Genomic DNA, 72089 nt, shown 5'->3' on the forward strand with positions numbered 1-72089 from the left:
TTAGTAGGCCTATTGTATCTAAACTCGGAAAACCATAGTTTCCGTAAAACATGTGCCTGCGTGTGGTTGTCCGACACGAGAGTTCCAGAGTTGGGACACAATCTATCTTGTCTGCGTGGGAAGGATGGAGGAAAGATTACCGGTAGGCCTATTCAATTCCGGAAAATGTGGCGATTAAGTAGCGGGAAACGTGAGAGTATTCCCACAAATGATTAACATTTACAAGCGGTACGAAAGAAAGTGACATCACATCCATCCATACATTCATCCATCATGTGTTAAATGTAACCTAAAAAATTAATTGAGGAAGAAGAAAACATGTGTTATACGGGGGCCAAGTCACAATGTTATATTACCTTTATTTAATTTTCTAGGCCTAGTTGTAGAGATTTTATCGACTTTTATTTTTTTTATATTATATTTTTTTTAGTTTATGGTGATCAGTGTTACCAACAGTAAATTCATTCACTCTTCTAATACAGTAATGTTTTGTTTTCCGTTCTTTTTTTTTTATTTAGCCTACGTTTTCTTTTAATCTCTCTTAATGATTTTGTTTATTTATTTGTGTTATCATTTTTAAAGACTGGTTGATGAAGGTCTATGATCAATTCATCGACCCATTCGTTTTTTATTTTCATTCATTTATTCGTTACCGTATAATAATATAACTCTTTCAGAAAAGGCCTGGCTGTAGATGGCGCAGTAATTGGTTTAGGATTATCAGACATCTTTTGATTTTTTTCCCAGAATATTAATGTTTAAATGTCGGATCCACGATCAGTATCTTAGGACGTCGTATATCCAGAATAAAGTTATACAGTAGACCCCCTTCCGAGACAAATTTTCTCTATTTTCTTTCTTAATAATAATCGGGGTGCTCTGTGAGGCACCCTGTCGATGGTTGAGAAATTGAAAGTGCAATCCATGTCAGCAGCGCATAAGCACACAACATGGATTATAAAGATGAAATCAAACTGTTCTTTTGCTATGTTAGTCCACATGTCGCCATATTTGGGAAAAATATTTCTCTTTTTGCAAATATTAATTCGAAATACAGTCTAGAACCTAGACAAATTGTCCTCCTCAATTGCTTTCTGTAATTTTGTACAACGTTTTTGTTTATTATCTGTGTAATGCTTTGTCTAAAGTTCTATCTATACACTATCAAACCACTTTGACAAAATAAGTGTGATGTATCCAAATATGCCTATGGTAGTGATATGATGCCATATATGGACATTGTCACATAAAGTTAGACAGAACTAGATCAAGGTTTTTTTTTTTTGCTATGGATTATATTATGGTATTATGGTGAATTAAATATTTTTTAAAGATGTGGTTGTTGAAAATGCCAGTTTAATGGGATCATACCGTAATAGTTAAAAATTGAACAAAATAATATTTGCAAAAAATGTAATCAAGACAATGGTTATAATATTCTTTGTTTAAGTGAACTTTAGTCCTATTACAACTGCAAAATGGTCTATTCAATGTCTAATTTGATTAATCTTCATTTTCAATGCTTTTGGAGGAATAAATCTTTAAAGTTAATTTATTTAAAATTAGTAATTTATTTTCCTCCTATCTCAGGATTTAAAGATTCGGATCAACATTTCGAGACATGAGTGCACAATACGGTAATTCACGCCGAAGGTATCACAAGATTACTAGGCCTAATGTCAGAACAAGAACAAGAGAGGCATAATTGGTAGTAAGTTTGGGTTTAGTATTTTTTGTCGAGAACTTAACGTTTGTGTTGCCCTCCGCCTCCTCGGATCGGAAACTCATCCCATTGCCGGTACTATGCCTTAAACTGATCGATTCACATCAAGGCCAAAATAACCAACATACAGTAGTAAAACATTTATTGATCATAATTTGTTTTGAATATCTGTTAATCGATTAAGTAGCTACTGTTTTGACTGTGAACCGACTACACATGCGTACTGACTGCAACTGTTACGTCACGTTTATATTTGTTTTGTTTATTTCAACATGTGGATTTGTGGACGTACGGAAGTACAAGTACAGACTAGGCCAGGCCAAAAAGTAGCCGTACGTGTTAACTCACTTGAAAGGTTACTAAATTATGAATAATCAACCTAAAGATGCGACTTGTAGACAAAGGATGAATGTACCGTCAACTGGTAAGTTATTGATTTACCATCCAACGATAGACAGAGCTCTGAAGCTAGCTGTATACTTAGCCGGCCTAAACTAAACCACACCACGCCAGCAGCTATTCTTGTCGGCCTTGCTTGTTTGTTTGGCCGGTATTCATGTCCTGTCCTGTGGGCCTAGAGGGTATATTTTGGTAATTATTTCACAGAAAACTGAAAGTAGTTTTAATACTACGATACAACAACACAATTCTCTTATTCTCATTAGGGCAAGCGGGCCTGCATTATAATTTTTACTGAAACGTGATTCAGATTGTTATAATATATTATTAATTATTACCAGGCAGGGAAACGGAATGTATTACCCATGTAAAATGTCGCAATTTTTATTCTGGTGTTGTAACAATACCCATTGTAATTTTAAACCATGTGTTACAACATATTCGGCAGACATCCTATTTGGAATTGCTGTATTCCAGAAGCAATAATAAACCAATGTCATGGTCAAACTTATTTATTTATCTTATTTGGTCCTTTTTTCTATTTTATTTTCCAATGGTGGCACCAATGATGGACTATCCAAAATAAACACAACAATCAAATATTACATCCTTTTCTATATTTATCATTGTTTTTCCTCCTTTATTTTTTAAAGTTTATTTATTTAGCAATGGTGTTGTCCACAATGTTTTGTCAACCATTATTAATTATTAGGGACATCTCCCTGTAGAAGATGAACAAAGTTCCAGCACTTCTGATTGGTCAGATATATGTAATTATATGGTTGAATGCACAAAGATGACATAAGCAACAGTGAACTTCTTATCTGTATGTATAGATGCTGAATCACATGTGAACTTGAGAGTCCAAAGAATGGTATTTCTTCGAAAAAAATATTAGAAGTTATCATGTTATTCAAAATAAAACTTTTTCATTTGGTGGTTTTTCTTGGTGGTTTACTGATGTCATCCACAGATTAATAAAAAGTTCTAAAAGAAACCTGTTTGTTAAAATGGTTTATAAGATAATCTATATTTTCTTTTCTTGTTTTTTGCAAAGACCAACTGGTTGGCAAAAATATTGGTTTTTCTTTAACTTCTTCTCACTAAAAGTAAAATATGTTTGCCATAAATGTAACCAAAATGTTTCTCTAAAGTGGAAAAAAATTATTATTATTTTAAATAAACAGATTCTTTTTACTATGTAACATTTTCACTAAATTTACTATATAACATACAAAAATATATTAATTCAAAACAAAATTACAAGAAGTTAATTTAACCTTTTTTATTTCACTTTATGACATTTCATCATCACTTAATGATAGAGAGGTATAAGAGAGTTTACTGATCGACAAAAGATCTTACCAGAGATCTAAATCGGATGATTTGGATCAGCTTGAATTCTAGAGCGTGTAAACACAGCCTGTCTATGAGATAGATAAACTAATTTAATAGCTTTGAGTGAGATTATGTAACACTAGGCTAAAGAAAACAATGATAACTTTATATACCAAATATGGTGCATCACTCTTTGCTTAAATCGCACGTTTAAATAAACCTTTTCATACGACCTGATATGAACTATTACAAAATCTTTTAAATTGAAGATATCATTTCATATCAAACAACGTTTGACCTTTAGGGTCAAGTGACCAAATCAGAGAACTCCGACCTGTACCCATTGTTTCTGGAAACATAGGGCTTCAAGCATTGAAAGGAATACCAGTCTCTCTCTGAATACAGCGTAATTGGACATTTTATTTAAAACAAGTGGTTTGTACCATTCAATTTTGTACTGGTTTTTAAACAAAATGTTTTTTCGGTCATAAGCGATTTTCTTTTTGTGAAGGCAGAATCTTTGATTGATTATGTACTATACTTTAAATAGATACTATTTGATGGTTCAGAAGCTTGAAAGAAGCTTATTACTGTATTGTACTGATTCATAGAGAAAATGATATTGTATATGTATATTTTATAACGACAATTACTGTACTGTATGTATTTCATAGACTCTAGACAAATTTACTGATAACCCTGTACTATTTCAAACATTTTAATGTATTACTGTATTACTGTATTTCATAGGGAAATTACTGTATATTGTACTGTATTTCATAGGGACAAATACTGTATATTGTAATGTATTTCATAGGGACAATTACTGTATATTGTACTTTATTTCATAGGGACAATTACTGTATATTGTACTTTATTTCATAGACAGTTACTGTATTCTAATGCATTTCATAATGGAAATTACTGTATACAGTACTGTTCCAATCCATAGAGACAGTCAATTACTGTATATTGTACTGTATTCATAGACAGTTACTGTATTCTAATGCATTTCATAATGGAAATTACTGTATACAGTACTGTTCCAATCCATAGAGACAGTCAATTACTCTATATTGTACTGTATTCATAGACAGTTACTGTATTCTAATGCATTTCATAATGGACAATTACTGTATACAGTACTGTTCCAATCCATAGAGACAGTCAATTACTGTATATTGTACTGTATTCATAGACAGTTACTGTATTCTAATTCATTTCATAATGGACAATTACTGTATGCAGTACTGTTCCAATCCATAGAGACAGTCAATTACTGTATATTGTACTGTATTGTACATAGACAATTACTATACATTTTTACGGTAATAATAGACAATTTCTGTATGGCATACATACTGTACTATCCAATAAAGACAATTGGTGTTACAGTATATTGTACAAGTTGGTACTGTACTGTACTCTATTTCCAAATAAATATACTGTACTCTGTTCTAACAGAATGAAATTAGGTCATTATAGAAGTTCAAACAATTGTCTTTATCAAATATCAAATACATGTGAGTTACATGCACTAGAAATTACCCTTTTATATTTTGGACTATGGTAGCCATGTGCTTTATTTTTTAATTCTGTTTACCATTCTATATTTAAAATTCTAATTTTTTTTTTAATTGTTTCTTGAATATCGAAATAATTTAGCTTTCTGTTTTGTTTTAGATTCTGGAAGTTGGACTGAGGTTCGGTCTCCAGATTTAAAAATTGACGGTCGTGTTTCACCAGTTGATCCAGAAATGAGTAGACTAAAGTTACAAACACTCATTCAGGTACAGTAATTCTAAGTAGACAGTATACTTTACAATACAGTAACGACTCCTACAGTCGAAAAATGCAAAGGGGTCGCTACTGTATGAACAGTGTGATCGAAAGTGATCTCAAAGTTTACATAATAAAAACTTGGCATCCTCTTTTTTAAGTGAAAACAAATAACTGGTAGTCAGTGCTTTTCGTATTAAATGTGCCTGTCTATGAGGAATTAAATTGCTACACCCAAACTCGGCAGCCTATGGCTGAATGTTTCGAAAGAAAAAGAAACTCACTGGCAGTAGTCAGAGATTTTGGATTTTTCTCTATATGATAATTTTATAGCGAATTAAAAAAATTAAAAAAGTGAATAAATAAAAATTTATGTAGCTATACCATGGAATGCCCACTTTAAACCGACATAGGGAAATTGTTGCCTCATATTATATAATTTTTTATAACAATCTGAATTTTATGACTTTTGGATGTGTTTTCTACTATTTTTACCTTCTTATTTTAAGTGTTTGTACTTGTTTTGCCCTGCATATGCTTGGTCCTTCAAGCTGTGATCTGGGATGTTTGTTACACTCCAATGACTGAATTAATTTTATTTACTGTAGCTCCTCATTTATAGATGATACCATTTCTTTTTTAAATAAACTAACTGCAGTTTGTTAAAATGGAATACTTACAGAAGGTTTCGATCTCTAACTTTTCAGAGATCTTTATCACACTGGTCATTTTTTTAAAAATTCATTGACAGTCAAACAGTGCATTTGGATTACATGTTTGGATCGATTAATCAGTACTAGATTATTTATCGTCCAGCCGGACCGGATATGAGCATGTTTATACCAACTTATAGTAATAGCCTTTCTCAATAAAAAATGATTTTTGGTCAGAAATCTATGTAAATTGTTAGTTAGTTCATCTGTACTTTTCTAGCACTTCCGTTTAATTTGATTTTTTCATTTAACTTAAAAGCATCTTATCTTATATTAATTTTGTGTTTACCTGTTTGTTGAGATTTTAATCACCATTAGTTAAAATCAGAAAATGATAATTTAACATTTTCTTAAACATCAAGAATTGTTGTTTGCTAAACTAAAACTACCATATATTTTAAATTTTATTTTTTAGTATTTTATTTTTATTTCTAATTGTATTTATTTTTATATAATTATGTTTGTATTGAAATCTTTGTGATACAATATTACTATTACTAATTTCCCTTCTGCTACATTATATATCATCTATTTTTGTACCTGAAAAAAATATCAAATAACATAAGGAAAAAATTATTTTTAAAAGCTTAAATTGAAATAATCTCTAGTCCTTTTTCTTTAACTGGAATAAAAGCATCTGACTATTGAAAACAATTTTGTTTAAGAATACATGCACAGCAATATTTATGTTTTATTAAAAACCAATCCCTTAATAGGGGTTCTATTGTAAATGTGGAGCTGCAGCTTGGTGGTTAACATGCTTGCCTTCTAATCCCAACGTCCAGAGTTCAATCCTGACCTAATGCCAGGGTTGTAACTCACAAACTCTTTCAATTCCACTCCCTAAGCCTCAAATGAGACTTATTTTTTAATCTCGATAAATTTTAAAATAGTTTATCCATCCTGGAATTTCTCGCTGTTGGATGCCTATGAAGTATGAAATATATTATTTAAGATTTTGACAAATTTTAGTTTACTTTTTCTTTAATTTTAGAATATTAAATCTGATATAGTTCAAGAAGTTGATCATTTACTTGATGAAAAACTGGAAAGTATTCTGACTGAAACGGATGCCTTAACAATCCAGGAAGCTCACCCAGAAAATGCGTCTTCACACAGTAAATCAAGAGGAAGGTAAATAAAATCTGTTATGCCAAAATGCCTGTTCAGACCTTGGCATTATGCTTTCGTATTTTATGCCTTGTACAACTCCATCTGCATTAGTGGAAACTACCATTTTTACATCATAAACACACAATATTTTTTTTTTATAACAATTCAGACTAACCCTGTTTTTCAATTGATAAGCTGCTTTTTTTTTTATCGTATCAGTCAAACTTAAAAATTACCTTATTTATACCTTGTTTTCCTTGAACACATATTTTTTGGATTTTCGAATAAATCCTGCTGACTGATAATGGATACACAGGAAGGCTGCATTATTTGCACAGGTACATTTGTTCTCAACTTCCCAAAATAGAACAAGAATATGAGATTCATTTAGTTGGCGTACCTGGCAGTGCACCAATCGTTTGACCGTGAGGTTGATAGTTCGAATCCTGCAGTCAACTTTGGTTTAATAAGATTCATATGTACATAAAAGTCTATTTCCTACAGTAGTAAGAGCTGATTCAGCTGTTATTTTCAAGTTATATTAAAACCATGTGGACCCAACATTCATCATGGTAGTACAGGTATAAACCCATGAGAAATGCTGGGGCTGTTTATCTCTAGTTTAAATTGTTTAATCCAATGTATTATTTTAAACTATAACCAACAGCAAAAAAAATAAAACTAGTTAATAGAAAAGATAATTAAAACATACACACAAGCTCACTTTTATGCCCCAATTTGTTAATAAACATAAGATCAGGTAAAATATAGTAAAAAAGGGGATTCATTATACACATAATGCTGTAACGTAGCAGTGGAAAAAAGTTGATAGAATTAGGAAAGTTCCCTGATAGAATGTAATTTAATTTAAGTGAAACCTTGAAGCACTGGACATATAAAATTACCCCACTGATTTTTGGATCAATCACGCATGGAAACATACTCCCATAATGCAGCTAGTAATCAGCGTAAATTGTGTTTTGACCTTTACCAGGTACGTATTTGTACACCTGGGTGGAGAGAGGCAAACGTAAGTAAATTTTTTTGGAAACAAACAATTCGCTGAAAATTGGTTTTCGAACGCACTACCATAGGCAAACGTCCAACATGCTGTACCCCGCACCCTCACAGGTTACAACAAAATATATTGCATTAAAAGCTTTTTATTTTATATAATATCCAATGTGGAGAGAAAGTTGATGAAATGTTACATATGGTATGCACATTATTTTGTATAATTTGTTTACCTATCTTTTTTTCAGGGACCCTTTGGCTGTGAAAGAGTTCAAAGTAAGAGAATCCATCCTGACGTAAGTAATTTATGGAAATTGTAATAATTTGTGAAGTGACTGATCTTTTGTTTTCTAGTATTATATCACAATATGATGTACCTTTCTTATCTCATATCCATTAGTAATTCTCCTGAGGGAAAAGTACTATTGTTTGTTTAGTCCTTTTCATCTATTAATTATGTGTCTGTGAATAATTATTTTTGTAGGATCCTTTAAAGTGGATTTTTAAGTAATCATTCATCATTCATTTTGGTCAAAATCAACTTCAATAACAATATAGAAAAAGTACAAGAAGATTGTGAGCAATACACTTGAAATGGATGTTAATGAAAGTAATAACCCTTAATTAAAAACGTCCATTGAAATGCTGAAAAGCCGCCGTCTAAAAATGTTATTTTCAAACCTCTTTTCTGCTGTTTTGAATTAACAGATTACAATAATTTATTATTGGGAAGAATTTTTCAATTAAAAATACTCAATTAGTTTTTAATGAAAAGACTGCAAGCAACATAAGGTTTTTTGTTTAATTATTAATTGTTGTTTTCTGACAGATTTGTTGCTTACTATAAACTTAAATAATTTTGTGTCTTAGTATTTAGTGTAGTTCTGTGTAAAAATAACAATATACATTATTTTTATTTATTTTTTTTTATTTAATCGGTATAAAAAGACTCAAAATACAACTCATAGTTGAAATGAAGAGCTTACATAGGAAAATGATAATTCACATAAAAAAAAGTTTTTAAAGCATTATATATTCAAATAAAGTTTAAATGAAAACCTTCCTAGAATATTTTCACTTTAGAAAAGAAAACCACAATAATTTTTTACCAGAGACCCATTGAATTCCAAACAAATCAGGTAAATAATTTTTTTTTATCCAATCTGTGGTCAAGATGAATAAAAATAACATAAAAATGGCTTATTTAACATTCTAAAACAATTTTAATTTTTTTTAGTGGGGATGGGAGAGTTGGGACGGACAGTCAATATATCATTATGGTCCAAACTTCAAATCTAAGCTAATTCTCAGTGACTATCTGTAGCAAACCCCTTGTTGTACTGTTATAACAGAATGACTCATGTTTTGTAGTGCCCATGTTAAATATAATTTCCGTTGCATCAAAACTAAACTAGAAACTTATCTTTCTATGCATAGTAAAAAAAATTGATATAAACAAAATGCACTTTCAAAGAAATCCAATACGATAATGGATTTACCAAACACTTTGTTCACTGCAACAAAAAAAAACTTTTCTATAAAAATGTTTAAAACAATTTTTATTTAACTGAATGTAGTCAATTACTAGTACTGTATCTACATTTGTCCAGGCACTTTCTGTGATACAGCATCCCATGTGTTTCATATTTTACTCTCAACTTCCCATGGCACAGAACGATGAGTTATACTTGAGATGCTGTATTTCGGAATTTTCCTATGATACTGGTGTAATCTCATAATTTCAAGTTTCAATTTTGTTCCATGTTAATTTTTCCTTTTTCTCAAATAACTGCTTTATATTTGTTTTTGTTTTTATTGTTTCACATACCTAATAAAACTAACATCCTGTTTAACAAGTTTATTATGTGTGTGGAAAAACAAATACGGTAAGCCAAAAAAGGGCTTTGGAGCTTCGTATCCATATTTCAAAGAACATTACATTATAAGTAAAGTGTTAACAAAACATTGAATAACAAAAAAGCAAAAAAAGGATATATTATACATATCTACCATTTTAGAAATTGTTTACCGTATATTGTACTATTATTTCTATTTCAAACTTCAAATAATGTGTACATTCTTTTTTTAAATATTTATATATTATCAGTTTGTATATTGTGTTTATTACTCTATTTTATCCTGTAGCGTTTACACTGTAGAATGGAAATATAATATGATGATAAATGTGTATCTATTTTCAGATTTCAATGTTTTTTTTTCTTATTTTTTTGTCTAGAGATTTGTTTGCGGATAGGCACATTCAAACCATCTACAATATATTTGTGGCAATTATGATAGTTTTTAGTCTCAATACATTGGTATATGACTTGTTAGTTCATGGCAGGTGAGGAAATGATAATTTGTTTTTGTTTTTATTTTATTTTTTTTGATTTGATGATTGTGGGTCACATGATGTTCAATAAATACTTCATTGAACTAATACATCATCAAGAGTGCATTTTTCGTTATATTTATGAGTGGATTTTCGTTATGTGCTTGTATATCCTTATGAAAATATAACTTTTTATCCTTTACCTTGTGAAAATATTTGTACTATTGCACTCATTAACATTCAGATACAGATAAACTTATTTTATCCATCACAGGAAATTTACATGGTCGCAGTTCAAAAATACATTATTGATGATATAAAAAATTAACTAACAATTTAAGTAAATGCATCAATTATCGTTATGACATCGTATCCCTGTAGGGATAAATGAATTTCTATAGTGGTTCATACATGCCGACAATGACTTTCTATGTACTAGCTTCTCTCCAAGTCATTGGCGGTCATGTACAGGTGCATGACTCTATCCATTCTCAGAGGTAGTTTGTAAGATCATTAGGGAAACCACTTGGTCATTGATAAAAGAATTAGTGTTTCTTATCCTCTGATGTCTACACCAGAGTATGATATCCATAGTCTATTGCAAGATTTTTAGTATGCAACATTTAAAAAGATAATTATTTTTTATTGTTTTTGTTCAATATGCCATTTTAATGTCACATAATAGTTTTTCACTTTGACCAAAAATGAAATTTTAAAAAATGGTTTTCTTTGAAAAAACTGTCAAAGTAGTCAAATTGACTGGAGGTAAATGGGTTTTGGTTGAATAACCGTTTATTTTGTCTTTTTATAAATGAAAAGATTATTTGATTTTGTTTTCTACGGAGGTGATTAAATTTGATTAAAACTACAAAATGGCCTATTTAAAGTCTTTTTGTTTTGGGGACACAATACATCTTTAGCCAAGACATGACCACACTTCCTCCTTAGAGCTGTCTGATGTGTTTTAGCCAAGACAACTCACTTTATTACCCAATACATACATATACCTTACAAAGGTAAAGACCTTTATTGGCATATGTCAATTTACCATAAATCTGGATGGTTACCAACATTTCCTATTTTAGCAAATGACCAACACTTTCACAACAGGTTAAGGGAAAATCTGTCTATTGTTTGCCATGCGTAAACACGTGTGTATACAACCAGATATATAGTACACACCCACAAAGGGGTACCTTCCTGCTTATGATGATAAAGCTTGGTTCCCACGCAATTTAACAATGTAGGTGCAACGCCAACCAACACACGTGACTGATCAAATTACACGCAGTACTGATAAATCATTGCGTTGCGGCCTAGTGGGAACAAAACTTTAACATGAAAGTACATAAGGTTTCCCCCAAATAAGCCAACACATAAAACTAAAATACAAAATTGCAAACCACTTTTAAATTAGGTTCCCCTACAGAATTTTAGGTACATTGTTTTTTTCTCTTAATACTTGAATGCAATGTTAAAACACATGTAACTGTCTAAAACCGATAAAATAGTATGGTTATAGTTTATGTATTTAACCTAGATTGAATTATAAAAAATATGATTAAATGTTTATGTTATGTAATGTGCATTTGGGACTGTTAAATCATTTTGACACATTTCCATTTTGACATTGATTAATTGTGCAATAACTCTGAATACCGTCTTTCGCTTTTCAGGATTATGGTAAACCTCAACATAATTTCCTGGGCATTTGGCAACTTGCCAGCTGTACTCTGGATCTGGGCACTCATGCAGATGTATACAATGATCGTCGTCTTTTCGCTTTTTCAATACTGGGCTTACCATCGACATAAAACTGTGCGTTTACCTGACATCTTTTGGCTCTGTGTGTACATATCTCTGCAAATCTTTTTCTTGGTTTTCCCTGTTGGTTTTGTTATACACAATGAGTTGCCTCCGGCGTCAGCGTTTATCATAATGTGTGAACAAGCTCGTCTAATGATGAAGTCACATGCTTTTGTACGTGAAAACATTCCAAGGGCCATTGCATATAAACCACACTCAGGTACCCATATTTTGCATCTACAGTCAACTCTTTTTAAAGCTCACTCTTGGGGAAAAACTCTCTAACCAATATTTGTGTATGGTCTAAGTCCCAAATTTATTGATACTATATTCAGAAAGCCCAAGTTTCTAACCAAAATATGTTGGGTGTAAGGGTAGTTGACAGAACCTTCAAAACAGCACACAATAAACAATATCTAATATTAAAATAGTAAATTTTTAATTATGTTTTTGAAAGATATATATCCTAAACATAAAGAGATCTGTTTTGCATTTTTACGAGAATTAACCCTTCTTAAAGAGTAGCTCCGGGTTTAAAATATATATTGTTTCTTAGAAGATATAAACCCTTGAAACAAAGTTTAATATTTCATTGCTCATTCTTCACTGTTGTCAAAATTTAAGAAGGTTATTACCAAGTTTTAACGGGAATAATATACAATATCAATTTTTTATTCTGGAGTTACAATTTATAATAATATATGTTTTTGTTAATTAGTATTACAAATAAATTATTTTAGATCTTTGTGTAATTTGATACAGACCCTTTAATTCTGTAAATGTTTACTTTTCTTTAAAAATGCATTCAAGTTTAAATTGTTACTTCTTCATACAGATTCTGATCTGACCAGAAGAGATGCTCTGCAGCGTTTGGCAGAAGACACACCACTAAGGAATGGAGAAATCAAACCAGAGTTGTCTGACATTGGAGAACCATGTCCAGACTTCTCAAAATATTTGTACTTCCTATTTTGTCCCACCCTCATTTATCGTGACAGTTACCCACGCACAAGTAAAGTTCATTGGAACGTTGTCAGGATGAATCTGGTTCAGGTACGGTAAATTAAAAAATCTTTCTTTAGAAACATATTTTCTGTTTCATATACTGTACTGCCAAGATACCATCATGAATTTACTGTTTTCAGGTGTGTTTATTTTAGCTCACACAGCGCAATTGAGTTGACCAATCACAAGCGATAGTTCAGTTCATCCATTGTGCCGCAATTGGTCAAATTGCTTGCATTGCACTTATATCCTTGCATTGCGTACGGCCATACTGCGTTGAAACACCGGTTCTCGTCAGATCACCAAAGTTAAGCAACGTTGGGCCTGGTTGCGTTCTGGATGGGAGACCGTCTAGAAATCGCGGCGGGTGCTGTATATACTGGAGAGTGATGGTGTAATGGTAATATCGGACTAGCATGTGATAGGCATGGGTTCGAGGTTATCTGTACCATACTAATTGCATCCTTAGGCAAGGTGCTTTACTCTCATTGCCTCGTCCTTCGGATGGGATGTAAAGCCGTTGGTCCCGTGTACTTAACAGTGCACGTTAAAGAACTTGGTACACTATTCGAAAAGAGTAGGGGATCGTCTCCCGGTGTGCTGATCTGGTAGGCGCTGCACTGCTGGCTGCTGTGGGTCCGTGGAGGGCCTAATCCGAATTTCCTCAGTTTCCAGTTAAGCTTGAGGACAAATATGAATACCTTTACCTTTACCTTGCGTCCAATTGTGGACCAAGCTTTTGAATGCATTTACTTATCTCATTGTTCAAAGCTGTATTGTAGGCTGAATGGGAGTGTGTTGGGTGCATCTGTGTTCTCCCGCTAATGCAGAAGAATTTGCATTTGACTGCTTTCAACAATTTAAGAAACAGAGAGCATAACAATTCCATTAAAAAAGTAGTACAGTATTCATTTCTGCCCCTGCATTGTGTATTGTACATGTATCTGTTCATATTCATATAAACTTTTGTTCTACATCCCTAAGATGAGCACCTCCTAATGATGCCAAACAAGCCTATACCATTGATTATTTAATTATTGTGAATACTTAAAACCATACTTTAAGTTCAGTTCACTGTACTGTACATCACCCATGTGTAAAACGCTTAGCACATCTTCAGGATGAGTAAGCTGGACCTAGTTTCACAATGTGCATGGATTGAAAATTAGGGTAGAATCATTTATTAAAGGTTAACATTTCATTCTCCAAGAGCCCTGATCTTTATAAAATAGTGCTATATAAATAAGCATAAAACCACGTTGTTTTTATGTTATTGTTGTTGATAGTGTTTGGTCAAATTGTGTCTTTGGTTTCTACAGATTTTTTTCTAATTTATTTGATAAATTACTTAGAATTAATATTCACACTTCTTGTTAATAAAGTTTTAAAATAGTTTTGCAGATAAATCAATGGAAATCATTAAACAACAGGAAACAGCAAACCAAAAATTTGAGCCGTTGATATAAATATCAGGTTGACATTTATTATTATTATTGTATCTTTTTTTTTGGGTAGGCCTATAGGATTTTGAGGAAGTTTAAAAGCACAATAACTTGACATCATGGCTTCCCTGGATACAGACCAACGTAGATTACATACCTTCTTGAAATGTATTTAACTCAAGGACAAATGTAAATGGCCAGCTTAAGATCGGACCCACATCCTTCCTTCTAGGATGTCCAAACCACTAGCCACTGCACCAAAAAATGTTTTTATAAAAGTATATAGACGTATGACAACCCATAATGTACTGTACTGTTGTAGCACAAATAAGGATAGGTCGATTCTGACATAGTAGAAATGTCATTGCAACAACAGGTCATTGCAACATTATTATGAAAATAATAGTTATTGTTCCTTTTCTTCCTTTTCATATATCATTGAAATTGTCAGTTAGGCAAATTTTATTTCAAGGCAGCTTTAAAAACTCATATTTTAAACTTGTATTTTTCGAAAATTTTATTTTAGTTTTAGTGTTAGGGCTTTCCTCTAGTTTGCATAATGATAATAGACTGAAATGGTTATCCCAACATAATACACAAAAGTTAAAATATTATTCCTCCTTATAGATACAGGTCAGGTCATAGAGGTCATGTCATTCTGAAATAATTTAGATATGTTTTATAGGTTTTTCTATAACTTTAATTGTAGCTTGTAGAGTACAGTCATGCACATGTCCTTGTTAAAAATATGTTTCCATACTGGACTTTTAGAGGGCTCTGTAATGTTTGAATGTATATTGTAACATCACCTCTATCAGCTAATCAAATGTGTGTGTGGTTAATTCTCACTCTTCCACACTTTGGCAACTTAACTATAAGTAAAGTTTAATGGGATTCAAAACCCATTAGTATTATGTTTTGTTTTTAAGAGTTTTTCACGCTGCTGCTCTAGCCGGCTACGTCCCATTAGGACTACTCAATCAGAAGCTAAAGCAAGCAGCAGTTATAGTTCTAAGGACAGACAGTTTTGTGAAAATGGAAACTCCACTATAATTTATTGATTCCAGCTGCTACAGTAGACCCAAAAAACGTCTGGGAAAGAGTCTATTAGGACATGTCATGCTAAAATTACAAATCCCTAAGCATTTCTGGTATATTCACTGTCAGATATTCATTGAATTATTATCGAAATAGTCCATTAAAGTTTGTGTTTGTAATAGGATACTTCACAATTGAAATATCTAGGGTGATGAAGTGACCCCCAGATTTGACCTTAGCAATAAAATTAACTAAAGTGACAGAAATTGAGTATTCACTTCTGTAACAAAAAAATAATATTTATTCACATATAAAAAAAGAAAAGAAACCCCAAAACCATTGTCTGACACTGACAGACAATTTAAGTATTTGTTGCTTTAAATTACATTTTTTCAGGTAAAATAACTATTATGTGACAATAAAATGACACATTCAAAAACATTTGAAATAAAAAATATTTTTCAATAAGCGAGCAGCGTTTTTTGTAAGAAATATTTCTTGTTTACTCACACCTTACTCCGTATTGAGTAAAAGGGTTGAGCTGGCTTTACTCACCCCATATCACTATCACCTCAATACCATAGAGATGTTATACTATATTAATTCTATTATATCTCTATTTTAATACAATTACCATTGCCTAGAGGGAACCTATTTTTTTGTAAGTCCGGAGAAAATGTCACCCGACAAGCCAACTTGCAGTTGAGTATGGGAAATAAAATTACATCCTGGCCTAATTTCTGTTGTAACCATGGGACATTCCTTAGTACTTGAGAAGTAGTACATTGTATTGTTGGATATCAAATAAAGTTCTCAAAACACACCAACAACCTGGATTAACCCATTAAGTTTGCTTTATGTTTAACCATTTAAAATCATAAATAAAACAATATGCAAGTACGTGGAAAACATAGATGAAGATTTATAACAATAGGAATGTTGTACTTGGGTGTGTTATAATTCAATCTTATTCAATACCTGTGGTAAATAAAGTGTCACTTTTTAACCATGTAACATTTTTTAAATTTGGATATGACATACTTCAGATCTTAACATGTGTTTAACTATTTCCTTATTTGAAAGTATGCCAAGGAACAACTAGAGTCAGATTGTAAAACTACTTATAGGATTTGAATCAATCACGATTCCTATAAAAACTATTTATTATCGGCATATTTCAACCATGATCCGATTCACTTTACCCTTTCAATAAAGAAAATTTGGTATTCTTCTCCTAGATTGACTGTCTGGGAGTTAATTCAGAGAGTTTACTAGAATTTGTGATTTATACTGCTAGTTTTTAAACAAAGATCAATTTGTAACACTATTGCCAACCCCTATTCAGAGGATATATTTAAAATAAGAAGAAACTCAGTTGAGTCCTAAAGGTGATGTCCCTTAATAGGGGTTTTACTGTAATTAGCATTTCTCTCTTTTTTTATATAGTAATTAATACAGTGTTTAGTTTAGTATATAAATGTATTACAAGGGGATTCAAATCATAAATTTTGATGTGAACAATCCTATTCTCTACCACTGAACCCATTTTCCACAATATTTTTCTTGGGGTGCCAGACCGAATCTGTTAGCAATGTGAAAGTAGCCTTAATATGGAGTAAGTTCTGGAATATACCCGTGGCATACTCAATAGGTGCCATAATATGCAACAATATCCAAAATAGTAGGACTACATTAAACCTCATTAATAAATATTCTTATTTTTATTTCATAGGTCCTTGCTTGTACTTTTTTTACGTACTATGTGTTTGTACGATTCTGCGTGCCAGTATTTAAGAACTTTGGTCAAGAGGATTTAACTTTGCGCAACTTGATGTTGGCGTCCTTCAGCGTCATGCTTCCAGCCACACTTGTGCTTGTACTTGGGTTTTTTGCGATCCTACATTCATGGTTGAATGCTTTTGCCGAGATGATGCAGTTTGCAGATAGACAATTTTACAAGGTACACAAAGATGGAAATGTTGTTTTCCCATAAATGCATTTTTGCCGCTAAAGCTTGGTAATTCTCACTTGGACGTAATGCAAGTAAGCACACTGTAAATAATTTGACTAATCATGATGCGATCATCTAAACTGTCGCTTGTGATTGGTCAACTTACTTGCATTGCGCCTATGTTGTTGCGTCCAAATGGGAACAAAGCTTAATAATCTTCATAGACGTTAACATTATCTTTAGGGTTAGGGTAAAATTCACCAATGCAATACAGTGCAGTTGTTTATAGCATTTCTTAAGTCTCAATTTTTTGTGAATTTTTAACCATAAAGTTGGGGGTACTGTAGATGTGTCTTTAACATACTTACATACTTGTCTGATTTGACTCAGAAGGATGTTGACAATTTCGGCACTCATTGCCTCACATTCAAATCATAGTACAAATATTGAATGCAATGGGGCATTTCGAAATTCAACATGAAGCCTAATCAATGTTCTATATGGGGATGGCTTAATGTTGGTAAAAATGATAAATATTTTGGCACATATGGCATGCCATACATCTATTTGAACTGGAATAATTTCGAGCAAAAATATCAAAGTGTGATGATCTGTTGGTGGCACTCATAAAGGAACACTATCAACATGAAAAAGCAATACCTAGAAACTTGGGACACATTATCATTATTATTATTATTACTGTATTTCTTTATTTCATTAAAAACATCTACATTTCTACAAAAAATAATAAAATATAAAATATAAAAAAAATCTTTTTTACATTATTCCATGGAGTAAAATACTCCATGATTATTCTGCTCACAAGCCATATTTAATTTTTTTTTAATTTTTACTTTAGGATTGGTGGAATGTAAAGACATACTCAAGTTATTACCGTACCTGGAATATAGTGGTACATGATTGGCTCTTTACGTATATCTACCGAGATCTACAGGTGAACACTTTTAGCATTTTATAATAATTATTTTTATATTATATTTTCCTGTTTCACAATAAGTCCATCCCTAGATATTAAAAAATAATATCATATAAACATTCACTTTAGCAATAACTAAATTTATTTCTGACGTAGAATTATTTTAAATGTGTCACTGCAGTTTTATTAGAGACTTGTTATTAGAATAACAACTCACTGGTTTTATGAAAAGAAATTTCTCATCTCTATTTTTACATAGAAACAAAATAGAATTGTTCAATCTGTATTCAGGTTTTTAAGCAACATTACATTACAGATTTTATTGTACCATATTCAGGGGAACCCCTCAGGGGACACTTCTATTCAGGGAAAACTCCTATTAAGGGGATACCCCTAATAAGGGGACACTTTCTTGTGAAAAACAAGAGGAATTGTATATTTAACATGCCCCTACTCAGCAGACATCCCTCCTTATCATTATGAAGGGGACATTTCATTGGTCTAGAGTGTTTCCCCCACCCAACCCCCCTAATAGATATTCTACTGTAGTAAATTCCCCCTTACCTCTGCCCCACTGCTTTACGGCTTAAGGTGAGAAAACCTGCATCCATATAAACTTAACACAATCTTCATTGCACAGCTTTTAACAGATGATAATTATTCAAGATAACCTCCTTTTTTTTTCAATTTCGTTTTAGCTTTTAGGGTTTGGCAAGTTCTTTTCCATGATGGCAGTGTTTGTAATATCTGCGACTATGCACGAGTACATTTTAACAGTCTCACTCAACTTCTTCTACCCCGTTTTATTCTTCATGTTTGGTGGTGTTGGAGGTATGTACAGTGAGCCGGTTGGTTTAACAAGCTTTTACAAATAGAATCCCTCTTCCCTCTTCAGAGGACACATCTATAAAGGGACACCTTCTTCTGAATTGAACGAGGAGCAATATATATGTTATAAAACTACGACATTCACTCCTATTAAGGGAGCACCCCGGTTTAATGGCCAAGCGATTAAGGCAGGGGAGCAGTTTACCGTACTTAAAGAGACAACAATATCGGCATGGGTTCGAGGCCAAGTTGCTCCTAGTTCTGGTGGTAGAACAAATCTTTTAAGATAAGGACTATAAACCATAGGTCCAATCTACACAGTTAGCCTGTGGGCAATTTAAGAACCCAGCTCATCTCGAGACGAGTAGGGGCTACCCCTGTGAACTGGTTAAAAAAATAGCCTCAGTGACAGTGATTAACCTAATATTGTCAATCCTTTGCCACATGTGCCTAAATAAAACAACTATAAACCACACTGATAAGAAAGTTTGTATTATCCAAAGAATTGTGTAACAACAAAATTGTATTGAGCAATAATTATAGAAAGGTTTTGCCTGCACTTAGCCTACACTTTACTACAGTAAATATTTAGGGAATACGCTTTTTTTTCTTAAGTGTTTTTGTTTAAAAGACAATTGGTGTGTAGCTGTTTTGGTGGTGTAATCAGTTCAGGTGTGCCACAGGCTAATTTCCTAATTCAGGCTAGTGATTGTTTATTCAACAAAGTACACTAATTTATAATTACCTATGACATTTAATTTTGTAATCTTTTGGAAAGCAGGTGTGTTTTCAGTTACGAGACTCATTTAATATTTGCAGTATATTTTCACTTTCATTTCAAAAAGGCTTATTCAACTTTTTGTTTACAATTGACTTTTATTGAAACATTCCTTGAAAACACCTGCAAAATCTATGAATCTGTTTCTGCTGAAAATTTGCTTAAATGGGCTTTTAGGAAACCGGTTTTAGTTGTTTAATATAAAGACCATGTTGCAGCTTATTTTTTACTCCAAATAAAACTATCAGATGTGGTGGGTTGTGTAATGACATCATTATTATCCATAGAGAGTCAAATGTTCGTGCCAGTCAATGACCTTATGAAATTCGGTCAAATTAAGACCACAATTGTTTTGCTGCTAAGCTAAAATTTGCTCCACAGAAACCGTTTTTTTATGATTAAGACCTCAATCAATTGTGTTTGTAAAACCTTTTTTTTCACTCCGAAAAGAAGTACTTTTTATCAGTAGGCACATTTCTAGTGCCAGAAATTTGTAAAAACCATTTAAAAAAAAATGTTTTTTCTTGCCAGCAGAAACAAGCCCTATAACATTGTATTTTTTATTCATTATTGTATTGCTGATATTTATATATTTATGTAATTTGATCCCAAATTTTGTTAAAGTTATGTTTTATATATTTAGACATTGAGGGTGCTGTGACTGTTATATTATACAATTGTCAACTTGCATGCCTGAGCATTCCAAAAACATTATCATTTCTGTATTGTATTATAATTAAGGCATACTTGGCTCAAGAAACATTTAACATGACCAACAAAGGCCTATATAATGTGATTTACATTCCCCAGACATTGACTTGTTCCTGTGCCTACAATTCAAATGTTTGAGATTGGCTCATAAAATAATGTTTGCCCCTCATAAAAAAAATCATATATGTACATGGTACAAACTACTTGATGTCCCTTCCAGGTGCCAATTTTATGACTTATCTTATTATGTCTTTTTTTTTAAAACTGACCAAATCGTATTCAAAGAACACCTCTATTAAGGAGACACTTTTCTGTGAAACAAATGTTTGTTTTAACACTATGCCCAACTTCTATTGAGGGAAAACCCCAAATTTCTTTGTCCCAAAAGTGGCCCTTAATAGAAGTTCTGCTATTTTTTTTAAAGTTATTGTAACAAGGTGCTAAGTATTTCTTATTTTATTATTGTCTTTGTTTATAAATCATCTAAATCAAAATGTTTGCCATGTTTGGATCTTTGACAAGCTCAAACTTTTATCATGTTCATCCTTCTTTAGTTATTATCAATTATCAATAAATATGAACTTGTATTTTATGTTATTATCATTGATTAATTGAAACCATTTTTTCTCTCTCATTTAGTAAGCTTTACGTTTTTGCCTGGCAAGAATTCGTCTCAACCCTGGAATGTGTTTTTGTGGGTATCTCTGTTTATAGGCAGTGGTGTAATAATGTGTTTGTACAGTCAGGAGTGGTTTGCCAGGATAAATTGTCCTCGACAAATCGTAAGTGACTTGTTTTTTTTGTTTATCATATTAATTATTTATTTAAATTTAAGAAAATTGCATATTTAAGTTGTTTTTTTACTGCATGTGTATTTTTGTTAACTTAAGATGATTTGTTTAATTTTGGAAGACATTGACACACCATTGTAAATTTCATTATCTTGTTTTCTTTTTAAGGAATCACAATGGGACTTTGTTATTCCAAGGAGCTGGACCTGCAAATTTATAAATGACCTTTGAACCTAAATATTCCATCATGGCGAAGAATGTCTTCCAAGACAAAAATAAACGAGTAGTTTCTAGAATTAAGTAAACCAAAAAAAAAAAGAAAGGCAGAGTTTAAAAACACCAGCTACATACAAGTGCATTGTTGTTGATTGTTGACACTGTCTAAAGCATTCAAGCTGTCATTACGTACTCAATAGGGAGCTTTCGATGGCTGACGACCTATGACCTATGCATTGATGTGTCGTTGGTCATCGTCAGGACCTAGAAACCACCAAAACTTTGTGGTAGGAATAGAGTGATAAAGCGCACCCCGAATCCCCAGCATGCGCATAATTAATGAAATATGTCAGAGGTCGTCACAAATCAAAATATACCATATACCAAATATGTATCATAAGATATTCCATGGTTGATGTGACAGTCTACTGAGCATTTATTTTTTAAATAGTTGATTCAATCGGACAACAGGATGCTGTGCTTCGGAGATCAAAGGGTTTATTTGTGGCTGCGACACGATCAGTTCCATGAGTGCCATATTAGACCTAGTATAGACATAGTACAGTACTGTTGGTATTTGTGGTAGCCAGACATTAGATCAAATGACTGTTTCAAGTTCCTATCTTGACAAGGCGAGCTCAGTGTCCTGTTGTTAGATTGCCTTGGTTGGTTGATTCTTTCTTTCTGGTTTTCTATAGATTAAACTCATTTGTAGGTAACTCTTTACATCGGTCAAAGCTGTAATTCTAAAGTTTGTGTCAGTCACCATTTTCAGCTTTGTCATTGTTGACTGTACCTCTATTTTAGCTGTGTCATTCTAACATAAGTGATACATTTATGTGAATGTCAGAAACAGAGACAATGGATATTTCTTCTTTTAAGTTTGAGGTTTTTACTAGCAAACGCGGAGTTTATCACACATGATATTGTCAACACCTGCATTTGTATGGTGTTTGTCCCATGTGTGTAAATGCACAGTTTACTCTTTTACTTTTATTGAATAATGGTGCACAGATTATGAAATTATGGACACATATTTATTATGTTATTTGATAGATTAATTAATCGATAGTTATTAATATAAGTACTATAATCAAGTAATTAAAGCATTTTTAAATGGTGCTTTTTCATATAGATTTTGATACAATTAGTTAAATACACAATAAATAATATATTTATAATTAGTAATTTCTATAGATTAATTGTTTTATATATACCGTAATCATATAAACAGTAGGATTGTGTACTTCAACAAACTAGATTTATTTGAGATCATGAAAATGAACATTCCATCAATCTGCTTTAGGAAATATTTGTGCAGTGAGTAATTTATCAATCTTTAATATCCAAATGCAATATTTGTTACGCTTTTTTAATACACAATGCAAATTAATTATACACTTTATTTTATGTTATGAAAACAGTAATATAATATACAGTACTGTAATCTTATTTTTTAAAAACCTCAATTTTACTGGATTTAAAAAGGGGAGATTTGTGTAATTTTTCTCGGATATATGTATTTTATATGTAAAAATAATAGTAATAATACTGTACAATACTACACTGATTTGTCTTAAATCGCAAGCTGAAGCTTCAATGCATCTAATAAAGCCCTGTCTACACTATCAAACTTTGTGTGACAAAAAAATGTGATGTACCCATATATGGACATGATGATGTCATATCACTACCATATTTGAGCATATCACTACCATATTTGGGCACATCACACTTAGTTTGAGCGTTAACAATCGCCATATTGTTGACGGATGGATATATATATTATTTTGTGTCATTTTAGTAATTATTGAGAGTATTTTAATAATCAAATATTGATTATTATTAATTGATATTTTTGTAAAGAGTAGAGAAAGAATAAATATGCTCATTAATATTTTACTGTTTTTTTAGAATCTAAAGAAAAGCAAATTTTATATTAATATTGATCAAATAATTCCTTTTAAATTTCAAGCATTGTAAAAATAATATCCGAATTAATAATTGTAATTTTATCAATTTTAATAAGGTAATATGTGTTTATTTCATTGATTTTTATTTGTATTAAAAAAATAATAATATTTGTGTATGATTTAATAAAACAATTTGTATATCATGTAAGTGAACTTTTTTCTTATTATTCAATTTTTATTGTGTTTTCTCTGGTTTTGTTTTCTGTTATCTGAAGCATTGTTATTAAGCAAAGCGCGTACTGTGTGCTTATCTCTCTAATGGTAGAGAAAAAAACTTTTGTCCAATCAAAAACGTTTCATCTGTGACGTTTATTCGAAATGCCTGTCTATAGGTGGCGCTAAACTGTTTTTTTAAGCAACAGAGAGAATTAATTGTGATAACAATACTTGAGCTCAGCTCCAACCGACCGACACTTCTCTGTTTGTGTCGGTAATACCTTTAAAATCGTAATACTGTACTTCTCATGCATAAGATAAGAATTATTTAAGATACGAATGTAGAAACACTTTTACATTTGCCTTCGGCTATTTAGAAAAACCTTTTGATGAGAAATGTATTTTTTTTTGTAGTTATATTTACTATTGATGCTACCTAGGCCTTTGAATGAACCATCATAGTGAGTGAGTGGCCGAGCGGTTAAGACAGTGGAACCGTAATCACGTAGCCATAACATCGGCAGGGGTTCGAGGCTCACTCGAAGAACGAGTCTTCTCGGATATGGACTATAAACCGTAGGTCCAGTGTACACAACTTGCCCGTGTGCACTTTAAAGAACCTAGTACATCTTTCGAGACGAGTAGGGGGTTACCCCGGTGTATTAGTACATCACAGCCACTGATCACCAACTGGGCCCTCTGGGAGATCAGTCTTTGACTGAAGAGGTCACCCAGTATAAAGATAAAACAAACAAACAAACATCACGTATATAAATGATTCAATGTGGAGGAAAATTAAATAACTTCAGAATCCGGTACATATTTTATAAAAAATCAAATACTTTATCAAATGCGCACCCCATGTGTACCAACGATAAGACGGCGCTATAATTTGGTTGGTACTTAGTTGCGTACTTACGTCATGATAGAACGCGCCACGTTCTTTTCGAACGAATCGCGCAAACAACGGTTACGCGCTGTTTAAAAATTGTATATAAGGCTGCGGTATCGGAGAAAAAGTTGATACTCTGATATCAAACTGCTTTCTCATAAAGCTTTTACTCAGCAAACATTTTACTCACGCATCGAGTTTTATTTTCTTCGATCATCAATTTTGTAATTATTTTTTACAAAGAATGTCTCCTACCAGACCAAACAAGCAGGCTAAGGATACTTTGAGTGTTTTAGCTAAGCTTGAAAGGCGAATGTTTGGACTTAAGAAGAGTCCTTCTACTGACATTTGCCGAAGACCAAAGCCCAACTACACACGAGTAGTACCCGGGAGTACAATGAATCGACAGCCTCTTAATAGGTAGGCCTAGGGGCCATTAAACATTTAGTTTTAAAAAAAATCATCAATAACAATAATTTAGGCTAGGTTTAGGGTGATATAGATAGGCCTAGGCCTAGCCCCAACATAAATAAATGAAAGCTAATAGCCTAGCTTACCGATTGTACTGTATGGCTGAGCTAATAAGAATGATAATGAATTAGATAAATGAAAGATGTTTTTCGTCTTGTTTACAGAGCTAAATTGATTCTTGACGCTGCATTTAAAAACCCCGCCAAGTACAGCTTGGATTGTGGCCGCATTCCAGGTAGGAAAGATCCTCTTTTAATTGTTGATAGTAAACCTGACGATACCTCACCATCAACATCAACGTCAGTTAAGTTGGCGACTGACACTCAGCCTCCTAGTGGCGGCAGAGAGGAATATCTACGCCGGAAAAAAGTTTGTCTTGAAAGGGGTAATAAGTTACATGATCACTTTTGGAATCGTGGCTTCAAAGTGAAGTCATATTATTGGGAGGATATTGCATTTAGTAGTGCAGAATTTGAACCTCCTAAGAAACAACTGTACGAGGATTACCCTCCACTTCTGGCTAAAGATCCGTACAACATGACGTCAGCAGGTAAGTCCACGGGTAAGTCAGTTCCATTATCGATATTCCGTGACGGAAGTTTAGTTCGCATTGAACGGCTTAAGAAGGAGCAATTTTCTCCACATGATTGGTTGAAAAAACATCCATTAATTTCTAAAAATATCAGAAAACACCAAGTAGATTTATTAATGACCATGTCTCGTCAGTTTAACTATGGTCATGGATTCGGATTCAATGCTGTATGCCTCTTAGGTAATTTCATGTCAAAGACGACACATGCTATGACGTCTGAAAGTATCCGGTTCGTGACAATCGGTGCTTTTGTCTTGACCGCTGTTTCCCGACTTGGAAGAGAAATAAATGTATTATACAGAACTTTACTAGGCTTAGGATACACACAAATACCAGAAATTAAGAGATTTACTAATTTGATTGATTCCACTCTAGGCATCAACGGTCTTGAAGAACCGACTGCTTTAGATTTTCTTAACGCTCATTGTAAGAAGTGGGTTGTACTTCGACCACATCATCATACAGATGTTTTATTTTCTATGGATCAGGTAGGGATCCAAGCTCAAAGGTTAATCGTACAAGCTGCTAACAGCTATACTGTAATGATCCAGACTTATGCATCAAGATTGGCCACTGCAGCCATTCTGGTTGCTTGTGACCTCATGAAAGAGAACGTTGGTAAACTCTTTCCAGAACTTCAAATATCTTGTTCTGTTGACGAAGTACGCGAGATTAACGTTTCAATGAACTGGTTCCGAAGTGTTCATCATGATAACATGATTCGTAACAAAGCTAAGCCAGTGCTGCACAGTTCTCATTGTAATTAAATTACTTGTTTACTAACACAACTTTCAGTCTTTTCTTTCAGATTGTTTTAGAGATAGTACAGTATTTTAATAGTACAATAATGTAATAAAATTAATAGTGTAATACTAATAGTAATATGATAATAAAAAATGATAATAATAGTGGAATCATGTTTTTTAAATAGTTAGAAATATTAGAATATTTTAATCGAGTGTAAACAGAGTGTTATAAAAATACAGTAGTTTAATAGTAGTTTAATAAATAATAACAGACCTAGTATAATATTAATAATATATAATCGTGTAATGGTTAATAAATTTTGATGTGAACAATCCTACCACTGAACCCATTTTCCACAATATTTTTCTTGGGGTGCCAGACCGAATCTGTTAGCAATGTGAAAGTAGCCTTAATATGGAGTAAGTTCTGGAATATACCCGTGGCATACTCAATAGGTGCCATAATATGCAACAATATCCAAAATAGTAGGACTACATTAAACCTCATTAACAGGCCTAGTATAATATTAATAATATATAATCGTGTAATGGTTAATAATGTAATAAAACATGCTGATGATACACATGATATTATCAATAATAATAATATAAGACCTAGTTTAATAAAGTATTTGGATGCAGCTATTGTTTTTAACAACATGACTATGTGGCGTAGGTTTTATTTTTATATATTTATATTTATATAAACAAATCAGGCAAAGAACATTAATTCTAAACCGCTCGGTGAAATACTGAAATTAATTAATTCATACTAATAATTAATTTGAAACGATAAAGATGAGGATATAAGGAATTGAATTAAATAACTGACAAATAGCAGTAACAATAGTAAATAACTTAATAAATTAAAAAATAATAATTAGTGATTTTAAATTAATTGAAAAAGATAATCTAATTAATTTATTTTTATTATTTAAACTAAAATAAAGGGTATAATAAATGATGAGAATAATATAGTATATAATAATAATTATTATTATTAATATATAATTTTGATATTAATACATTAAGTATATAAATCAACCTATTCTAAAATGATAAGCTCTGTTTAGTTTAGTACTTTAAACAATTAAAAAACTGTAAGTATTAAAAATATAACTTATCAACTTAAAATATAAAAAAATTATGATATAATAATACTATCTAATAAATAAAATAATATTTAAAATAATATTAATTTGTGAAATTAAACATATAACTTAATTCTCATCCATACCTTTAATAAAAATATAACCTCAATATTAAAATATCAACAAAGTTAAAACAACTTAATCTAGTTTAATTTTAAATATATAATACAAATAATAATGATATTTAAAATAAATATTAAATCATGAAAGCAAAAATAAAACTTACAATATATACAAATACAATAATATACAAAATACAATTAGAAAAAAAAGCAATGTAATTTAATAAAAAATTAATAAAAAAAAAAAATTGGGGTGTAAAAAGTCATCTTTGACTTGCCAACCTCACTTCCTCGCAGTGCACCCTGGGAAACTTTATCTAAAGTGATAAAGGCAAACGAGGCTCTGGCTTTCAATTAATAAAAATGTAAATGCATGTAATTGTTATGATTTTCAACACTTTGTTGTAGAAGGATTTAAAAAAATGATGTAGACATCAGAAGAAGAAGTGAAATAAACAATCAAAAAATAAAGATTTATAATATAGTTCAGATAAGTTATGTTATGTGTCTTGTTTTATAATTATAACATGAATAAAAGGTTTTTTGTTGATAGCTTTAGTTTCTAAGTGTATTATTTTAATTATTTTTATATCTTGTACCACACCATGGCATGCATTATTTTCTCCTATTTTAATGATTGAAGATTAAAAGTACTATTACATACTCTGCTTTTTGTCGGTAAATATTTTGAGCATTTTGTTTACGATACACTGATTAATGTTCAATTCAAGATGTAAGTAGCAGATAAAATAATTGAATAAAGTGTTTAACTCATGAAAATATATTTTTATTCATAAACATTCATTACTTACTAAATAATTACTCTCATTTTTATCATCCTTACCATCATCAACATAAACAATTTTTTAGAATTGAAATTATTATCATGACAGCAATGTGAATACTACCGTATGTGGGCATATCACACTTATGGCCAAACCAAGTTTGATAGTGTAGAGAGAGCTTTAAAGTGGTTTTTAATTCATTAATTAATAATTCATTCGATGCTAAAAGTATTACTTTGTTAATGGATAAAAATACCGGACACAAGACTAGAAATACAAACATTGATAGATAATATTGAATTATTTATATTTTTATTTACAGGATAATAATTATATATCATTATTTAAATATTTAAAATTAACTGTAAAATTACCTTAAAAGAAAGTAGATTGCTAACTGACAGTCAAAAGATTAAAGGTATTATACTATTATCATAAATTAAAGATTAAAAGAAACTTCAAATGTGTTGGCTGGAATTATTGTTGTTGAGATTAATTTAGGAAGACTTTATTAACTACTGTCTACAGTCTGTAGGCCTACTGACGTCTTCAGGATGTCAGCACGATTGGATTAGGTTAGAGATTACTTTTTTCTTAGTTTTATACTGTACATTTTAAGGGCCTGTTTCATTTTCAAATGATGAGTTAAATCTAACCCCTAGCCATCAGCACAAGCTCGTTGGTTTAGTATAAACAGCCAGAGATCAGCAGTGATCTAGAGGTTGTGGGTTCGAGTTCCACCCAACGATTACTTGCTGTTCTCAATGTTTTTACATCATTTATATACCAAACATTTTTTCAATAAAATAAGGAAAATCGGTATAAACAGGAAGTGGTTACTGTAAAACTAAATCAAATATACAATAGTACTTGAGCTGTGCTTGTGTGTATAAATAACAAATTACTCATTCGTCTCTTTACCGTCCAGCTGTTATAGTAAAATCTTTTTGATTGTGTATACCGCCCTCGAGAAAACATCATGAAGTCAGGTTACGTAACTGAGAATTTAACTGCCTCTCCTTTGCCAACATGCTACGAGTGTGGTTACGAAATGCTTCGTATTCCTGAAGAAAATCAAAAAAATGTGTGCATAGCTGATTCAATTTTGTTAATAAACAATTGAAATATATAGTTACATAGTTATATACAGACCAGGCATGTTGTGTAATTTTCCATCTCTATTTAAATACATGTGCAACTTCTAATTTGTTCTTAATTTCTAAAATTTAATTACCAAGGCCCAAAGTACAAGTGAGTGCATTATAAAGTGACTGATTTGAAGCAGAAAACAATTTGTCACATTCCATTTACAACCTGAAGAACAGTGACAAAAATCTTACCATTCGGAGTTGTTTGATTGCTTTTTCTGCCTCGTCTCTTTCTTTTTTCATTTTAATAACTTGCAAATTACTTGACACTGCTGCTTCTTCTCGTCTTAAAATGAAAAATATTGATTTATCAAACATATAGTAAAATATCTCTTTACATCCACATTTTCAGCCATAGCCAATGAAATACATAGGTCTACACTAAACTGCTGAGTAAAAAATAAAGATTTCGACCACAACTGCAAAAGTAGAAGTAGAATGGTTGAACATGGTTGACCATATTATGTAAAGTTTTATATCAGCATGGTTGTCCACGTGTCTAGAAACAGTGGGAGATCCTGGATTTTGAAATAGTGGGGTCCATAGCTTAAAAATGGCAAAAAGTCCTAAACTGAATGTTCTATCTTTTGCATTGTCAATTTAGAAATCCCCTCACACAATGATAACAGAATTTCCTTTAAACTAATAGCATCATTTAATTAAATAGCAAACATGTTTAGACAATTAAAAACCACAAAACAATTGCATATTTACTTTGACATTGAAAACTAAACACAGTAGTTATAGTGAAAAGTTTTTAAACAACGCAAACATAATTAATACTGCTGTAAATGTTAATATATACAAAATACTAATACTACAAATATATACTGTACAGTAATACAATAAACATCAGGTTGTGAGAAAAATAGTAAAGCTGTGTCCTTATAGCGCTGAATACTTCTATTTATAGTAATTGCAAGAACTTTTAAAGTACAGTGTACAAGCCTGTAGCAAGAATTGTTACAGGGGGAGGGGAAATCTTCATGAGCTTTTGGCTAGTTGGACCTAATTTACCCACTCCCACTGTTGGTCTCTAGTTTGAAAGAAGTAATAAGAGAAAAATCAGCCTGGCTATGTGCTTGGTGTATAGAATAAACAAATTAATATACAGTAAGAAGTGAATACAATTTACCTGTGATATGAAACTAGCCTTAACTTATAATGTCTACTGTAAAACTAAATAAAAATGTTTCATTTTAATAAAACTATTTATAAATTATAAAAAATTAATAAAATAAGAAAAAAATTAATATTTCATATTATTAGGATGTGTAAAATGTGTCCTGGACAACAATCAATCTTTTTCCTAATAAATACAGTAATATTAAATAATATTTCAAATAAATGTTTTGTATAATAAGATAATAAAATACACTTCTTACTCAAATTTGTCCTCCATTCTCTGCACTTCTTTTTCTGCAATTTGTATTTGGTTTTGAAGAATTTTTATTTCTTTCTGTTTGCCCTACAAAAGTAAAATTATTCAAGTGTGTTTTACTAGTGAATCCAAAGGTGTTCCGTCTCTTTCCCCACCTTTTTTGAGGTAATTTATTGAGAGGGAAGACACACATTCTCCCTGTTCATCCTGTAGCCACCTAACATCTTGGTTCTGGCCATGTGTTTTAATTAGACCGGGAAAAAACCAGGTGTGTATAGTACAACACCCTCAAATTGCCAACAAAAAAACCCATGAATAAAAATACCTGGATAAGTTTTCCACGTTGCATGGACAATTGTAATAACTCATCTCTTTCTTTTGTCAGTTTTTCCATTTTAATTATCTGATTGTTCTCTGCGGAATCACCCTTCATCTTCAATTTACTATTAACTTCTGCAAACGCTAGTTGGAAAGAAATAAATAATCTGATTATTTTGTGATGATAATTACCTATCGCAAGGTAGAAGGAATCATTATGATAATTTGCATGCGTTGCTAGACAGGTGTCCTTTGTTATTGTTCTATTTTCTTTCAAGGTCACACGTCCGTTTTCCATGGAAAGTGAAAGGAATACGAGGATGGTGTCATGTGGGAGAGACGTTTGTACGGCCCACTATTAGTATTACATTTTCCTTTCGAGGGGTGTCCATATTGGGAATAATGGCATATATAGAGTCTATACAGGTAGGGATCTCAAGAAATAAACTAATGTAATTGTACAGATGGTTATTAACTGTACAGTACATTGAAAACGAAACAATTATAGTATTTCATGGTGGTCTAGAGGTGTGAATCTCAGGCTAGAGTGATCTGCGGTCTTGGGTTTGAGTCCCATCTGAGTACAGGTTATGTACTGAGCATTCAGTACAATAACATCTGAGTTAAGTAGAGATTTGAAAAGTAGGATTTTTAGGATTAAATAGTTACCCTTTAATTCTTGCTCCAACTGCTCAATTTTCTTCTGAAGAACGAGAAGATCGCCTGATAATGTTTTCCGTTGACGTGCAATTTCAGATTCTTTTTCTGCCAACTCAGTTTGAAAATTGCTAAACAAGAACAAGAAAAAAACATATAAATTTAATATAAAATTATAATAATTGATATAAATTATTCATTGGGCTCTTTTAACATTATATTTCATCCATCATCCATGTTTCTGTATTTGTGATTTGTGAGACGAGTCTGTTGCTATTAGCTGATTTTGTCCTCAAGAAAAGAAGGTGTCAAAGGCTGATTAAGGCCAACAATGTGGCACATATACTCATCATAATCACACAGTGTGCGTTACCTGCATAATGTCTTTGTTTCTGCTAATTGGTCTTTCAAATGTTCTACTTGAGTTTGGAGTGTTTTAATTTCTCTATCCTTTTGAATGAGTTTTGCGGAAAACAAGTTTTTATTTTCCTTTATCAATCTTGAATTTTCTTCTCTTAATCTTTCATTTTGTTGCTTGTATTCATCTTTAAACCGGATCATTTCCACATGGTTTTCAGCAAGTTCATTAAACCGTGTTTCCAGCAAAGTGTTCCTTTTAAGTTCTGTGTCAATCATTTTTTGTGCTCGTTCCCGGAAAAGTTCCATTTCTGTGTTTACCCTTTCAAGCGTTTTTGATCGCACTAGAGCTTCGTCAGCTCTTTTCTTCAAGATGCATATTAGTTGGCTCTGTTCGTCAATTCTTGATCGGAGCATTGCATTTTCAGACTTGTCATCACTGGAAAGACTTTTCAGCTTTTCCAGGCTTAGTCTCATGTCATCAACATCCTGAAAAAGAAGTGCAGACTCATCTAATCATCCATTAATAAATAACATATTAGATATATATAATAAAGTCTAGGCCTAGGCCTAGCCTTTTTTAGGCCTTTATTTACCCTTTAGCCAGGATAGCCAGCAAATGCAAGCTATTTATTTCAATAAATGAGGCCTAGGCCTAGCTAGGCTAGGCCTATAGGCCCCTACTGTAGCTAGTACACTAGCCTAGCAACTGTAACTGTAAGTCCTCTACTCTACTGGCTTACCAGGCCAGGACCAGCATTTAAGCCTCTATGCTACTCACATAAACAAGGCTTACTAGTAACCCTACCTAGCCTACTAGGCCTAGGCCCTAGGCCTAGTTAGGCTTTAGGCCTAGCTAGTAAGGTCACTCCCCAGCCACCAGGCAGGCTACCTGCCTGTCCTACCTAGCCTAGGCTAGGCCAGGGAACATTTTCGCCAGTGTAGCGTAGCAAAAAGCTATACAAAACAACCTTATTGCTACACATTTTGAAAATTGTGTAGCAAAAAATACAATACAAAACTATGTTTCTCGACTTAAAAATCAGTTTGATTAGCAATATTGCTAAACAAAATTTTTTAATGAAAATTTTCCCTGTAGGCTAGCTACTACTAGGCCTAGCTAGGCCCTAGCCTAGGCCTAGGCTAGGCCTAGGCCTAAGTTAGGCCAACCTAGGCCTAGCCTAGCTACACAGCAATACCTACCTCCCTGCCTGTCACATAAAAGTAAATCTAAAATAAAGTAAAATCAGACATACCTGCTTGCTCTCGGAAACCAAATTACTTACATTCTTGGATGATTTGGGGGAAGACATGATTGTTACCACAGTTATCTGAATGAAAGAAGACTGTTTACAGTTTCTAAGGACCAACTCCGTATGGCGCGCTATCAGTGCATTTTTAATTGTTTGTTGAGAATAGCAAATACAGAAATATTTTTTACCAAAAACATCAGTTAACAGTTAACTACATAGACAACAGAAAAAAACCTTAATTGCAATTCGCTATGTTTATATAATATTTTATTATAACAACAAGGATACACATCAAATATTTTTGCTTTGATTAAATGAAAAACATTGTTAAAAAAACATACTGATCACACAGGTTAAGACCTAATAAGTGTAAATTTTTCTAGGACTATCAGATTCCGATTAAAATAATTAATTCTTTTTTGTATGTTTAAAAACATAAAAGACCACAAAAGCAGTGCATGGATCACTTTCGGTACAAGCTGCATGCCTATTGCGTCAATAACACACTAGATATCTAAAATTAAAAGAAGGGCTAAAATCTTTTAAAAATGACACAAACAAAAAAATTATAAAACTGATAATACTAAACAGTATACATACAATAAATATGATATTCACAATATTATACAAACGACCAATCAAAACATTACATTATGATTATAGTTAATTCTCATACCATTTATGTAATTATCTACCTATATTATTGAAAATAAAAATAAAAGTAGGTGAGATTCTTGATTTACTTTTTAATAATATAAAAACTGTAAAATAAAACCCTACATTATTATATGTAAAATATACAAACATTTTATATAATTTAGAAATAATATCATTAATTTGATTACTGTATTTAAATATTAACACTGTGTACAATATGTACAATACATAAAGTTAGATAAATAACTTTTAGTAAAAATAAACATAATAATAATACTATAAAATGTCAATAAAAATAATGGACACGCTGGATCAGGACCAAGCAATACAATTTGGATCCAATCCTGGGAGCGGCCCGGAACCTAATCGTAAGTGTAAATGGGGTCTTAGTTAGTTGCAAAAAAAACACTTCAAGAAATAAAGATAAAACTTCAAACTTGTTTAATCTTTCCATTAAAAAGCATGAAAATGTTTTAACTTACATAATTGATGTATGTACTTACAAGAGCATTTTTAAACCTACCTGAAATGCCTTACATACAAAATGTTTAAACTTACATGAGTTTTTATACATACATGAATTGTTGACTTACATCATGAGAATGTTTAAACTTACATGAGAATTTTTATACATAAAATGTCTTCACTTACATGAGAATGTTTAAACTTACATGATCATTTTTTACTTACTGTCATTAATATTTTTATACATGAGAAATTGAACATGGCCTATCTTTTGGAACAAAGCTAAAATAATAATACCCTTTAGTATAATTTCTATTGCAGCTAAACTAAAGTGTAGACTACATGTTATGTTTAGGTGCGAGTACTATAAATGATAAAATAAAGTTCCTCATCAGGCACTGCACCAACTTTGTTTGTAAACGGTGACACTATCTACATGCTGTATATTACTGCCTATCAAACTCTGGAGTTTAACACAAATATCATAACACTGCAGATTAACTACCACACTAAAATATCAACAAAATTTATTATTATTTTATCATTTATAGTATTAAAATGAAATTATTAAAACTTATTCTCTTAGATAGTTTAGAAAATTATTATACAAAAATTATGACTATAATTACCCACATAATAAAAATCTACTAAATACTGTATAAATCAATGATATCCTAAATAAAAATTATACTTTTATTTTTTTCTTTTATATTTATTCAATCAGCATATAAATACACAAACATTCCATGATAAATATTACCATACATGATAATAAAGCAGTAATTTCATGTGCAAATTATTAAAAATATGATATTAATTGCAGGATAAGAAGCTTAACAATTAGACTTTTTCATCCTGGGTATTGACTAGCAAGTTCTCATTTGCTATTGGTTCGTTGGATGTCGTAAGCGGCTTGGCTGGTGTCATATCTTCTGATTCATCAGTCTTGTCACTGCCGTCCTGTTGAAACCAGTTAGGCTTTTGAACCTGGCTAGTATTTGGTGATAACACCCTGGATTCTGGTATTGAAGTTATATTGCGGTCATGAAGCTGAAGAAACAAACAAAAACGAAGACATAAATTTTAATTTAAAGTTTTCAGTACAAAACGAAAATGAAGATGGCTAGTAGTTTTAAATTGGCATCAGTAACAGAAAAATTATTACATGGAATTTTGAAAAGGACAAACAAAGCTGGCAAAAGAAAACATCTTCTTCACTAAAGCATGATCTCATTTGATGGAATAGATATTAACAAAACCCAGGCAACGTCAACATATATACTCTGTGCCTCTCAAAGCTTTTAAAACATTTAAGGTAAATTTACACAATCCCAGTAATGGTAAGCAGTAAACAGTAAGGGAAAACAAAAATATAATCTTTACACAAAACACAGAGCTGACAGGTGGTTCAGTGGCAAGATAGTTTTCTATCACAATCGATACAAACCATCACATGTATCAAATACAATCACCTTGGATAAGATGTTCATAAAATGTCATTCTTAAAAAGATAACGTTCCATTTTCGGCCCAGATAAATATACTCAATACTGACAAAGTTGATCAAATAATTTAGTAAACAATACATAATTTTAAACTTAAATTTGTACTGTACAGATAATTGTAACTAGATGGTACGCTCGCTTCGCTCGTGTACCATCTAGGTCGTGCCCACAGATGGTTCTCGAATACATAGTAATTTCAGCGTAACAAAACTGGCGATTTCAAATGTACGTACCGCAGGACTATAATACATTGTCGTTTACAGAAACGAATAAATAGACACGATGATTTATGTAGTCAACTAAAATTAGCACCCTGGGAATTACTCCCGAAGGAGAAACTTATCACAAAATTAGTCCAAATTTTTGATTTGGACTCATTTAAAGAAACCCAATTTGTGTTTTGTATGTAACATTAAGGTTGAGGGACGGGAAAGCGGATAGGTACAAAGAGGAACAATTTTTAAATATATTCTTTATCCACTCAGTAAATATTTTTTTCATGTTTTATAGGCCTATAAATTATATACCTCTAAATACAGTAAAACATTTGCGATATAATACTTTGTTAAAACTTTCACTGTCATAATCGATTGAATCAAGTGAGGACCAAAAATAGTTAATAGGTATTTACAGTATTTTTCAAAGTATTGCAAGTTTATTCTCAAAGGGACCATATATTTACCTACCGTATGTGTTAAACCAAGGGCTCATAAATTTACCTACTTGTGTTAAACCAAACTCTGGCAGACTGAGAGATTGGGATGTTCCATTCATCGCAAATCAATACATTTGTATAATCGTATATTAAATCTATCAAAATAGTATTTTTTTAAGAAAATCGGCCTGTCTTCAACATTATGATGCTGTACTCTAGCTGTTCAACCGGTTTTCAGCTATTAAAAACAATTATCGTAGGAGGAGATAGGAAAATGCGAAGCCTCCTTGCATTTTTGTGGCGGGTATTTTTTAAGATGGACATCCATTAGACAGTGTATACCACGATCGGAAAACACCCCTATTTGGGGCAAATCGTTGAACCTAAATTCGTTTTAATCGTCAATAACTAATTATCTAACTTAATTTAATTAGTAAACAGGGTTACATCAGGTGGTTAAAATCAGTACCGAAAGTACGAACCAACTTTATATACCATCGAGTAAACATTCTAGAAGTAAGGCGCGATTTACCGAATTTTGCCCTTACGTAAATTTATATATAGATTATTAGGATTTTCATTTTGTAATGCAAAAAATACAATACATATTTACCTGATGCATGTACATTGCACTGAAATTCATATCAAGTGTTTGGAAATTATCAGAGGCTGAGCTTGTTCCGGCTGTAGGCTGGGGAATCTGTAGGCTACCTGAGCCACCTATACTTCCTTGTAGATGTCCTGTACTTTGAATACTGTAAAAAGAATCATACAAATTTGTCTTATAGACATAGACATATATATACTTTAGTTGTCAAAAGATATTAAAATACTTAATCAAAAGAAAAACATTTAATACATTTAAATACAACAAAAACAAAATATTGCAACATTTAATATACCGCCCTTTTTTCCAGTATGTACCAGAAATGAGCTGGTATTTATATAGGAATTATTTTCAGCATATCTCCATTCACATTTGACCGTCTTTCAAAGGATATATAGTTAGGATACACTACACAGTACCATACATTAAAACAACAAAAAATACTGTGCAAATGTCCATACACGATGCATTGAATGAATATCAAATGTCATCCTCAGCACATAAAAATAGGGAAATATACTTTAATATCTACACAATATTACTAGTTCTCTAGGTTGTCTGATGTATGTTTCTCTTACAACAATGCCAAAATTAATATATATTAAACCATTAAAATAACATACCTGCTAAGTAAGCCTGAACTCTCCTCTGAAATAGGGCCTTCAATTGTGCTTATGCCTCCTTTAACCTTTGGTTTAGCCCCAGGCTGTGCTATTCTTACACTTGGAAAAAAGGAAAGTGGTGGCTGGCCAAGTGGGGTCTGTACCCCTGCTGGCAATTGCTGCTGAACAGCTAAACTGCTTAGGATACTATTGTACTGAAAATACAATTTTTATATGATTATTTATTTATTATCTATATAAATAATAATTCTATAATATGGGGTTCTTACACACAGCTATTATGTTTAAGAGTTTGATTCTAGAGTGTCACATGTCAGTAAAGTGTCCAATCATACATACCCCTTCAATAGATGTAATTGAATGAATAGACGTTGCCAATGCTGTGTTCTGGGCATCCAGAGTACTCATTAACTGCATGTCTTGATGAGCTACAACACACAAATAATAACAAAATACTGGATAAATAATAAATAGAATCAAAAGCTGGGGATAGGAACAGCTCAATTTGATCTTTTTTTTTATTTTAAACTACTATGTCCATACACATTCTACACTGTTTGAAAAACCACCCCTTGACTTAATAAAGTCTGTTACCCCTGACCTCTTGCAATTTTTGTTCACCACTTAACCTAATCATATTCTTGCCATTCGCCCTGTGACCACTTAACCTAATCAAACTCTTGCCATTCGCTCTGTGACCCCTGACCTCTCCAAATTTTATCTGTCACCCTTTGACCTTTCATTGATGTACCTTACCTTGATCCTTAAGAGCACCAATGAATTTACTACTCTGCTGCGGTGGTTTCCACTTTGGATTTGTCATCTATAAGTAAATCGAAAAATCATCAAATTTTGGTTTAAATCTTTTTCAAAAGGGTAAGAATTGTAATTGCAATTATTTTTTTAGTTATAAGAATATGCTAACCACGCTTTTTCGTCATTTGACAGCTAACCAAGTCACTGTAGAGGTACTGTAGCTTAGTGGTTTAACTGGCTTACTGATCCCAGATCCTTAGTTCAAATATAAAGCTCCGTCACTATCAAATTTTATGTAACAAAAAAATGTGATGGGCCCATTATATGCACACGATGATGTCCTATTACTACCATATTTAGGAACATCACAATTGTTTGTCAAACTAGTTTGATAGTGTAGACAGAGCTTAATAGAGCACTGCCTAATAGTATGTCTCACATAATATTTAGAGTCCAATATTTAGAGTTGGATTGTTACCTATGTCATGTGCTTGTTGCTTGTTGTGTCAAAATACATTTTAAAACTACATTATTTGGCTAATTTATATATTCAATGTGAACTTACAGTGAAATGCATGAGTGACAGTTCAGTCTTGCCATCTTCTGCTTGTTGATATTGACTTGATTCTGTCTTTCCTTCAGACATCCACTGAAAGCAAAATTAAAAAATATAAAGTCGTAAGATGGTTTCTCGAATGTTCGTAAAATCAAAGCGGTACTGGGTATGACCAACTAGCATTCTTGTTACCAACTAGCCATTCATTCATAGAAGTACTGCGGTAGCAGCCTATCTGTACGGCGACTATATAATGGACCCGAGACATGACTAACCACGACTTTTAGTTCAAAGAAGATAGAATGTTGCTATGAAGAGTTGTATGTAGAATTATTGTTTGAATTTACACTGAAAGCAAAATCAAAACATTTAAAGTACTAGTAGAATATTAATATTTAGTCAGCATTAGCTTATACGCTTGAAAATAAGAGGAAAATAACTGTACCAAAAGTAATATAAAGTACCAGCAGGAAAACTAATATTTGTTGGACATATACACTTGAAATTAGGTGGAAAATAACTGTACCTTTGCATTTCCATGTCTTCTAACATCCATCTCAGCAAAAGAACACACATCTCCAACACCTACTACATCTACTGTAAAGTTATGGTAGAAATCAACAATATCCAAGGCTCTCTTTCTCACACTGAAGCATAATATGAATGGTGTTACAATTGGACTTACAAGTTCCTCTAGATAGTATACCTGTATTAATAAAAATGGAAAATGATTAATATTAGAACGTCATTAAAGACAATTAAATATAAACCATTCTATAAACCAAGCAAATATGCACATAATTATGATACACAGTAGAAAATCTATACATAAAAATATGGGTGTTCCAAAGTAGAGTGAGTGGACAAGCAGTTAAGACAGTGGAACTGTAATACATAATCAGCCACAGTTTGGGGCACACTTGCTTAATGGTTCTCTGGTGGTAGAACTGATTACATACTTTACTGCCTTATACCTTATGTATTCAGCACTTTTGTACATCAGCTGGATAAAGTCAAACAAACGAATTGTACTTACAAATTTATATTGAAAAAGTTGCGAGAATTCATTACGGACTCTTGACGTGTGAGCATTGCCTTTCCAATTGTCTGGCATGTAATGAATCTGAGCTAGGATACTTTGTATCAATGTTTCTGGACACCAAATCATGTTCTTGAAAAAAAAATAATAAATTGCTTGTTCAGAGCTAATGATTGTGACATCCTATATTCAAAAGATGCTGTTTGTTTAAGAGACAAGAACTTTGCAAAATCACTAGCATACAAAGTTTGTTTGTTTGTTTGATATCAAATTCTGATTTATTTTACAAACACCACAATTTCTACAGTACAAACGAACCTGACAAATGTTTAAGTCCACTATATACTAACATCACATAAAAATGAGAGTAATGGAAGATGTCAATAACTTAAACAGGTGGACAACCTTTAGATAAATTGGGAAAAGATACAGAAAGTCACACAAAGTAAAGTAATAGTTTTATAAACATTCTTACCTCATCAGGTATGAAAGTTCTGCAGACAGTTACAACCAAACCTAAGCATAACAGAAATGTGAGATAAGAATTGAACAAAACCAGATTTACTAGACTAAAGTTAAAAATTGATCAGCTAAACGATCATACTAACTAGGATGCCTTATAGGATGATACAGCTAGGAATGGAATATAATATGTAATCTGTCTTTGGAATTTCTAAAGTGGAATTTTCAATGCAGATTATTTTTATCTGTAATAAATTCACTGATTTAATTGCTATATGTAATTAATTGTTGAATTGTAATTGCATTTACCAAGTAATGTCATTAGTGTTAGTACATGTTCCACAGTTAATACATCTTCATCATAAACTGTGAGAATAATTAAAACTGCTAAAATAGATCCAGCGAAAAATGCCAAATTCCTGCAAAGAAAAAGATAAAATAAATAATTAGACATTCATAATTGATATTCATAATTTCTTTTATAATGTGGAGCTTTCAATTTATGACAATCAACAGGAACCTATAAACTTACTGTGCAATAACTGTTAGTATACTGGACATAAATGCATTCAAGTATTTAGTAGCTGGTTTGTAACCACGATTTAACCTGAAAAAAAAAATAGTTAAAAAAAAGTAATGAGGACTTGCAGTGTAAATTTCTTTCTGGATGTTTTACTTTAATCTTTTGATTTAAGTTTTTTGCTTATTTTATTTGTATTTCTATTGAGATCCAGCTACTGATACATACAGCATTGTCATTTTTCAATTTTCTATTGATTTACAAATCAAGTAATGATGATATGTGCAGTCAATATTATTGTATGCTGATGGTAGTGCTGGTGATGGAAGTGGTAACAATGATGATAGGGTGAAAGCTAATAATGCTTGAGACTAGTGTTAGTAGCAAACTAGTGTTTGCAAACTCTGAGTTAGCCACAGTTTGGAAAAGGTTGTGTTTACTGTAGGCCATTCATCCAAGGCAATCCAACAACAGGATGCTGAGCTTGCCTTGCCAAGTTAGAAACTCGTAACAGTCCTTTAAACTTATGTCTGGCTGAGACAAATATCAATAGTACTGTACTATATACATATTCTATGCACTGTGTCTGTTAACCAAACATTTGAGGAAGCCAATTGGCCAATTGAAATCCAGTCACAAATTTAGGGGGCTTGAAAATGATCAAATCCTTTGATCTCCAGAGCTCAGCATTCTGTCATTAGATTGCTTTGGTCCATCTGAGGTGCACATAACTACACTTCTCACTGGAAAACTCAAAGTTTGCAAACAAAGGTCTGCTAGGTATAAAACTTTATAACCGATTCACAAGTGTATACCAACCTAGCTTGGTATTCATGGTCCAACTCATTGAAATGTCTCAAGTAAAGTCTACCATATGATGACCTGCAATTGTAAGTAAAAGTTTAAGTCAACAATACATAATACTTTATGTCACCCATATACACATGAAATACTCTAGACAAACAAAGTATTTTCTTTGATTTGATGTGCACTAAACATGGAAATTCCAAACCATGAAGGTAGCACCATAAACATGTAAAAATACTTAGTATATCCTATGTGTTTCTTCAAATAACAAATTTAGGCCTAAATACAGGTCAAATTAGCAATTGAAATTATGCTACCCATCTCTTGTATGATCAACAGTGAAAACTCATGAGGTAGATTTTGCTATGCACACATGACATCACAGCAATTTACGGTGACGGCTGTACGAGGGCATGGCAAAATCACAAATTTTGCAATTTTTTTTTTTGTATTATTATGAATTCACGATTGATTGAATATGAAAAAGTTCACAAAAAATAAGTTGATATGTAAGAAGAATATGATCTCATATCTTGGTTGTTTGCTTGATGAAGACCTGTCTGGAGAATCTATGGTTCAAAAAGTTCTTAGTAAGACTAATTCAAGACTTAAATTTTTGTATAGACATTCTGCATGTCTAAATTTCTTTTCTCGTAAAATTCTATGTTCGGCACTGATCACTTGTCACTTTGACTATGCATGTTGCTCCTGGTTTTCCGGTGTTTCTAAAAAACTTAAACAAAGACTCCAAACCAGTCAAAATAAAGTTGCTAGGTTTATATTAAATAAAAATAATCGTGCACATATTGGTAAAGACGAACTGAACCAAATCGGTCAATTATGTCTAGAGGATAGAATTTGCCAACTCAAACTTAATCATGTTCATAAGATTTTTTATGGAAAATCAGTACCTTATTTGACTGAAAAGTTTCAAAGAGTTTCATCTAACCACCATTATATGACTAGAAGTAGTGTCAATGGTTTTTCAGTTCCTAAATCTGATAGTCAGATATCTAAAACGTTTTATTATACAGGCATAAAGGCATGGAATAACCTACCTCATTCCATTCAACAAATAGAAAACAAATTTAATTTTAAGAAAAATGTTAAATCACATTTCTGTTCTACCAAATAATTTTATAAGTCAATCATAATCTTTAATTTAACTTGTTTTTTATATTATTGTTTTTGTAATATTTACGTGTTTAATGCAATACTTTGTAATGTTTATATTTTTTATTTTAGATTGTAAAAGGATCCCAATGGAAATAAGCTGATAAGCTTTTTGGGCTATCCTGGAAAGTCTTTTATAAATGTATTATTTGTAATGTCCGTAATTTGTGTTATCACTTTGTATGTATTTTTTATGATGATTTTCCAAATAAATTCAAATCAAATCAAATCAAATCACAAGAAACAAAAAATCATTTAATTAACTAATTAATACATTGTCAAAATATGGTTCTCGGTAAAGTTGTCCTTTAGTAAATTATTTCTTACCACTTTCTTGCACCGAGGAGTGCTGGATCTCTTTTTATCAGGTCCGCATAATGGAAAAATGAATACAAAACTTGCCATAGAAGAATAAATGGGCAGAGTACAAAGTTTGCAATGCCAATCCACAGAATGTGTTTAGATAATCTAATAAAAAGATAGATAACACAGATTAGTATGGTCACAGTTATCGAACATTTTTAAGTGTCAGTAAAATTTGTTCTAAGCAATGGTAATGCGACACCAATCTCGTGAAGCTCCATCATATGTATGAGAATGCTTAGGTCAGAACACAATACATCGTGAGAATCAAGATAAAATATGTTTGTCCGCACTGCACAATGTTTTAATTTTTGTCTAGTTTAAAGCTTTGTCTGCACTATCAAACTTTACTTTATGTGACAACAAAATTTTATGTGCCCATAAATGGATATGATGATGTCATATCACTATCATATTTGGGCACATCACCACCATATCTAAACACATACACACTTTTGTTGTCAAACTAGTTTGATAGTGTAGACAGAGCTTATAACATTTATCAATACCGATCAAAGTTTCACTTACTCTTCTGCCAATTTTTCTCTGTTAGAAGATCGTTTAAACTCCTCACGCAAATGCCAATAATTCTTGAATGGCGCCCATGGTCCCCCTTGATAACAACAACAAAACTATCATTTATTAGCAAGAAAATATAATATGAGCATTGTGCAAAGAAGAAAGAAAAAGCAAAATTCATAAATATTAAAATAGTAAATTTGTAATGGGGAGGCTTTGCATGAATTTTTAAAAGAAAAACAATTATTAAAATACTTACAAAATAATATTATCTCAAGATTGTATTTCAGTCCATTAGACAGATATACACTGAAATAAATTACATTTTATTAATAAATTATAAACATGCTATTCACATAAAGATGCTCTTTCTTTTAAATACATAAACCAATGGGATGCATTATGGAATATATCTGTTTTCCATTACTCTATATTTATTCATTCACAACTTGTTATTATTCAATCTTATAGCCTCTTGATTGACTCACTTCATTAATCTGATTGGCTCAATGCATAACTAATCTGATTGGCTCAATGCATAACTAATCTGATTGACTCACTGATTGGATGTGACTATTTCATTTCATTCATTTTATTCATCAAAAAAACATAAAAATCACAAAACATGTCAAAGAAAGATAAAATGCTAAAAGATGAAAAGGATCAACAACAAAAACTAAAAGCTTGTACAAGGTTGAAGACCTAAAAAAACTAACAGCTAAAACTATAAAAGGATATATAAAATATATTAACATATAAAAAATAAAATAACAATGACATCGGCAGAATTTAAGATTTGTACTTATTAATTAGATTCAACTTATACAATTTTTTAAAAACATTGATGGATTTTGCATTTTTAATAGTCATATCTAAGTTGTTCCAGACATGAGGACCCGAAACAGCAATACTATGACTTGTAGAAACTAGTCTTCAAAGAGGAGGTCGAAGTTTACATTTTCCTCTAGTATTGTACTTATGACCATTACCATCAGTAAAATTTTTAAGGTTTAAAAATCGTAAATCAGGATATTTCAATATTCGGAACATAAAAATGCCAATTTGGTAATTATGAATATCGTCAATTTTTAATACATTATGTATGTAGAAGAGAGGACTTGTTGGTGCACGGTAATCAGACCAAGTTATAGCTCGTATCGCTTTTTTCTGGAGTTTAACAAGTTTATCAGTATAAGAAGCATATGAATTAAACCAAATAATGTTACAATAGCTGATAAGAGGTTGCATAAGTGACTTATAGATTGAAAGGAGTGCACTTAAAGGAAGGTAGTGATGAATTTTGAAAAGTAAACTAACATATTTAGATATTTTTGAAGTAGTGAGATCAATATGTGTTTTAAAATTAACAAATTCGTCAACAAAGACTTCTAAAAACTTATAGTAATTTGTTTGGGATATAGATTTATCAGCAATTTTAATGGATATATTATTAACATTAATTTTACTTCTTTTAGTTTAAAACTATTTTAAAACTCCCTCATTGGCTGACTATTTGTAACTCATTGGCGAACTCCTAAAAGGTTGCTAATATATTTATTTATGAATTAATAAATGTGGAAAAATATGTAATGTTTATTACTTAATAAAATAAGTGCATTATACTCACACTTCACCTAGAAAGGGAACTCTAAACTTAAGAGGTAATAGAGATTTATTAACCATAGCAACCATGTAATTCTTAAATCGCAAAATTCTGTGGTAGATATCTGTAAATAATAGAAATAAAAGAAGAGTTATAAATAATTGGAACAAATATTTTAGATTATTTATCTGGTATTTAGATACTATTATAACGGTGGGTGTCAAAGACTTGGATGGAAAAAATAAAGATACTTGTTGGTATCCACAGTGTTCTTGGGTGGGTATGCTGAAATTAGGCAAAAAACAGTTACATCCATGGGTTTGTGTTTTAAATTAAATTATAGTGACATTACATTAACAGACCCATGTGGGGGTCGAGGTTCCTATTTGTGTGAAGTTATGGGTTTGTGTTTATTGGTGTGAACATATTATTATCTGTACTGGTGAGTGGGATCCTAAAAAAGACTTATCACTGACCTAACTCTGTTAAATCTTCTTTGTGTATACACATCCTCTGTTCAATTTGCACACGTTGCACTCTCTGAAGAACACTATGCCAAGTGTGATTTGGTAAATCATCCTACAATGTCAATTGAACAAATAATCTTTTTTAATTAAATAATTGATTAATATTCATACTGATATTGAACTCTCATTTCCACAAAAGTGAGTCATTATTTCTTGAAAAGAATTTATAGAATTATTAAAGTTTACGAGTCTTGGAATTACAGGCCAAGGCTACTGTAACTCTAAGGTAATGTTTATTTGTAATAGTAATTGGAAGTACTGCTAATTTTAGTGCTGCTATTGCTATTTTTAGTGCTGCTATTGCTATATTTAGTGCTGCTATTGCTATTTTTAGCACTGATATTTCTATTTTTAGCACTGATATTTCTATTTTTAGTGCTGCTATTGCTATTTTTAGTGCTGCTATTGCTATATTTAGTGCTGATATTTCTATTTTTAGCACTGATATTTCTATTTTTAGCACTGATATTGCTATTTTTAGCACTGCTATTGCTATTTTTAGCACTGATATTTCTATTTTTAGCACTGATATTTCTATTTTTAGCACTGCTATTGCTATTTTTAGCACTGATATTGCTATTTTTGGTGCTGCTATTGTTATTAATAAAATGGTGTGAAAATAAACACTTGAGTACAAAAAATTAAACAAAAGAACTTACAGTTTGAATTTTGAGAGCAGTAAGAAAGAAGGAGCGTATTTCCCAATACTTCAATGCATTGTAGACGACACGGGTGAAACGATGCAACCAAAAAATGATTGCTATTATTAAACTGATAACTAATACTGGATCTAAACTATAAAAAAAAAATTTAAAAAAAGATTTAACATGATAAACCTATATAAATAATATAAACATAAATGGTATTCATCACTGGATTTTCCAAGATATAGGCACATACTGTAATTATTAATGTTAATCTAAATATTCTAAAATGAATATGAACATCAACAGAGACCAGGGAGGACATGAACTGAGCCACATCTACGATGACTTAATAAAAAGGGACACCCGAGCATCCAAAGGGGGACACCAGCAGAAAGCTGAACATCAGACGAGAGATGGCGCAATTCACCGAACTATGACGAATGACAGAACATCATGTCAACGTCATTTGCGTGACCAAGGCTACTGAAGTAGCTGAAACGTAGCAAGTAAGTACATTGTCGACTGGTTTAACCAAAAAGTTAACATTTATTTACTAAATATTCTAAATATATTATTACAAAATAATATTGTAAGACAGATATAAAAAGGTATACAAGTCAACATGTACATGTACAAATTAGTTCTTTATCTAGAGATAGACTAGTTTGATATAGAAATTATATACTAATGTTAAAACAAACTTATAAATTAAGAAATTATAATAAAGACAAATTACAAACAAAGAGGTCATAGTGATAAGTTACATAACAGAGCATTATCATTTTTACCATAAATACTGTAGAGAAGAAATTGAAAAACATGAAAAGTGTATTAGAAGAAAGCTACACCATACTTACTGACTAAAACATTGGTTTAATGGTTCAATTGTATCTGATATTGTTGTTTTGTTGTGTAAACCGTTTACTTTTTCACCAAACAGTACAGGATAATTAACACATTGTAGCATGAATAACGAGAACATCACAATGAATATAAATTGCCTAAAATAAAAAAAAAGGTTATTATTATTGTTCGAATGGTTTCTATATTGAATTTGAAATTTAACGAAAAGCACATGTTTAATAAAGTGTGAAATATCTACTAGCCTATTTAAAATTCAAATTGCATTTATTTATGTCCAGAAGACAAAGAAATTAAACATTGAAATTTAAAAGCAATATAAATTGAGATTTTCTATGCATCAACATTATCACTCAATCAAGAAGTACCAACATTGAAAACAAGTTAGAGGTTTGGCTACTTTTAATAAGGATTGATAACAAGACTAGAGGTGACAGAATTATAGTAAAAATTAGTAAAAAAAAGGCTTTCAAGATGAGACAAAGCTTTACTGTATTTTCTTTCACATATAAATAAACATGAAAATAAATTTACTACCAGGGCCTCTGTTAAACATGTTGTATACTTTTATTATTTACTACACAATAATATGACAAAAAAAAAAATTATCTTACACAAGTTCTAATATTTGTGAGAGCATCATGCAGGCATAGCCATGTTTCTGATGGTACTGGTAAATGTAAACAAAACTATTAAGGTGAAATTAGCTTTGAAAATAAAAACTTTTTTCATGAAAAGGATATTGGTTTATATTGTACAGTGAACGCTAACCTTTGGCATTATAGTTTCATGGAAAATTTTCATTATGGAGAGTTTCGTTTTGGATAGTTGCTTTTAACTATGTAAATCTGTCTAGCAATTTAAAATAATTAAAACATTATGTATGATTTGAAAATAATGTTGCCTTTTAATTTTGGGCATTTTTTAAAAATTTTCCTGATTAAAATACAGACATCATTACAATCAACAATGTTTGAATACAGAGAACCTAATGTACTTACTCATAGTATGGTGAAAGGGCTTACGTAGGCCCATATTGTGGAACAGATTTCTTAAGTGGATATAAAACAGCTTTTTTATTAAATTTGTTCTGCTGTACCCAGCATAACAAATGCTGTTAGAAAAATTATTTGTTTATCTGCGCTATATAAAAAAAAGTTGATTCAGATACCGTGATATTTTCTAATGTTTATTTAATAGATTGTTTATCTTACAAAATTAATCCAATAAAAATTGAACAACATAAAAATTCAAAGGATATTCTAGTGAAAAATTCATCCAGGTTCTCAATATGATTCCATGGAGCTGAAAGAAAAAAGAACAATGCATGAATTTTATGGCTTACATTAGATTGGATAATACAATTGAAGTTGGGTAACTTATTACTGATAAGTTCACTATCACATTAAAATGAGGTTATCTTCATCTAGTAATATAAATGTAGGTGTGTAAAGTGAATGTTACAGTGTATTAACCTCAAATTGATGGACAGTAGTGCCAGATATGTGAGGAACGTGCAAGGAGATACTTAAAGTATGGTAGGCTACAATGCAAATGTCAAGCCATCTGATGTACGGAACAGTATAATGCTATAAATAATTTCTTTGTTTGGAACTTTTTTAATTCTTCTATGAACTGTTCTGAAGTAGAACAAAAACCAGAGTCCTGATGGTCGTATTGAACAATCACACTTACTCTATGTGAGATATTTGACTTAAATACTGAATATTTTATTTAAATAATTTTTATTATGAAACTCAATAAATATAATATATAATTTCTCTTGTGGTAATGCAAATTATGTTTAGTGTGTGTGTTACCATGTGTACACTTTTTACAACAAATTAAGTGAATTTATTTTTTACAGCAATTTTAGAACAATTGTGAATTAATTATTGTATTAAGTCTGTACTTATTTCACCTTTTCCATTATCAGGAACATGATGGTCCAAGACATTTCTTTCATCTGGTGGTGAATCATCGTCGTCATGGAAGGTTTCCAGTCTTCGATACCCTGTCTCTAGATGTTCCATCTTTCCCTACGTTTAACACCCACTCCAAGAATCACCACTTCTGTTGTTTAATGGTTACTAAAAAAGTAAATAAAAAATAATAATTTGGTATATACAAACAAATGCAGTTGCAGATTTGAAGTTTAGTCCATAAGCATGGACATTCAGTACCAAACAAACCAGATAATTATTTAATTTTAAAAATTTGTTGGCAAAAAAATATTTAAGATTTATTTATTAATTTAAAACATTTAAATAAAAAAAACAATAATTCAAAGATGTTTACAAAACAGATTTGAGCAAATAATATTTTTTTTTTTTAAGATTTATTAATTTAAAACATTTATATAAAGAATTGGCAACTCTCAACATTTTAAAATCATGCCTTAATTGTGTGTGATTTCAACAATGGAAATTGTGCAAGAACCAATTATGATAAATTAAAATTCTGTGACATTTCTTGTTACAAGTATTAATTACTTTCATTTTGCTTATAACCAATTATGAGTAATTTTGTCATCCGATTTCTCATTTCTCTGACTAAAAAACCCAAAATTTAAATGCTGTGAACGTTTTTTAAATTATTACTTGCATTTATGCTTATAAATATGCACAGTGTAGGCCTATAACTTAATTGTTTGTTTATATAAAATTATAGACATTCATAATAACACAGTTTGCTTATAAATATTTACAGAGTATAACTTAACTTTTTAATCATTGAGTTATATAAGATTGTAAGCATAATTATTAACATTTAATAATAACAATTTAATTACTTAAATGCTTTGTCTCTCTTTACAGTCTCACTCAGTCTTTGTTTGCTTTTTTTATGTGTTTGCATACTTTTTGAGGTACTTACTGACTTAAATTAAAATATAATTTTATATAGGCCTAATAGGCGAGTGATGATATTGATAATACAGTAAGTAATAGAAGTACTTAAAATTATTATAAGAGGATTGGGACTAAGCCTAGCTAGCCTTCTACTCTAGCAGTATTTTAGGCCTATACACACTTACTATCTAGCCTAAGCCTAGAGTCTACTCTATGAATGGTTTTTGGCCAGGCACACAGGCCAAACAACAAGCAGTCAGTCACAACAACAAAACAAGAAAACTTCGTTTGCGAGTTCATTTTATTTAGCTATAAATAATTGTATAATTTTTCATATAATAAGATGCACAGTTCACTGTTATTAGCTACACTGTGTTATAAATGAAGTGGAACTATTACTTACTGCATTTATAGTTATGTTTTATGATGAATATAAATAGAAAAGGACGTAAAATCCGTTTTCTCAATAAAATACCAGTGACGAAATGTTTACAAATTATATTGACCTTTAGCCTAGATTAAGGAACGGCAAAATTTTATTAATTATTTTAACAGTGTAAAATAGAAATTAAATAATAAAAAATATTATAAGGTTCTATAATACTCTAAAACTATTAATCTAATCAGTTAAGAGAAAGTAACATATTTTTTTTAACCAACAAAATACAAATTGATTTCTTGTTTAACCTTTGCCCTGTTCGTTACGGTTGAGAGAATTTTTAAGAAAAAAAGAAGGATTCAAACGAAAACGATCGAGTTGAAAATATCTTTTTCAGTTATTAATTAAGCCATAATATTATACTTATTTAAAGAGTAAAATGCACTCACTCACGAGTGTGCAACAGGTATTTTATGTTTATTTTGTTTTAATAATAGATAATGATCTCCCTACCTAGTTTTTAGGCTAAATTAATATCGTGAGTGAGTCAGTCGAACTGTTTTACTGTTGGCTGCGTAGGCCTAAGCCTGTAGGCCTAGGCTAGCCCAGGGCCTATCTAGGCTAGGCTAGCCTGGAATCAGGCTTTAATGACCATTTCGGCCAAGGGACGGCTAATCCAGAGACTTTTCGGCCAAAGTTGCTTGGGCCATTTTTGACTCAAATGGTGAGGGCCGAAAGTGATGCAGTGATGATAATTGATGATTGTGTAATGGTATACTGTAGTAGTAGGATGTGCAATTCCAAAGTGCAAAAGGATTTTCTTTGTGCAATTTAAATCAAAATACTCAATTTAAATAGTATTTGATCAAACAAAATATCAATAACCTTACTTATATTATATCAGGTACATTGATATTAAATAATGCAACAAATCATAATATTATTTGTTAGGCCTAGCCTAGCCCTAATATTAAATAACTTAACAGAATAACATTTTTAATTAAATATAAAATAAACCTGGTACTGGCCTATTATAGGCAATATATAGACCACTACCGACTGAGACTACTGTCTGTACCATGAACCCTAGAGACTAATTAGGCTAATTGAGAACGCTGACAGAACAATAATACAAATTTGTTTCCATACTTCATATTACAGAGACTTGGTACAACAGCTATTCCAAATACAAATACACCGCCAACATTAGCTCCAGTTGATAGAGAAAAAATCTACCAATGGATTGTGGAACTAACCAGTCCAGACACAAGAGAAAATGCACTATTAGAATTAAGGTAAAGTTCTGAATAAATCCACATATTTTTTTACTTTTTGTCGAGGTCCCCTGGGTTTAGCCAATGAGTGCTCGTAATTGTTATGCCACTGTACTTAGTCATAAAATTATGATTATTTATTATTTCATTTTTGTTTGCAGTAAAAAGCGTGAGGTTGTACCCGACTTGGCTCCTATGTTATGGCACTCATTCGGTACAGTCGCAGCTTTACTTCAAGAAATTGTCAATATTTATCCTTTTATAAACCCACCAAGTTTAACAGTAAGTGTAGATATTTTCAAACTATATACTGTGATGGACAAAATATCTTAAAGTCTCTAGTAGTAGTTCATCTTAATTTTGTTTTATAGTCATATGGTTTTAGGATAGATTTAGATTTTTGGTTTTCTTTCAAGTATTTTTTGTTGTATATGGAATTTTTATTCTGAAATAAAGTGATCACTATTGTGACAAGTGTTTTTTCAATTCTTGACTTGATCCAGACTGCATACTTTTTATTTTGTATAATATATGTTGTTTTTCAGTCAGAAATAAATGTCTTATCAGTTAATCAATTCTGTAGTACCATTTTATCTGGTACAGTATTATTAACTGAAACGTTTTTATTCTTCTCTTGTAGGCTCATCAATCAAACAGAGTATGTAATGCATTGGCATTGTTGCAGTGTGTGGCCTCTCATCCAGAAACAAGATCAGCATTTTTACAAGGTTAGTTAGTAAATAGCTTTCACAATAGTTTATCTTATTTCTGGTTAGGCAAAGAACAATGGCTCTATTTCATCAATTACAGGTACACTTTATATTTTCCTAATAACTAATTAGAATAACTGTTTAAAAGGATTTCCCATACACTAATTGAATTTAGCTTAAAGCCTGGTTTCACAGTCCATATAAAATAGTATTTATACAGTAGTAGTATACTGTAGTGTATTAAATGTCCTATATTTTAGTTTTACAACACAATATTACAAAAAGTCAATGTATTTCAATGCTGTTAAAATACATTGACTTATAAATAAAAGAAATATAACCTTGAAATACTGTAAGATCAAAATAATTTTTAATACAAATATATTTTATACTTTCAGCTCATATTCCTCTATTTCTTTATCCATTTTTGCATACGGTCAGCAAAACAAGACCTTTTGAATATCTCCGATTGACCAGTTTAGGGGTCATCGGAGCACTTGTAAAGGTAAGTCAAGGAGGAAAGTGGTATATTTTATCATTTAATATTATTGATAATATATTAGAATTGCACACAAAATGAATTACAAATTGTTATATTTGATAATTGTGTGTCGACTTGGTAATATTCGCATTTTAAAACCTGTTATACTTTTTATTAATAACATTTGATGGATCAGTTAATATAACAACTATTATTGCAAAGTGCGACAGGTATCACAAAGTGCGATGATCATTACAAAAATAACCAACGTGAAATTCTGTTTTGTTTTTGTTTTACTAATGATTTATTTTAAATTTTTATAGACTGATGAACAAGAGGTGATAACTTTTCTACTTACAACTGAAATTATTCCACTTTGCTTAAGAATTATGGAAAGTGGCAGTGAATTATCAAAAACGGTAAGCTATAGGTGCTTGACCTTTGACAAGATCACCTAACATTTATAATTTCAAAACTTTACTATACTGCATATCTTATCTGCAATAGTCACTTCATTATCTCTCTGCTTCTATTCCTTATATCTATATTATCTTTTTGAATGTTAATACTAACATTATATAAACATACATTTAAATATTGCATCATATAACTCTAAATAAAATATTCCTATCAGCTGAAAGTCATTGTTATAGTAAAAGTTATATCTTGGGTCCATTCTACAGTCACCATAGATTTACTTCTTTATCAGTACTTTCTATGAAAGAATGATGAGTTTGGAACATAAACGCTAGTTGATCATTTCTAGTACCATTCTGAACTCAAACACCACCATCATCTTCTGATATTTAAATATGCAATTTTTTATGATTTGCCAAATATAGACACTTTCTAAAATCCATACATATTTGCAGATGTATTATAGCTTTTATGTACTTTTCTTTTTCTTTGTTTAAAGCTTGGGTCCCTGCCAACTGAATAACAAAATATTGCTTTTAATTGGTCTACAACCTTTGTTGTGTCCTAGTAAGAAGAAAGCCAAATACTTCTACAATTCAATTTTTTTTGTATTTCAGGTTGCAACATTTATTTTACAGAAGATTCTACTGGATGAAACCGGGTTATCATATATTTGTCAAACTTATGAACGTTTCTCACATGTTGCAATGATACTAGTAAGTGCAGTATATTGTGTGGCTTAAGCTCTGTCTACACTATCAAGCTAGTTTTGAAAGAGATGATGATGTGCACGAATATGGTAGTGATAATGACATCATTGTGTCTATACTGTATGGGCACATCAAAAAAAAAAAGTTTGATAGTGTAGACCGAGCTAATGTTGTAGACAAAAAAAGACCATAGAAAAATGCAAACCTGGTCCACAATATTTTATATTTAATTTACAGTTTGAATGAAAATATACTATGGCTACATTGAAATAGAGAAAAGATCAGGCTGATAGTAAAATAAAAACAACAAAAACATTTTTTTTAAACAATTTTGAAACTTAATGATATGTGTTTTTCATTTCTTTTAGGGTAAAATGGTATTGGCTCTGGCAAAAGAGCCGTCAGCCAGATTGTTGAAACATGTTGTTAGGTGCTATCTAAGACTCTCTGATAACCCCAGGTATACTCATTGTTTACAGCTTATTTAAAACGTTTTGTAGAAAACTTGAATAAAAAATAAAAATTAGGTGTAATTCACAATTACAGTACAACCATGGCAAAATACACTATCAAACTTTATGCAACAACAAAGTATGATATGACCATATATGAACATGATGACATCATATCACTACTATATTTTGGCACATCACACGATTTTGTCAAACTAGTTTGATAGGGTAGACAGAGCTTAAGAACAGTGCCTGGGACAAGGATAAAATGCTTCATGATTGAGCCTAGTTATACCTGGATGAAGATGAATTGAAAGATCTTTCAAAATCCCTTTCCAATTGATTGATTGATGGATTGATTGAATTTATTTGATGCTCAACATTAAAATAACAAACAGACAAAATAACGAGCATCAGGAACACCCATTAGGCCGGAAAAACCAGCCCATTTCCAATGGGGTCCAAATTGCACATAACAAACAAGAGAAAATACAACATTTATAAAAATATATATATTATATATATATATACATTAAAATAAAGCCCAGTAAAACAGAAAAATTAAAAGAGAAAGCAAACAAGTAATGAGAACCCAGACTAAATTTAATTAGTCACCTTTATAATTTGAAAATATACCATAGTTGTGCCCATTTTTCCATGGTTTTGTTGTCTTTTAATGTTTTTACTGTTTGTGTTATAATTTTTTTTTCAGAGCACGAGAGGCCCTTCGACAATGCTTGCCTGATCAGTTAAAGGATAGTACATTTGGTGTTGTACTTAAAGATGACAACTCAACTAAAAGGTGGCTAGCTCAGCTGATTAAGAATCTCACAGACGCTGGTGTTGGTGACCCCAGGGGAATTCCCCTTCCACAGTGATGACCTCAACACTCACCTACATTAGAGAATTCTCTACAGCAGTATACACAATCGACTCGGCTGTTAATCACTCCATCTAACTCGTCACCCTTTATGCTGTTTACGTGCAGTGGAATTTGATTGACTGCGTAATGTTTGCGAGTGAACAGTGAAATATGCTTAGCGACAGTTAAGTTGAATATTTTGTTAGATAGATTCGCAATGACCACCTCAGCATTGAGCTACAAAGGGCAACTTTCCCTTTCACAGTGACAATGTCAATATTATTTAGCAGCACAAGAGGAACTCCACAGTGACAATCTGAACTGTACAAGTACAAGATTGAGTTTCTTATTCTCGGAATCATTTTTTTATTCATAACAAGAAAAAATGTGTAATAATTGTTTTAATTTACTATTTTACAAACAATTTTATTTTTACATGTTACTTGTTAGTTTATATTCAATATATTAATTATTTTATTTTTTGAAAAGCAAATATTAATTTTTATTCTTTGCTCAGTTAAAATGATTTAATACAAATGAAATTTAGTTTTCTCTTCTGTTATATTCAGTATTTTACGAATGTTATTTCAGTTTATAAAATAAAAAACATTTTTTAAATTGTTTTATTGTATATTGTTAGTGTTGTTAAAAAGATAGAAGATCAATAGTGTTTTCTGTTCATTTAAAAAAACATGTAATGCGTAGTTTTGTTGTATATTGCTACAATATTTTTTTATATGGAAAGAAAGCCATGTAAATAAATGTATTAACTTTTCAGAATTACTTTATTTAGTAAACCATGCAAACAGGAAATAAATGTTTTACAAATAATATTATGAAGTTGTTCTATTTTATTTAATCAAATCATACACCATGTTTCAACACAAGTATCAGAGATGAAAAAAACTCGAGAGAAAAAAAGGGTTATTAGATAAATTGCAAAGAAAAGAAACTGTAAATAATCGGGATTATGAGATTGGGCCAAACCTCCATAAAATTATTCAATTACCACATCTTCATGTTTGATATACCAGTGTGGTTCGCACCTTGACTCTGTTGCTTAACTGCCTATAATATAGGCAATGTTTCCGCAGCCATAAAAAAAAATTATTTTGTTTTAACCTATTAGATAATTAATACAAAATGATCAATCCAAATGAATTTTCAAAATTTCTCGACTCAACCAGTTATATTTTTTTTCTTAAATTATCTTATTGAGTTATAGATAATTTCGGTTAATATTTGTCTGGTCCGCTATCAGTTAATTTTTTATCGGATAATTATCGCGCGCAAATATTACTTTTTATTTCTTTTCCCCATGACTACTGATTAGGCCTAGATGATTTCGGTTATTGTCTCCAGCGGGGTTATTTATCGGTTAATTTTGTATCGGCTAATTATCACGCGCTAATTTCTGGCTGCAGAAACAAAGCACACTTAGCAATCTTGATAACCATCCGTATCCACTCTTAATTTTGACGATTGCCTTGATAATAACCACGAAGGAAATTATTATTTATTTCCTGCATGATTGATAAAGCAATGTAAATTGTAATTGATTGATTATCACTTTATTTCATAATTTAAAAAATCCATATATCCAACAAACAATACAAAACGGAAAATCACATTAAAATAGGATTTCTCCATATTTTAGTAAAGAGATTTTGAAGACGTAACAGATAGTTCGTAGTAAAACCTAACAAGATCAGTTACACTATTCAAAAATTTTCTAAAATATTAGCCGCACTTAGAGGGTACTCCTCGTCGAAAACGTGTTACTAACACTTCAGTGCTGCTTAGGTAAGCCTTATTATAGTTATATCACACCTTTAAAAGTGTTTTTAATTTCTTTTGTCTATGGAAACAGCCCCGCATTGTAATACCATAGAGGAGTTATTAAATTCTTCAATGGTTAAAACAATACATGAATTATTTGCATGGTCTCACTCGGCCAATGAAAGTATAGCAGCAAATCATATAAGGTTAAGAAGGGAAGAGTGAAATTAAATTTATTTCACTCTTCTCTGGGTTAAGCGCAATGTTTCTTTGTCAGTTTTAATGACCGTGATTTAAGTCGGATATTTGTTACGCCAAGTGTTATTTTTATGAAAGCAGCGAAGTAGGTGGACATACTGAGAAGAAGGCCTAGTTAGGTAAAAAAAAACTTGTTTTATCATTTTGTTACATTCACAAATAAAAGACTATCTTGTTATTAAATCCTATATTATAAGTTGTACTCTTATATTTTGTACATAATTATAATTAGTTTCTTGTAATAAGCCTATTAAATCGAGGTGTAAGTCGAGGTGGCGAAAATGACACCTGTTCCATCACTTTCTTTTATTTCAATTACTCTCCCAAGTCTAGATTAGGTACAAAGCTTCCAAATAATTATTAGGGCATGATATTATAATGCAGTAAAAACCAAAATAAACATTATACGATAAACAAATAAAAGTAATATATAAAATAGAACACAAGTTTGTATATGTATTTATATTATGTCGTTATTTTAAAGATTATTTGATTCGATTTTGTTTGTAGTGCTGACACTTTCATTTCAAAGCAAGCAATTAATTAATGACACGATTCGGTCCACATTTGGGCCGAAAGGTACCACTTTGTTGGCCGAAACGTCACTTTAGACCAAATCAACGATTGTTAATTGTTATGTTAATTTACATTTTCTGTGGTATTTATCAAGTATAATATATATGGCCTTGTTAAAGGTGTTTGAACCAAGGCAATCAATCCAAACAAATATTAGCGGTATACCCAGGGCGGTATACGACAATAGTGCTTTTTTTATTTTTACTGTATTAACTAACTTCATGTATTGGATTGTTTTTGTAAAATTTAAAAAGTAATATTCATGTTCTGTGCCTGATGTTGGAAGGGATGTATAAAAAAAAAGAAGTTAGGGCGTTATCACGCACTATCTGGTTTGCTGAATTATAGTCAATACAATTGCTTTTCCCATGGATTATATATAATATATATACAATAGGTCGTGAAGTTATGTCTATTTCTTGTTTCGTAACGTCAGACCCACCCTACATTGTAAATATAAAATCGACCAACAGTTATTTCGCACTTTGCCTTTGTAGGCCTATATTCAAGATTCAAGATTCAAGACATTTTATTTGTCCATAAAAATGGAAATTCACTTTGCTTGGTAGATTAAAACAACAATATTGCAACAATTTAATTTCACAAAGCCTATAGTCAAAAAGAACTGTATTCATAAATTTACTAAGCCTACTGTAATTTTTACCATAGTCATTTTTATATTTACAGTCTATGATTATGAAGAAATGACATCGCAATCAAGACGAATCAAAGATACAACTTCAACAAAAAGAATTTAACAAGTAAGCATCATAACAAAAAGATTTTTATTGAACATCAATCAATATGAAATTCAAATGTGAACACTGTGGAGATAAATTTGAGTTAAGTGATTTGAAGGAGCATTTAGGAATACATGTGCGTTTTAAAGATTTCAAATGTGAAACCACAAACGTTGTTGAGCCACAAGATGAGACACCATATGAGTTAGAAAATTGTGGGAAGAAAGACAGTGAAAATTTGGAAATTATAGGCATAAACAACGCTGAAGAAACGTCACATGAATTTGAACATTGTGGAAATAAAGAAAATGAGAATTTAGAAATACACACTGTCAAAGAAACGTCATATAAATGTAAACATTGTGGTAAGGAATTTAAACAAAGAGAAGATTTTAAAAAACATTTGCAAATACACAGAGAAGAGAAGCCATATGAATGTGAACATTGCGAGAAAAGATTTAAACAGAATGCAAATTTGAACAAACATTTGAGAATTCACACAGGAGAGACACCATATGAATGTGAGCATTGTGGAAAGAAATTTAAAGAAAGGGGGAATTTGAACAAACATTTGACAATACATTCAGTAGAGACACCATATGAATGTGAACATTGTGGCAACAAATTTAAACATGGTGAGAATTTGAAGAAACATTTAATAAAACACTCAGAAGAGAGGCCATATGAATGTGAACAATGTGGAAAGAAATATAAATACAACCAGCAATTGAAAATACATTTTCGATCTCACTCGGGAGAGACCCCATATGAATGTGAACAGTGTGGAAAGAAATTCAAAGGAACTGCAAATTTACGATCACATTTGAAAATCCACTCAGCAGAGACACCATACGAATGTAAATATTGTTCAAAGAAATTTAAAACTAGTAAATATTTAAGATTACACACACGGATACACACAGGAGAGCAGCCATATGAATGTGAATATTGTGAGAAAAAATGTAACTCTAAAGGACAATGGAGAAAACATGTGATGATACATACAGGAGAGAGGCCATTTGAATGCGAACATTGTGGAAAGACATTTCAAAGTAATAGCAATTTAAATTTACATTTGAGAATTCACACTGGAGAGAAACCATTTGAATGTGAATACTGTGGGAAGAAATTTCAATGGTGGAAGACCTTCAAAAAACATGTGAAAATTCACACAGGAGAAACACCATATGAATTTGAACATTGTGGAAAGAAATGTAAACAAAGTGAGTGTTTGAAAAAACATTTGAGAATACACACAAGTCCAGAGACACCATCTACATGTGAACATTGTGGAATTAAATTCGAAACTATTGAATATTTAGAATCACATTTGAGAATACACACAGAGACACCATCTTATGAATATGAACAAAAATGGAAACTAATGGAAAGGTAAAAGCACATTTGATAAAGCACACAAGAGAGACAGCCTATGAAACGGAACATTTAGTACACATAGGAGAGAAACCATATGAAAATGAACATTTTTTAATACCCAAAGAAAAAACACCATATGAAATGGAACATTTAATACACAAAGCAGAGACACCATATGAAATTGAACATTTAATACACAAAGCAGAGACACCATATGAAATGGAACATTTAATATGCCTACACACAGGAGAGAAGCCATATGAAATGGAACATTTAATATGCCTACACACAGGAGAGAAGCCATATGAAATGGAACATTTAATATGCCTACACACAGGAGAGAAGCCATATGAAATGGAACATTTAATATGCCTACACACAGGAGAGAAGCCATATGAAATGGAACATTTAATATGCCTACACACAGGAGAGAAGCCATATGAAATGGAACATTTAATATGCCTACACACAGGAGAGAAGCCATATGAAATGGAACATTTAATATGCCTACACACAGGAGAGAAGCCATATGAAATGGAACATTTAATATGCCTACACACAGGAGAGAAGCCATATGAAATGGAACATTTAATATGCCTACACACAGGAGAGAAGCCATATGAAATGGAACATTTAATATGCCTACACACAGGAGAGAAGCCATATGAAATGGAACATTTAATATGCCTACACACAGGAGAGAAGCCATATGAAATGGAACATTTAATATGCCTACACACAGGAGAGAAGCCATATGAAATGGAACATTTAATATGCCTACACACAGGAGAGAAGCCATATGAAATGGAACATTTAATATGCCTACACACAGGAGAGAAGCCATATGAAATGGAACATTTAATATGCCTACACACAGGAGAGAAGCCATATGAAATGGAACATTTAATATGCCTACACACAGGAGAGAAGCCATATGAAATGGAACATTTAATATGCCTACACACAGGAGAGAAGCCATATGAAATGGAACATTTAATATGCCTACACACAGGAGAGAAGCCATATGAAATGGAACATTTAATACACACAGGAGATACACCATATGAAATGCAAAATGTAATAGGCCTACACACAGGAGAGACACCATATACAATGTGAACATTGTGGGATGGAATTTAAACAGAATGACAATAATTTAAAAATACCATTTAAACACGAGTCACCATGTGGTGACATCGTCAAAAGAGGTGGGGAAAGTTTCCATTTCACAGTAACAGTGTCAATCATATTTAGCTACGAAAGAATGACAATCTGTACAAAAGTAACTCGGTGACAATATGTAGGCCTACAATTCAAATTTACTAATCTATTATACAATAACATTTTTTAACATGTTAATTTTCCTAAATTGTTTTTTGTTTAATATTTTTTGTCTGATTTTTGTATGACTAGTAGGCCTACTGTAATCTGTAATCAATTTTTTTTTTCTGTTGCATTCAGTATTTTATTCAAGATATTTCAGTTTATGTATGACATGTTTTAAATATTGTTAGTGTGTTGTAATGATTTCATGTTTAATTCAAAGTAGGACATTAAAAGTTTGGGATTTTTATGTTCATTTAAAAAGATTCAACAAAACTTAAATGTGTAAAAGTGTAGTAGATTGTAGATGTTACTCAGTACTTGTTTACATGGAAAGAAAGCCATATACAGTAGTGTAAATAAGTTTATTAACAATTACTTTATTTAGAAAACCATGCAAATAAGAGATAAATGTTTTAAAAATAATAATTATGAAGTTGTTCTATTTTATCTATTATCTGGCTCAATATGCATGTTTAAAATAAATCCTCACTCATGTAATAGCATATCTTTGCTATTAAATAATCGCATACATCATGTTTCAAAGAGGACACAAACTCACAAAAAAAGTACAAACGTCTATCCAGAACAATGTACAGTTTAATCTTGATATATTTTATATATTGCACTGCGCATGAACAAATGTCTGTCCCGTGTGCGATATTACCTTGTTTTTTGTTTCCAAGGCGTTCCATACTTTTTGTTTGGGATCGTCCCACTTTTATTCCTTCAACAATAAAATATTTCCATTTACATACATTATTTCCTGTTTGAGAATGCCATTTTTAAAACCGTATTTTGAAGAAAGGTATTTTAAAATCAGCAGAAATGGGTTCAAAAGGAACCAATTTTTAAATGCGGTTTTTAAAAGCTCCAATTGATTCCGGTCTCGATCGTCGAACACCTGTTCGTGGATGGACCAATTTTAGCTGCAACACGATCTTTTTATATAACCGGTTTTGTCTAAAACTGACTTTTAAAAGAAACACGATCATCTAAGCTACTCTGTGGGTAGTAATGACATCATTACGGTATAACCAAACATACATGAAATGTCACCAAACGAGAAACTGGTTTGTTTAAGTAAAACAAGGCCAACAGCCATTAAGTCGCGTGCTACAATGCATAGTGATACCGGACCGACAGACAGACCGACAGACCGACAGACAGACAGACAGAGAGACCGACCGACCGACATAGTGAACTATACTGACCGAAATTACTGAACATGTTTAAAAATGTTGAAATGTTTAAAAACATTTTTTTTTTTTTAATTTACACGTGCGTAGCCTGTCACTTTCGACGTGCTCGTATAACGTAATTTCGAGTTGAAAAGTAAGTCAAGAAAACAGAAATCGGGCAAAAAGAGTGCGCAATAACATTTAACGCGCAATGCGCGCGCAAAAATATGCGCACTCATGGCAATTTTGTAAACGCTTAAAATTGCCTGAAATGTACTCTTATTTCATCGAAAATAAATTTTGAAAATGTTAAGCGCGCGTACGCATGCGTTACATGCGCTACGCACGTAATTGTATTGCCATATGATGATTTATGCCCTGAAATTTATGAGTACCAAATTTTATTTAATTGTGATTCATGGTTGTGAAGATATGATTACAAACGTGATTTCGTTAAATCATGCGTAGACCGCGTAATTTTTTATTGCGCACCGTGAAAACATAACCACATTGATTCCTGGCCATAAGGAATATACTGTGAAAAATTGACCTAGCTAGATTAAACTGATATCAAGATAAGGTCAGAAAGCGATAAAACGCATAGTGATATCGGACCGACAGACAGACAGACAGACAGACCGACAGACAGACCGACAGACAGACCGACAGACAGACCGACAGACAGACAGACAGACAGACCGACCGACCGACATAGTGAACTATAGAGTCGCTTCCACGCGACTAAAAATAGGAGGCAAACATGTTTTTTGTTATAACGTTATATCCAGTATGAGGAGCTGCCCATTCTGTGCAAACATTACATTCTTCTAATATATTATACAAATCTGTGTTTGAAAAGTAAGTAAGAAATCACCTTGCATTTATGCCTATAATAGTTTAACATCTTTCTAATAATAAATTCCTATAAATTTCTAATTTCACTTTAGACTTGAAGTGGTTTAAATGTTAAATCCATTATCAGCATCTGGCAGTTACTAACACTGGATTAATGTTTATTTTATGTGTATTTTCAGTATTTAAAAGAATGATAAAGTTAAAACTATAAATTACTTATACAGTAATGTTTCATTCTTTTCTTAGTCACGGCTTGTAACAATATTTTCTGTGCCAGGGACTATTAATTGGTTTGATTAAACTTTGGTTTCAATTGAAGTAGAAAGAAAGGTACTTCAGACCCGACCTTGGTGTATTTCCTGATTACGTAATATCCGCCAGGTGTTTCTAATGAAGGTCGTTTCCGCCAGGTGTTTCTAATGAAGGTCGTTTCCGGCAGGTGTTTCTAATGAAGGTCGTTCATTTCCTGTTATTGTATTAGTTATGTAACTTCCGGCAGAGGTGTTTCTAATGAAGGTCGTTCTTTTCCTGGTTTCGTACTAGTTATGTAATTTCCGCTAGGTGTTTCTAATGAAGGTAGTTCTTTGAGGATACTGTTGTTGTTCCAGGCAGTGATATAGATGATCGTTACACGGAGGCCGATGTACATGGAGGTATAGTCAGTCGTGATTATAACAATGGTTAACAATGGGGATAGTATAAGACAATAGAGTATATCATTTCACTAGAATTGTTATATAGATTTGTTATATATTAATATACATTATAATATAAAATTAATAAATATTAAATAAAAATGATATGGTGATTTAGTTGCTTGTGATGAGAACAAAATGGTTTACAATGGTTGAAGTCAATAGGTGTTATGTTTCGGATTATAATACAATGGTTAACATAGGGTAAGGAAGTGAGACAATATAGTTTTTGTAAGATTTGAATTAGTCATAGAGTCAATAAAGATGCACCTGGTTAATTAAAACTAGTTAATTGAGGTTTTTGCTTGATCTAAGCCGACATAATCCAAAGACATAAGTTATTTGATCCGGATATTATAACAATGACTAAAACAAAAAGATAAGAATGAATGAAGTTAAATAATAAGTATGTCTTGATTGAACTATACCGACAGGTAATTAACCATCTTCCGGATTTGTTAACAAAGGGGAGAAATCGAAATCAGTGACACGGCGTTTGACATACTAAAGTTTAATGTGTGACGTCATGATGTTAGTTTCACTATTTTTGATGATTTTTGTTTTCCGTTGTTTAGTTTTATTTTCATTTAAATTGGTTACGTTTACGAAAAGATTTCTTTGTTTCCTTTTAAAATAAAACAAAAAGTGGGTAAAGAGGGAATTGTTATATAGAATTGTTATATATTAATATACATTATAATATAAAATTATTAAATAATAAATAAAAAATATTTGGTGATGATTTAGTCGTTTGTGATGAGAACATAATGGTATACAATGGTTGAAGTCAATAGGTGTTATGTTTCGGATATAATATTACAATGGTTAACATTGGGTAAGGAAGTAAAAGATTGTTGTAAGATTTGAATTAGTCATGTACTTGGCGGTATTTTTAAAAAGGGGTACAATAAAAGATGCTCCTGGTTTAATTAAAACAACGTAACAACATAAGTTATTTGATCAGGATATTATAACAATGACTAAAACAAAAAGCTAAGAGAATTTAGTACAGTTTTCATCAGTATGAACTTCTACAAACCAACAGCTGATTACGCCGATTCTAAAATAGCTGATAAGGCTAAGGCTAGTATGCAGCGAGTTATGAGAAAACGGTTTGATCTTTGATGATTTTGGATCGGACACTTTTTAAATTGAATGACATTGGGGAAGCTACTTAATGAAACAAAAGATACACGGCGCTTCGAGACAATGTTCCGACAGGAAATACAACAATGACAATTGGCTGAAACAAATTTAGTAAATGCCGAATGTAATCCTTTGACTGTATATAACTCTCGATTATTTTGTAATCTTTACCTCATTCTACAACGCTACAGAGCTCGACAAGACAGACCAAAAACCAACAACTAGTTACTATGGGTTCCGTGATTGAAATCATTGATCTTACTATGGACTCTGATGTCGAAGAAGATGTTATATATATAAGCAGTGATTCAGAATTTGAAGACGAAGACATACTAGCTATGACTGGTGCCTATTTTACAGCAGAGGAGGAGGAAGAGATGAGGGAAGAGATGGGGGATATGACGTGTTTAATGGCGATTCAACCCCCACCCCCAATGAACGTTGATTTCAATAATGTATCTAATACTGAAGAAGACGAACATTATAGATCGAGAATAATTTCTGAAGAGGAGAGGATTGTATACGACGACACGTCATCGGTAGTTGACTACCACCTATTTCTGGCAAGAAAAGCCGATGTAGAAGATGATGTAGAAGATGAGGTGTTTGCGGAAGAGTACCTGAACCCTGTGCTGGAGGCGGAGATTAAGAAAGAAACTACCGAACTTGAGTACAAAGAGATAATGAGAACAATTGAGAAGGTTTTCATAGAAGAATTTATATTCATTCTGAAGGACATGGTTGAACGTTATAACTTTCACGGCTCAAGATATGAACAACTCCTAACATTTTTTCGACCAATTCTGGCATTGCAACTTGTGGACAATAGCGCTACTCATTTTGAATGGGCGCTAAACTACTTTCATTTACGTTGTATCAATGTTGATGCGTTCGATAAAGCCATAAAGTTGATTACAAATGATTCAGAACTTTTTAATAAGATTCTTTACCAATTGTAATTTGTACAAATTAAAAATAATATCTTAACACTTTTTAAATTAATGTTACATAATTTTGTAATTCTTATTTCTTTTCGGTAAATTTATTATTATTATGGTTGTAAATTATATTGAAATAGAATGTGTGGCGCTAAACTACTTTCATTTACGTTGTATAAATGTTGATGCGTTTGCTAAAGCCATAAAGTTGATTACAAATGATTCAGAACTTTTTAATAAGATTCTTTACCAATTGTAATTTGTACAAATTTAAAATAATATCTTAACACTTTTTTAATTAATGTTACATATTTTTATAATTCTTATTTCTTTTCGGTAAATTTATTATTATTATGGTTGTAAATTATATTGAAATAGAATATGTGTTAAAATAAAGGTTGTGTTTTTTCTTTTAAAAGCAACAACAACGAAAATGAATTTGATCTTTGATACTTATGACGATCGACCCACTTTAACGTGACGTCATTTTACTTTAGCTGCATGCGAAGAAGTAGTCACCGTGGTTATCAATGAAAATATTTAGTCTCGGCCAATCAAAGTACAGTAGGTCAACTATATTAGGCTAAGCGACGAGACGGTCTTTGTCAGCCATTATTTCCGCCTGGCGGAGTCAATGAAGGCTACTCAGCACGTTATTTGTTCATTGTTATTTTATGCAGGCAGCGAAAGAAGTGGACAAAATGGCCGGGAACTGTATCATGGTAGGTACAACCACAACTTATTTGTTTTATGTATTTTTTCCCATTCTCAATCAATGTGTACAATTTAGTGCGGTTTGTTTTTCTTGTATTTTTTTTTTACACGTTTACGATGGTTTTCGTAACTAACTCGAAATAGTGATAGGGGAGTCATAATTCGACGTCTAATTATAACTCCATAATTTAATAATCATCAAGCCAACCAGTTTACAACAATAAACACATAAAAATGGTATATTCAACAAAAATGTATTTTTTGTTGTCATTAAAATTGTAATGTAATTATCAATAATGGCCTTGGGTCATCAAACTGCACTTTTTAAGTTATTGGTTGGTAAATTATTTTATATTATTATTAAGGTGCGTCCAACAAAAATATATAATATAAAATGAAAGCACAAAATAGACAAAAACATAGGTAATCTTATTTTCTACATAAGGTAACATGTAATAAAACTCATTCCCCTCCCTCCCCTTCTCCAAAACAAGTACAACATGTAATTTAAATACAGTACATGATTATTCTTAATCTAGAAAACCAATCACTAATCCCCCCCCCCCCCCCCACAACACACACACACACCTTACGTACAACATGAAGGAAATATAATATAGTCTCGGCCAATCAAATTTAAGTACTGTACAGCATAATCTAATTACTGTATAGGTGTTTTTTCTTTGTTAGAATACCGGTATCCTTGGATAAAACTGTTGTTTGCTAAGTTTTAAGCAGGCAGTGAAACAATCACTGAGACGACGGCAGTATTATACATGATACCAGGATTTGTTTGTGTATTTATTTTGTTTATGCAATTGCACTTACTAAACAGTAACTTGTGTACATTTTAGTGTAGTAAGTTGTGGATTCCGTAGAAAGTTGTTTAAAAATGTTTTATAGTTATAGTTATATGGTTATATATATAGGCTACATTTATTACTTTAAATCTTCCATACTTTACAATCCTTAGGCCGGTACGGTACTAGGCTCCTTCAAGCCTAACTAGTAGTCGATCGATCCAAAGCCACAAGTTTTTTGATGAACAGTGCATGTTTACTTTATGTTATTGCCTACTTTACTACTCCCTTATTCAATATATGCCACGCTGTACTTTTGGTACATTTTATTTATATTTATTGGATTTTTTTAAATTTATAGTTGGCCTATAATTATGAAGAAATATCATCGCAATTAGGACAAACTCAACAATAACATTAACTTTTAAAAATCATTAAAAAAAGATTTTTTATTGAACATCAGCATGGAGTTCAAATGTGAACACTGTGGAGATAAATTTGAGTTAAGTGATTTGAAGGAGCATTTAGGAATACATGTGCGTTTTAAAGAGTTAAAATGTGAAAACACAAACGATGTTGAACCACAAGATGAGACACCCTATGAGAAAGAAGGTGAAAATTTGGAAATAAACGCTGCCATAGAAACTTCATATAAATGTGAACATTGTGGGAAGCATTTTGAACAAAAAGAAGATTTGAAACAACATTTGCAAATACACAGAGAAGAGAAACCATATGAATGTGAACAATGTAATAAAAGATTTAAACAGAATGCGAATTTGAAGAAACATTTGAGAATTCACACAGGAGAGACACCATATGAATGTGAGCATTGTGAGAAAAAATTTAAAGAAAGGGGGAATTTGAACAAACATTTGCGTTTACACTCAGGAGAGACACCATACGAATGTGAACATTGTGGTAAAAAATTTAAATGTAGCGAGAATTTGAAAAAACATTTGAGAATACACACAGGAAAAAAACCTTATGAATGTGAACATTGTGGGAAGAAATTTGCACACAGCGGGGCAATGAAAACTCATGTCAGAATTCACACAGGAGAAAAACCATATGAATGTGAACAATGTGGGAAGAAATTCGGAGCTAGTGGTTCTTTAAAAAAACATCTGAGAGTACATACTGGAGAAAAACCATTTGAATGTAAATATTGTTCAAAGAAATTTAGCACTAAAAAATATTTAATAGTACACACACGGTTACACACAGGAGAGCAACTATATGAATGTGAATATTGTGGGAAGAAAATTAACAATAAAGACAACTGGAGAAAACATGTGATGCTACACACAGGAGAGAGACCATATGAATGTGAGCATTGTGGAAAGAAATTTAGAGGTAATAGAAATTTAAAATTACATTTGAGCATTCACACTGGAGAGAAACCATTTGAATGTGAATATTGTGGGAAGAAATTTAACGATAAAGGACAATGGAGAAAACATGTGATGCTACACACAGGAGAGAGACCATATGGATGTGAGCATTGTGGAAAGAAATTTAGAGGCAATAAAAATTTAAAATTACATTTGAGAATTCACACTGGAGAGAAACCATTTGAATGTGAACATTGTGGTAAGAAATTCCAATGGCGGGAGACCTTCAAAAATCATTTGAGAATACACACAGGAGAAATACCTTATGGATGTGAACATTGTGGGATGAAATTTAAAGGAGGAAACCAATTGGAAATACATTTGAGAATTCACACAAAAATAACGCCACCATCTCATAATTTGGAACAGAACAAAGGTAATGTAAATGTAAAATCACCGTTGAAAATACTCAGACCACCATCTGGATCTTATGGATGTGAACAAAAATTTATAAATAATTTTATAACACACAAGAGAGAGACTGAATCTAAATGTGAACATTGTGGAATAAAATTCGAAACTATTGAACATTTAAAATTGCATTTGAGAATACACATAAAAAAGGAAATACCACCATATGAAATGGATTGTAAAGAAGAGACACCATATGGAATGGAACATAAAAGAGAGACACCATATGGAATGGAACCTAAAAGAGAGACACCATATGGAATGGAACATAAAAGAGAGACACCATATGGAAAGGAACATAAAGAGAAGACACCATATGGAATGGAACATAAAGAAAATAGTACACCACATGAAATAGAACATAAAGGAGATATACCATATGAAATGGAACATAAAGGCGATATACCATATGAAATGGAACATAAAGGAGAGACACCATATGAAATGGAACATAAAGGAGAGACACCATATGAAATGGAACATAAAGGAGAGACACCATATGAAATGGAACATAAAGGAGAGACACCATATGAAATGGAACATAAAGGAGAGACACCATATGAAATGGAACATAAAGGAGAGACACCATATGAAATGGAACATAAAGGAGAGACACCATATGAAATGGAACATAAAGGAGAGACACCATATGAAATGGAACACAAAGGAGAGACACCATATGAAATGGAACACAAAGGAGATATACCATATGAAATGGAACACAAAGGAGATATACCATATGAAATGGAACATAAAGGAGATATACCATATGAAATGGAATATAAAGGAGATATACCATATGAAATGGAATATATAGGAGATATACCATATGAAATGGAATATAAAGGAGATATACCATATGAAATGGAACATAAAGGAGAGACACCATATGAAATGGAATTTAAAGGAGAGATACCATATGAATTTGAACATACAGGAGACACATCATATGGAATGGAACATTTAATACACAGAACACAGATACCATATGAAATGGAACAATTAATAGGCATAGGCCTACACACAGGAGAAACACCATATGAGATGGGAACATTGTGGGATCGAATTTAACCAGAATGACAATTACATTATACTATTAATTTAACAATATCAAGTTTACCAGGGGCCATATAAAGTTTATCCTACTGCCGTAACTACACTTAGGCATACTTGTAGGAGGGATCGAGGGGAGGGTGTAATGTTTATCGCAGTGACTATCTCAAATAACCTCATCCGTTCAGTAGTATAACTTTTGACCTGATCCTTAATTTTACTGTAAATATATTTAGAAGAATACATTGGTTAGATAATGTTTAAACTATAAGTTACTAATAAGTTACTAATACTGTAAAGATGTATTGTCCCCCAAACCGGTTAAAATCAATCAAAAACACATTGTCTTCCAGACAATTTGTCTGCTTTAGCTTACAGTTTTTTTTACGTTAATATTTTTTTTCCGATCCAATTTGTGGTGAATAGTGAAGTGAATAACTATTATGTAACATTAAAATGGCATATTCAACAAAACATTTAACAAAATTATTTTTTTCAGATTCAAAATATACCTT

General features: G+C 31.6%; 5 protein-coding genes across 7 annotated transcripts in view; 3 read left to right on the plus strand and 2 right to left on the minus strand.

The window, feature by feature from the left end:
- Positions 1–2053: 2053 nt before the first annotated feature.
- LOC140055138 (sterol O-acyltransferase 1-like) lies at positions 2054–23903 on the plus strand. Of its 3 annotated transcripts, none has more exons than XM_072100364.1 (12): positions 2054–2147; positions 5144–5250; positions 6947–7086; positions 8328–8375; positions 10316–10423; positions 12088–12437; positions 13053–13270; positions 17435–17662; positions 18513–18608; positions 19289–19421; positions 21547–21689; positions 21867–23903. In XM_072100364.1, the coding sequence occupies exons 1-12, from the start codon at positions 2090–2092 to the stop codon at positions 21927–21929; spliced, it is 1692 nt and encodes a 563-aa protein (XP_071956465.1). In that variant the 5' UTR covers positions 2054–2089; the 3' UTR covers positions 21930–23903. The 3 variants fall into 3 exon arrangements, with proteins under 3 accessions (XP_071956465.1, XP_071956480.1, XP_071956472.1); XM_072100371.1 differs by lacking the exon at positions 2054–2147 and adding an exon at positions 3834–3895; XM_072100379.1 differs by lacking the exon at positions 21547–21689 and having other exon boundaries at positions 19289–19299; positions 21947–23903.
- Positions 23904–28851: 4948 nt separating this feature from the next.
- On the minus strand, positions 28852–33965 carry LOC140055195 (coiled-coil domain-containing protein 89-like). The gene is made up of 7 exons (XM_072100449.1): positions 33860–33965; positions 32620–33092; positions 32259–32377; positions 31597–31733; positions 31276–31358; positions 30083–30176; positions 28852–29806 (listed from the first exon to the last, which is right to left on the minus strand). The coding sequence occupies exons 1-7, from the start codon at positions 33914–33916 to the stop codon at positions 29720–29722; spliced, it is 1050 nt and encodes a 349-aa protein (XP_071956550.1). The 5' UTR covers positions 33917–33965; the 3' UTR covers positions 28852–29719.
- A 181-nt stretch (positions 33966–34146) lies between these two features.
- On the minus strand, positions 34147–51522 carry LOC140055128 (autophagy-related protein 9A-like). The gene is made up of 23 exons (XM_072100350.1): positions 51453–51522; positions 50122–50290; positions 49460–49505; positions 48815–48877; positions 48197–48340; positions 47352–47487; positions 46642–46744; positions 46190–46289; positions 44822–44871; positions 44572–44656; positions 44008–44148; positions 42520–42582; positions 41713–41787; positions 41490–41599; positions 41194–41234; positions 40716–40850; positions 40206–40385; positions 39689–39772; positions 39124–39190; positions 38707–38795; positions 38368–38561; positions 37751–37892; positions 34147–36028 (listed from the first exon to the last, which is right to left on the minus strand). Exons 2-23 carry the CDS (start codon positions 50231–50233, stop codon positions 35819–35821), a joined length of 2370 nt encoding a protein of 789 aa, XP_071956451.1. The 5' UTR covers positions 50234–50290; positions 51453–51522; the 3' UTR covers positions 34147–35818.
- Positions 51523–51760: 238 nt separating this feature from the next.
- On the plus strand, positions 51761–57005 carry LOC140055220 (CCR4-NOT transcription complex subunit 9). Its single transcript, XM_072100496.1, has 9 exons — positions 51761–51894; positions 52590–52723; positions 52864–52984; positions 53343–53430; positions 53811–53917; positions 54217–54312; positions 54928–55026; positions 55389–55480; positions 56185–57005. Exons 1-9 carry the CDS (start codon positions 51868–51870, stop codon positions 56348–56350), a joined length of 930 nt encoding a protein of 309 aa, XP_071956597.1. The 5' UTR covers positions 51761–51867; the 3' UTR covers positions 56351–57005.
- A 10834-nt stretch (positions 57006–67839) lies between these two features.
- The window catches only part of LOC140040799 (uncharacterized), an 8497-nt gene continuing 4247 nt past the window's right edge, over positions 67840–72089 (plus strand). Inside the window, exons 1-2 of the mRNA XM_072087011.1 lie at positions 67840–67924; positions 69078–70945. Coding sequence (XP_071943112.1) covers positions 69181–70945 — 1765 coding nt within the window. The 5' untranslated portion in view covers positions 67840–67924; positions 69078–69180. The remainder of the gene's footprint in view (positions 67925–69077; positions 70946–72089) is intronic.

This window comes from Antedon mediterranea, chromosome 1 (genome assembly GCF_964355755.1).
Source record: "Antedon mediterranea chromosome 1, ecAntMedi1.1, whole genome shotgun sequence".
NCBI classification, from domain to species: domain Eukaryota; kingdom Metazoa; phylum Echinodermata; class Crinoidea; order Comatulida; family Antedonidae; genus Antedon; species Antedon mediterranea.

Bases quoted from the DNA above. Each gene is read 5' to 3' on its own strand.
- LOC140055195 (XM_072100449.1), bottom strand. From the start codon at position 33,916: ATGTCTTCCCCCAAATCATCCAAGAATGTAAGTAATTTGGTTTCCGAG. The intron at 32,378-32,619 runs GTAACGCACACT...GTTCTTGTTTAG, and splicing joins GAAACAAAGACATTATGCAG to CAATTTTCAAACTGAGTTGG. The intron at 30,177-31,275 runs GTAAGAAGTGTA...TTTCATTTTAAG, and splicing joins AGAATGGAGGACAAATTTGA to ACGAGAAGAAGCAGCAGTGT.
- LOC140055138 (XM_072100364.1), top strand. From the start codon at position 2,090: ATGAATAATCAACCTAAAGATGCGACTTGTAGACAAAGGATGAATGTA. The intron at 17,663-18,512 runs GTACACAAAGAT...TTTTTACTTTAG, and splicing joins CAGATAGACAATTTTACAAG to GATTGGTGGAATGTAAAGAC. The intron at 21,690-21,866 runs GTAAGTGACTTG...TTTCTTTTTAAG, and splicing joins TAAATTGTCCTCGACAAATC to GAATCACAATGGGACTTTGT.
- LOC140055128 (XM_072100350.1), bottom strand. From the start codon at position 50,233: ATGGAACATCTAGAGACAGGGTATCGAAGACTGGAAACCTTCCATGAC. The intron at 49,506-50,121 runs GTGAAATAAGTA...TTTTTCTTTCAG, and splicing joins TGTTCCTGATAATGGAAAAG to CTCCATGGAATCATATTGAG. The intron at 39,191-39,688 runs GTAAGTTCACAT...ATTTACTTATAG, and splicing joins TGTCACTCATGCATTTCACT to ATGACAAATCCAAAGTGGAA.
- LOC140055220 (XM_072100496.1), top strand. From the start codon at position 51,868: ATGCACTCACTCACGAGTGTGCAACAG. The intron at 51,895-52,589 runs GTATTTTATGTT...TTCATATTACAG, and splicing joins CACTCACGAGTGTGCAACAG to AGACTTGGTACAACAGCTAT. The intron at 55,481-56,184 runs GTATACTCATTG...TTTTTTTTTCAG, and splicing joins AGACTCTCTGATAACCCCAG to AGCACGAGAGGCCCTTCGAC.